We start from the raw sequence: 72,089 nt of genomic DNA, 5'->3' as shown, positions 1-72,089 counted from the left end.
ATGTTAAAGATCATATTTACCCTTTATCCTTATTCCGTATTTAAGTCTTTGGTGTTTTTTATTTATTTATTTTTTATTGTGACACTATAAGGGGAGTCTATCTCATCCAAGCTCCTTTCCCTAGGTACATACCCAAATCGTTTTACATTTGACATTGTTAAGCCATTCATTGTGACAAATTCCCCCTCAAAGCATCATGCATGTCCCAGCGCTGAATGCTACATGTACCTTTGGTATGGCTTCCTGGTCCTGTCACCACCCCTGTCTTGTCATTAGTCTGTTACCTTATGTGTGCACCTGTTCTTAGTTTAACCTTTGATTAGTTACTCCTTTTATACCCTCCTGTTATTTTATCTTGTCACAAAGTCTAGTCATATTTCCTTTCCTGCATGTACCTGTTCTTTGTTTTGTGACTGCCATTTTGTTGTATAGATTGTCCTATTGTGAACTTCATGTTTATTGACCCCTGCCGTTGATTATGACAGAATCATGCTTGTATGCACTTACATCCTGCCTCGTCAGCCAAAAAATGTAGTAATATTCTTAAACAAACAATTTTTTAAAATAGTAATGGTATTCTTATTTATTGTCAAACTATATTATCATAACTTCTAGCTTTCTCATTTAATTTTGCCTTAAATCTTAATACCAAATTAGCACTAAGTTAAAAACTGATTCCCGTTGTTTACCATCGCTGTCCCATTACATTCCAGTGTTCAGCTTCATAGTAAGGTTTTATTCATTTTTATAGATTGTTGTAGGAATGCTGTAGATTTACTACATGTAAACCACTTTGGTAAATCTGTTTGACATATATTGAAGAACTGGACTATTCTTATTTTCATTAATAGGCAGTTGTTGTTTCAGAATTATTCAATCTTCCTATGACTTAAACAACGAAACCCACTAACTCTGGCAGATTATCAGAAAGGTATGGGACGCCTTATATTGGGGACATCCTTGAAGTTACACAGTTACCGTTCTAAATCAATGTGCTTCATACTATGAAACCAATTACCTACTCTCTTATTGCTTTATCCTATCCATCTATCTTTATTTTGCAATGTAGATAGTCATTAAGACTGGAGTGCAATGACTTGTTGTGTCTCGCGTTACTCAAAACAGCCTTGGTTATTCTCGTTCAAATAACCCAGGGCTTGGCTTCGTACAAATTTTCAGCTTGGATTGATTTTTAGCACCCCTGGAAGCCAATTTGGACTGGTTGCATGTTTGTAGTCAACTGATTTGATCCACAAGGGAGAGCTGTTAGTGAGAAAGGGCCAGTAGGGAAGGGGATAAGGATTACATTTCATATTAAAACAACTGGTAATGGATGTGAAACTCCAGCAACCCAAGGCTGATTGGAACAGAGAGAAGCCTGCTGTTTTTGTGCCTTGTACATTATTTAATTAGCACTGTGATGGAACACCTGGGAAACCTCAAGAATCTCTCTCTCTCTCTCACACACACACACACACACACACTAAAACACAGATTCATACACCTTGAAAAAGGTTATAAATGTTACATTACCAAACAGAGGCATCCCCATCCTCGTTCTGCACTAATATTTAAGGAGAAAATGGTAAAAGTTTAACCAGAGTTCTTGCCTCTTTTGGACTGACAGATGGACACAGTGGAAATGTATTACAGGTCTGTACAATATTTCACCACACAAACATAATTAGAAATTGAGTAGAAGTATTTTGAACAGAACTGTAGATGTCTTGGTAAAATAAGCTACAACATATAGCATCCATGCCTTTTCACTAATTTACAGAAAAGAGTGCAGGCTATTAGCCAGCTTCTGAAGAGGCTAGTGTAATGCATATCTCTGAATACTGTCCCAAAACACATTGTTTTTGATTGTTATATATGATTCCAACCAGAGCAACCAAGGAAATACCTCCATTCCAGAATTCACTCCAACCTGAATTTTGAATTGGTCTAAGTGACCAACATTCTATTTCATTAGTTCCACTTATCATTTTCTTATCTTTCTGCAACTCCAAATGTTGTTTCTGTTTAGTCTTTTGCTCACATTTTCTTGTTCCTGACTTCATTTTTCCTGCATTGCCCTGTCTCCTTGATCTCTGTGATCTCTTCCTGTTTGTATACTACAATTGTGCCTGATGGTTTGAATCTGTTTATAAAGTGCTTGTAACTGCATTCAACCACTTACACTTGGATGCAGTGAGCACAGAGAGACTGATCACTCTTGCCAATCCAAGCTCCACAAAGCTGTCATTGAGCAACAAAGATTGCTGGGTGAGCACCAGCAAGAGCTGATCAGCCATCTCAGCTCAACCATGGAAGAAAACCTAAAACATATCCAAACACTCACCCTTCCTCTTCTGCCAAATCCTACTCTCTAAGCTCAACTTATGATTGAATCTCCTCCCACCACTTTGCTTATATTTGTGTGGATCTTCTGGAAAAATATGGTGGCTCCCTACCAAGCTGTCAGTGCTTAATATACTTTGTGCATCAACCTACTTCTCAGATAACATCAAAGATGTCATAGTTCAGCACAGTTACACTTTTGGGAAAGGGTGTGAATGGAAAACTGCCCTCTTCAACATTAACGTCAACATCCCTCAGTCATCCATCCATAGGCATTTGGCAAACACATTCTCGGTGACATCTGGACAAACAGATAGTAGTGTATATAGATGACATCTTAAAACTCTCTAATATCCTGTGTAAACACAGTCAGCATATTTGCAAGGTTCTACTTGTTCTTGTTTCTGTTTGTAATAGTAGAAAAAAATGTTTTATGTAATATTAGAAAAAAAAAATGTTTCACTAAACCACAATCTCATTTTTATGCTATGTGGTTAAGGCTTTAGGGATCCAGAAGTGCAATTAAAAGGTGGGAGAGTGGCCAGAAGTGTTTGCTAACTTTTATCACTGCTTTATCAGAAATGTCAGCATGATCATAGCTTCACTGATGTACTTTCTTAAAGGTGGTTTGTCTAAGGTCATGCGGACTTCAGCAGCATCACAAGCCTTTAAGAAACTGAAGGAAACATTCTGACAGACTCTTCCATTAAACCACCCAGAGCTATCATTCGCTTTCATAGTAGAGATTATATTCAAACTAGGAATTGGAGCCCTTGTCTCACAACAAGGTAACCCACCTTTTCCTTTTCAAATGTTTCCTTATGCATATTTCTGACACTAAATTTCTCCCAGATAAAGCAATTATGATGTGAGCAATCAAGAACATCTAGTCATCAAAGTCACATTGGAAGTGTGGTGACATTGGCTGGAGGCAGTGCTGCACCCCAGGTTCTGACAGTTCCTGGAACCTCAAGTACGTCAACTCTGACAAAGGCTGAATCCGCAGCAAGGCATGTTGAGAATATATTTCATTAGACTTCATTTTACTATCATCTATCATTCGGGTTCCAAGAAAGACAATGCAGATGTTCTATCCCATACCCTTGAGAACTCTTGGGGAACCGCCCAAATAAGTCACAGGAGGTGAATCCTACACCGAATACATGCATGGAGGGAAAGTTATATGTTTCAGACCTGAGGACCAGCTGCTGACACGGGCCTACTTGTAATGACAGGACACCCAAGTATGACGTGCATGACACAAATGTTACAGGAACCTTACTACTGGCCCACATTCAGCCAAGATGTAACCCGGTATGTGAGATCATGCAATGCTTGCCAAAACCAAATCACTAAATTCTTCACAAGTAGGGAAACAACTTCCCCACCACAAAGACTGTGGTCCCGCCCGGCCATAAACTTTGTGTTTGACCTGCCACCTTGTGTATAGGTTCTCTTGCAGATTATTGCCCCTGAAATCCGTACCCACTGCCTTTCAGGAAGCCAAGCTATTGGTTGACCATATATTTGACATTACAGTATGACATTCTAGATAACATCATCAATGACTTCACTTCATCTCTTCATCGCCTGGCATGGATTCATGCAGAAACTAGGGGTGCCAATAACACCACGTAACACTAGGTTATCATCCACAATCCAATGGCCAGGTGGAGAGAACCAATCGGAAGCTGGGTAGATTCCTTAGAAGCCATTCCCATGCCATGCCATGTTAGAATTTGATAAGGCACTCCTCTCTTGGCTTAACCCCATTTCCTTGTGTTTTTAGGTGATCACCATCATTGTTCTCTTGGAACCCAAACTAAGCAGAGGTGCTGACATTTAATGAGTGGATCCAAAAGGTGCAACAGTTATGGGGAGAGAGAGAGAGAGAAGATTTGCCTTCAATAGGCCATGCAACAGCACAAATAACGAGCAGACCACCACAGAAGAGAGAGACCTCAAATTTCCAGTCCAGTGACAGGATCTGGTCATCCACAAGGGATCTTCGGCTTCACCTACCCTGTTGCAAGTTGTGGCCTGGATATGTGGGACCTTTAAAAGTCACATGCAAAATAAATCAAGTGGCATTCCACTTAAAATTACACAGACAACAGAGATTCAAACTTACCAGGGCTTTCAAGAACATTTATTTATGGTCATGGAGCCATAAATTTTCATATTGCATTCTCTATCTATGTTGCATGTGATGTTGTTTATTCTCTGTAAGTTATCAGAAGGACATCCATGCATTAAACATGTAATTTTTACATGTAAATTAGGGTTCTTGGTAATACAGGCCCATAAATTTTGTGTCTTAAAGGAAAACCCCATGTACTGACTTAGTTTGTTATGTGTTAAAATTTCTACAGCTTTCATTCAATAAGCACATAATGTTTAGCAAAGAATGACAGGATATTTGGGGAGGTTAAACACAAGTGAAGCAGTGAGTGCAGTGACAAAAAAAATACCCTGCATGTTCAGGTTAGGCCTGAAAAGCTTGAGAACCTCTCACACGTCCCTGTTCAGAACAAGTGTCCCTACTTGCCCTAAACTTCTCTCATGCAAAGTCAGAAGGAAAAATGATATGCAAACAAAAGGAGAAAAGAGAAGATGGAGAAGTGAAAACACACATTGAGAGAAGGAGAAGCACAAAGAGCGTGTGGATGCTAGCATTGTCTCAGCGGGCAGAGAGATACACACAACACCACACCAGCTTTGCATTTTAATAAAACACTCTGCAACTTTGTGGGGGAAAAAGAGAGAGAGAGAAAGAGTTGCACACACTCTTTCACAAAAGAATATTTTAAAAATGCCAGAGCAAAACAACTTCCTATCTCTGTTTTTCATTCCATTGGGGGCTAGGTGCATGGTGGAGAGTGAAGATTGAAACATCTGAAGAACAGGTTTTTGACAGAATGCATGCAACCAGCCACACTTGTTTCTCCAAGAGAACTGGGGTTGGACTTTACAGGAGTTAGCAGCATGGCACTGAAATTATATTTACAAATTCTATAGTACTGGGTAATTAATTTGAATTAGAAGATCATCAGTACCAAGATATTTGTAATACAATTACACTGAAATACTGGACAAATTGTAGCTACTAAACAAGGTACAGAAACCAAAATTGGTTAATTATTTTATTGTAAACAAAATGTCAAAATGTTATGCCAAAATGAAATGCCAAAATGAAAAGTTGTCGCTTTTACTAAGAAAAGCATATTTTTTTAAAAAAAAGCATCATATTTCTGGAATTATTTTAAAGTAACAAGGTAGTAAGATTCACTATAATATGGTTTCCGGTGGTAACTGCAGAATTGTCATGCAATTTATAAGGGCAATACATGTGAAATACAATTAAATTGTCGTGGTCAGACCACAACAATGAACTCATTCCACCACGTTTGTAGAACACACATACACTATATTGCCAAAAGTATATGGACACCTGACCAATCATACCCATATGTGACACCTGTATATAGTATAAACTCTATAGAATTCCATTAAAAATAACATTCCTCTATTAAAACTAATTTATTTACACAATAGACAGTAGAATCATTGCTGGTGGTATATCAAAAGCATTCTGAGTCAGCCTTGCACTTTGTAGATGCTGCACTTTCTCTCTTGATGCTTTACATCCAGGCCTGCTCTCAAAGGATCATCGCAACATCACTGAAAGAGCCAATAATTCTACATACTCCTACATACATAAAACTGTAAACATTTTAAAGTGTGAAATTGTTTTTCGCTGTTGGAGCTGGTGTGAAGGTGATTATGTAGATAAAGCGAGCAGGCTTGGGGCTTTAATTCTCCTGCTATACATCATGATTTGCTTGAAAAATGTGGCAGAGATCACATTTGCACAGAAACTCTGCTCTCTATTGTTTAAACAAGTGTTTGCTTGTAATCTAGTCACAAATAATTACTAAAATTAATTGTGCAGTGATACAGTGATTCAGCACGTCTTATATTTTATAGTGTTTATACAAGCAAATGATGTCAAAGGGAAAAATATACTCTGTGTCAGTCTGTCTATATATCCTCATTGACCTCCTGCACGTTTTCTCTTCAAGTACCTTTCAATATCTGCATTATCCTGATTTGTGTATTAAAATCCTTACCTGGTTTTAAATGTCTCCACATTACAGCACTAAAATATCAACATAATATATAGTGGGAGACAGAAAATGTTAGCTTTGTTAGCCACCTGGTTATGATCTCAATAGACCAGGGATATGAATTGCTGCATCTCCATCTTTTTTTTTTTCATAGGTCCAGTTGCGCCAACTGCGTCAGCCTTTCAGTAACATTAACAAGAGGTCGAAACATAGTTTGTTTGAGTGTGGCTATCAACACAATGTTTACATAGTCTGGTGGATGGGTTGCAGTAGTGGTGGAAAATAATATAACTGTTGGCCAATCGTGCCCCAATGCATCCTGGCCCAAACTATTTGCTTCTGCCCTCTCTGGGAATCACTTTATACAGTGAGTTGTCTGTTTGTTTGTAAGCAACTCTTAAGACAAGAAGATGTGCAATTCCAGATCTTTCTTGCCCAATTTCATCATCTAGAGTAGTATGTCTGACCCCCTTAAGGGTTCCTGAAAACATAACCACACAGGTTTCATTTCAAGACTCATTTTTCTACCTTTCCTTTACTCTCAGGTTTTTCCAACCAGCCAACATGGACAAAATCAAAACAGTCTACAGCTCAACTTTCCAAGTTTATACTAATGGAGATGCAAATAATAGCATGCCAGCCAAACGTAGAAAGTCTGCATATGCTATGTGCATATGTGATGTGTGGCCATCCACAGTTTCATATCTGCATCCATAAGTTGACCCTCATGCCACTGAACAGTCTGTGACTCTTTTCATGATTGATTTTTAGTCGTAGTGATTACACATATCAGATCAGGACCTTTGTCTTGCTCATGACCTGTTGTTGAGACCCAGCAAAGTGTTTCCACTAATACTGCACTAACTCCAAAGGAATACCCTTTGGTGGTCTGGAACAATAAAGAACTATTTTTATTGCTTGTATTGTATTTTTGTTTTCCCATGGTTGTTCCTTTTGCAGTGCTTCTATGGTCTTCTCTGGTGATTGTCTGCAGCCTGTTGTACGGTATGTTATGTTGTTATCCTAATTTTCACCTCATTGGTCTTACTTAGTCTTACTCAGTTTTCCCAGGATCCTCAGCGAATTATGTCATAACATTCATCAATCAACAACTCAAACTCTGTTTAGCAAGATCCTTAGCCAAAGAACAACTGACCGTCTCATTTGATTCATCACATGATTCATATCCCTGTTCTCTGTCCCCTGTTCATGCTCATCCTTTCCCAGTCACACTAATCCCTTTAAATTACCCGGCTAGTCTTTTCAGTTCAGACTGAAGCCTTGCTCCTGTTTTATCCCTTTAACAATTCTGACCATTTTGGACTAATTGATGTTCTGGTTTTACTTCTATATAATTCTATATAGTTTACAAGTTTAAAAACTATGTAAAACAAATGTTTTGGTTCAAATTCTTGAAGCAGTACTCCCAAAAGCATGAGGAATTGTGACAAGGCCAAAGTCTTAATACATAATTATCAGATTATCTCAGATTAACTCAGATTATTCCAAATAATGTTGTGAGAGTATGGCCAGTATACTGCAATTCTTCTCTTTATATGTATAGATATGTATAGATAAAGATATCCTGAGTTGAGATTCTCATAATCTATTTCAGATTTTCTATTTTCATGCCTTTCAGAAGTACTGTCACATAATCAGATTTTTTCCATCTTTGGCAAAAAAAAAAATTCAGAGATCTTGTGCAGCTTCATTCCTCTGGAGGTGCTTCGGATGTGTTGATATTCAGCACTGTGATCGCGCTCAACTTATCATTTTCATTGCACCACATGGAGTGGGAGCGGTGAAACATAAAGCAGCTGAGATATGAGTGAAGTGCAAAAAAAAAAAAAGGAGAAAGAATTCCATCAAAACAGATTGTCAAAGCAGATGGGAAGCTCCTTAAAAAAAAAAAAAAAAAAAAAAAAAAAAAAGACACAGGGCCAAGTTGTGTGACAAAGACTTTGATTAAGCAAACACATAAGTCCTGAATAAATAAAAATGGAGCTACAAAGAACCAGCATTTGTAGTTTATAATTGTAGATTATTGTCTCCTTAATGTAGATCAAAAATATATCACTTCCATATGTGATTAAAGTTTTTAGAATTAAAGAAATTTTGACACAGACAACCAGAGTCTCAAAAGTGTATGTTATCTATTGATGTGATATCAGCATTAGCAACTCCTGGCTGTGTTATAAATGAGAAAATCAGTCAAATATGACACAACACAACCATTTCGTAATAAACCAGTTTTTCCACAGGAAAAATATGAGCTCAAAGTGATCTAAACATCAACTGTTCTCTAACAAATAGCATTGTTACTAAATGATAAGTGATGCTTATCTTCTATAATCTACAAAACATTATAGCAATATTTAGTTTCATTAGGTTGGATGGGTATCTGATCTAGATAAAATAGACGATGAGACAAAATGGAATATTGATGAAGGACATGTACCACACACACACACACACACACACACACACAGTATATGGATATTATTGCAAAATCTAGAAATGCCATAGAGCCACCCTCAACTATATGCCTTGGCTAGATTCTGCTGCACTTGCTTTTCCTGCTTGGACTGTCGGATATACTTATTTATAGATATACAAAACTCAGAGAAGTCGATCTCCAAACTAGATCTCTGCTTTGGGCCTAAGAAGCTCTGTACATACAGCTATGTGCCAGATAACATTTGCTAATAAGCGATTAAGGCACTTTTCTTACAAAAAAAAAAAAAAAGTGATTGATCTGAACTTCAGCTTTGAGACTATGAACACATCATATGTTTCACTGTTACTAATTAACCATGGCTCCAACTGACTCTTTCTTGAACCAGTGATAATGTCTAATTCTGCCCACCGAGGTTGACTGGCAGGTTAACTTCTAATGAAATCATCAATGAAAATGCTATAAAATAAATACTTGCAACCTGCAGGAAACAGTTTTGTCTCACTCCTCCATTTTCCAGCCACGCACAAACGCATTTGACACTTTTAAAAATCATAAATTATAACTCACTGCTAATGAACCTTATGTTTGGTGACACATTCTGCATGTGTGAATACCTTCACAATGTTTCAAAAGGATTCCAGCTGATATGTAATATATGCTTAATATTTCTGTGGTGGATAATTGGCAAAATTGATGAGTGAGTGATCTTTTTTTTCAGTCATGGATGGAGAAAAAAATAAATGAGTTTAAACAAACTAATTAATGTGTGTATTGACTTTTTTTATTTACCATTAATTATGGTTTATAGATGTTGATGTTAATTAATGTTTACTAATGCAGAAAGTAATAAAATAATTAGTTGTGAAAACCTGTAAAGAGTTGCTGAAACACGACTATAATATCTAATGCTGCTGGCACGCAGGCATGCATCAACTTCAGCACCAGTTTCATTATTATTGGTGGTATATTGTACTGTGTTCAATAATTTAATGCTATTCTGTTCAACCGTACATCTAATCATTTTAGTGAGAGGTAGAAAGATGCATTTTTGCTTCAATTATTTACTATTGTTACACCATTTGTGATGGATTTCTCCATAGTCTTTTATGCCCCGCTCTCAATTGCACTGGCTGCTTGACCGCCCACTTTCACCCGCAACCATCCAAATTAGTCCCACACCACAAGCTGTTGCGTCAGGTCCCGCGGGAGGCCTGTGGAAATGCAGGCCTTGAGTATAAACTCCTTTATTAGTGTTGTCAGTAAAAAGCATAGTCAGTATCCAAGAGGTCAAGGCTCAGGCAAACACTGTGTACAAAGGCAATCCAGTGATCAGAATCTGAAACCTGGCAGGCAAAGGTCAAATCCACACAAACCAGATTCAACATCATACAGAACAGAGAAACGGAACAGTGATGATAACATGGATAAGAACGGACATGGTCATGTATGCAAGCAACACTTTGCAAACCCAGGAATAAAACTTCGGTGTATATATATATATATATATACACATATATATATGTATATATATATATACATACAAACAAAGAAGTCCCAGGTGATACAATCTAGACACGACATCACTAATTACAAAAGATAAGTGTTGATAATGTACAAGAACTGGAGAAACCAAGTAAACTTGGAGCAAATCAAAAGCAATCAAACAGGAAGAGGGCATTAGGGAGTGGAAAAAGTACCGAAAAATATGCTCAAGTGAAAGTTTGATGTTGTCTTAAAGTCTTACGTAATTAAAAGTGTTTATTGCTAGACAAAACTGTGCCTGAGTAAAACATAAATTGTCCACACTTAAATGTATATATATATCCATCAATATGGTATTACATCTGAAAATTTGTAACAATTTGTACAAAATAATTCATTCATTTGAAAATTTACAAAAATTATACTTAGATGTGGAGTTAATGTTCATACAGCTTTATTTCTCAAGCCCACCAAGTTTAAAGTGGTACACATTTGACGAGATATTTTATTTAATTAACAAAGTAACCTTTCTGTATAAAAGGTTTCTGCACACAGTTAAAAATGAGGAGAATGCTATTCATTGAGGCTGGAATAAAGATATTGGAGAGTGGCGTGGAGGTGCAGCGAGTAGCATTGTCACCTCACAGCTCCAGGCTCATGTCTCTGAGGAGTTTCTGTGCATGTTCTTTCCATGTCCTCATGGGTTCCTCTGGGTTCTTTGGTTTCCTTCCACTTCCCAAAAACATAATGGCTACACTAAATTGCCCCTAGGTGTAAAGGTGTGTGTGCATGGTGCCCAGTGACAGACTGGTATCCCATCCTGGGTGTATTCCCACCTCACTCTGAGTGATACCAGGATAGACTCTGGATCCACCACAAAACTGACCAGGATAAAATACTTAATGAAGATGAATGAATGAATGAATGAATGATTGTACTGGATTAAAAAAAGTGCTTACTTTGCTCTTTTATTACTTTTCAGTTATTCTTACAAATAATAATTGGTAAACATTTCATAAAACCATAGTACAGCAGTAGAGAACAACGTAAACTACCGTATAATTTTGATGTCTCAGTCAGAGCTGTGATGACAGCATTACACACTCTTGGTGTCTCTCAGCAGGTATATAAGGGAGCCACCTGGGATGTGTTTCAGTCTGCGGAAAGTGCTCACATGCTGAGCACTTGTTGGTTGTTTTTTTCTCAGTTCTAAATTAAAACTTATTACTCACTTCTTAGTAACTTATATACAGTATAATATTATATTGCATTTGACAAGGTTGAAAAAAACGTTATTTTCAATTCCCTCACTAATGCTAATACACTTTGAAGAATGAAGTGCTACTAGTTAATAAAACTTAGCAAAACGCTTGATAGTTGTACATGATTCTGGATAATTGTACTACACAATCACTATGTTTGTATGGAACCTAATAATTTGTTAATAATCTGACTGATAGCTCAATAGGAACAAAAATATTCTTGAATATGCCTCAGTTGGAAGAGAGTAAACCGAGTCTGAATTAAATGAATATCCAAGCAATTAAGGTGGGTAATCTTTTTAATAATCCATTAAACAGAAGAAAAATATCCATGTAATCATTGAAAATCAGCACATGTATTCTGCACATATGTGTTTGGGTCACAGGGCACTCCTTGTGCAATAAAATATTCCTGAAAGAGAACACAGTTCATGTTATATATTTTAATCTATTTAATGTAATTGTGAGAATATTTGGTAAATAAAGGGGAAAAACTTTGATAAAACCTTTATTTCTTGTGTAGTTATTTCAGTGGCCTTTGAGGTTGATAACATTAGATGATGAGTAAAGGTGTTATACATATCAATGGTAAAATTGTACATTTTGTGTTCATTGCAACAGTCTAAGAATTCTTGCTCCTGAATAGGAAAGGCTGAGCAACTTTCCATTCTCTAATTCAGTTTCTTTTAATATATGAGCAAGAATTCAAAGGCTAACCTGCAATAATCTACACCCCAAATCCCAATACAATGACATGACAAAGGTAGTGACATGAATCAATATACTCTGACATGGCTAAAAAAAAAAATCAAACTTGATTAACTCAATTATGGATCACATCAAGAGAATAAGAGTGATGCCCCAGGTTGAGATATCTCCATGGTTTGTATTAATGCATGAAGCAATATTTCATTAGCACTCACAGATGTGCTGAGGTCTAGGCTGACCTGCACAACCTCACTGTTATTACATTGCCCCTGGCTACTCCTGATCTTTACTTATTAGGATTCAACAGCTGATTTATTAAGCATGTGCAATCCTGTACATGAAATGTATCCAAGAGTATGAGAATGTTAGGATGATAGACTAATATTACATTTTATATCGACCTGACCTGTGAAAGTTCACAAGTTTGCCCTTTGGCATGATGGATGCACCAGAGGAACTGGCATTAACAACCAAAACTTGAAGAAAATATCAATCTCTTGCAGCGTGAAGTGAGTGTAGGAGCACTATACCCCCAGAAGATTTTTGTTTTCCTCTTGTATTTTTGCCTTTAAACATGCCTAAAGCACTCCTTAAGGATTATTATAATGCTGCAGGCAAAAAATGACTTTAGTGGCCATGGGTCTCATTTGGGCATTCCTTCTGCCTTTTTATCCACATTCCTTCGATGTGATGTCTGACCTTTTTTGCAAGACTACTATGATTTAGATGAGCCAATACAGCCTTTGATGCACCAGTAATTAAGATGCACATAGGATTACCCAAGGACTGTAGACATTGCTACTTTATACATTTTTAAACTTCATATGAAATATTATCAATGGCTTAGTTTAGAAAAAGTGGTGGCATTGACCCTTTAGCTGCAATTCCATCCTGTGTGTAACTCACACAACTTCTAAATAGCACTTAATTGTGTAGATATATCTGAGACTTAAATACCAGTGTGCAATTTCGGGATTAAATCCTCACAATGTGCATGTAACACAACTTTAAATACAGCCTTAAGAACATATATCTAAAGTCTCCTACATCTTTCAACATTTTTGTATGTCAATACCCTGGGTGATGCCTTTCATCATTTGGGGGAAATTATTATATCATTTTCTTTTTTTTTGACACATCTCATACAGCAGATGCTTATATCTGGTCTGAATTTTAGTTACTAATGTGTACATATTATGAATAACGTCCCATTGAGAGCCAAATTGAACTCAATTATCTCATAAACTATTTCTCAGACATTATTTCTCAGAAGTTATATTCCCCTCACGTTAGCAAATTCCTAACAATTCCTGATCCAGCTTGTAAGTAAGGTTCTGCATAGTTAAGGTGAGGATGAGGGCATGGTGTTCTCACTTCTAGCATTAATTACAGCTTTATTTCTATCAAATATATCTGATTTGTCTTCACTTCAGAAAGTCTGCCCCCATGATAACCATGTTCTGCCAAATAAGGCTGTCCAGGGTTTTGTTTTTTAGAAATTAGAAAGCAAATACAGGCAATTCTTCCTCAACAGACTCTTCTTCAGTCCTTCAACATTGTTTCCCTCCAGCCATTTTCTCTCTCCATTCAAAATAAAGCACTGCCAAATATATGCATGGTGCACCATATTTACATCGATAAGATGTTCACATGAGATTTGAAGATGTGTATACACGCTCGCACTGCAATGTGGATATTCTGTTGGGAATACACTATTGAAATAAATGAAGGTTTTGTCAGGTTTTTAGCTGCTGTGCATCTGCGAAGAGAAGAAATACACTTGTCTATAGGGATTGGGCTGATATGAAGACTAATATACATTGACATTCAACTCAAGACAGGTATTCCAACTTGGTCATGCTATTTCAAATTGGTACGTATTCAGACAAGCCAACTGGATTGTCAAGTTGAGGTCAGGGTGATTTTTTTTTTATATATATTCATTAACTTCATTAATATCAAAGCCAACTAATTCAACACTACTAAGTACATGCATTATTTTTACACAGCTAAATAGTTTATGTCCTGCATGTAGAAGTGCAATATGGATATTCTGTATAAATTGTACAATAGGTTTAATCTTAGTATTTGTTATAGTCAAAATAATATCTGTTGTAATGTAATGTTTTTTCCCTAAAAAAACAAGTGGTATGAGCTCAGGTAAATGTGGCCTGCAGGACATACACAGCAAATACAAGTTCAAAACTTGTAATGTTCTCCAAGAGATGCAGTTGATAAAAAGATCTAATACAACATTAGGTGATAATATATGTATTATTGTGGATTTATAATGGAATGAAATGATCCCGGTCAAAAATGACCGGGAACACTATGAGTGTTAGCCGAAACGAACACAACAGGAGGGTTAAAACAGTGAAGGTAGTGCCATATTCATAACTGAGAAAAACAAAAACAGATGGATCTCCATACAGGATAATACAGTAGTCCAAGATTATCATATGACCAGAAGTCCTTCTGCTTCACTGGTGTGTAACATTGGGAATGGTTAAAGTTGGGTGTTTTGGTGACTGTGCTGTAAATGAGAGTTCAGGACACTTCCCCTCCCTGCCAGCAGAGATTGTGGTCACTTGAGTATTAGCGCAAACCCTAACTATCACTTCCTGGGCTTTTCTGGCTCTAGTATATTTAAGAAGCTAATATTTGTTTGAGCATTGCAAAGTCTTGCCATTTCTAGCATATGCTAACTCCTTTTGGTTATTGCTGATTTCCTTGTTGTGGATTACCCTTTAGCCTTGTCTATTGACACAGACTGTGTTTTTGAACACTGCCTGCCAAACGATATTCATTCTGGATTACGATCCTAATTAAAACTATTTGGACATGGATGCTCACTCTGCCTCTGTGTCCTACAGCAGCTATATGTTACAAATGCATTGTGTATAATAAACCTACTATTTTAAGTTTTTTTCCTGAGGAAGTTCTGGTTCACACGTTGCTCATCACATTTGTTATTAGCGTTAATGAGGCCTTTGGGTTAGAGGCTAAATTAGAATATACATTATGTCCTAAAGCTGTATATAAATAACAGTAATATTTTATGTTAATCCTTAGAATGTGATGAACACAGTTTGTGGGCATTTTGTATGCTCAGTAATAGAATGCACAATGTTAGAAGCAAAAAGATTAATCCTTTCCAAACATCATGGTGGCTTTGTTGTGTGTTAAAGTATCAGTGAGTAATCTGGTTTTGAAAATACGTAAATGGTCAACATTGTGTTCAAAACACACTCCTAAAACTTGATTCTATTCTTCAGATTTTACACACAAAAGAGAGACGATAAAGTTTTTGATTCCAGTTATATGCTTAAAAGATGTCAATTTAGAAGATTAATTCATGCACAATAATTTGACTAACAAGGATTTAACAAAGTATTAATTGCACATTATCATGCAATAAATAATGCATTTATCAGTGAAATTCACTTAACAGGTCCCTAATTAGGAAGCAAAATAGATCTTGATGAATGGGCTTTATTCAGCAAAGAACAAGACATTAGTTGACTCACAGTCTATGTTCCTTAAAATAAAGTGTTATCTAACTAACAAATATATACAAATAACATTTTGTCTTGAAAATCTTGACCCTGAAAGTAGTGTTTTGGGGTATATTATCATCTATATTGGTACAGTGCTGTGTTAAAGTATAACTACCAAAGTAGAAAATATCTTTTTCACAGTATATAGTCATACCTCTAAAATATATCAATTTGCATGTATACAGTATGTGTCTAAAATAACTTACTACTGAGATAGAGCACAATGCTAGCAGAGTACGGTAGCATCATACTACAAACCAAATTATGTACACGTATCTAATACCTAAAACACTCACTACATAGCGATTAAATAATGCTTTTTTTTCAATATTCCCACACTAGATACAGTAAGTGTAATGAATTGTTACGCTCTTCTCCTTCGCATTTTGTTGGTTCTGTTTTTGTCTGTTTTGCTCTGTCTTTCCTAGATGGTTCATGCTACCTGCTCAGGTACCATTCCCTGAGGTCCATGTTGCATCCATGTTCACTGTATTCACCCTCAGGCCCACATCTTCTGACAAGTCAACCCACAACTCTGCCATGTTATCTGATTGGAAGGCTTGTAGTGGCAGAAGCAGAGTCTGTCACAGCAGATGCAGTAGATTTATGCTCACTAGCTTGTTGCTCTTAATTGTGATGTATGTCATCTGACCTGTGCTTGACTCCTAACCTCAAATTTCTTGTATATTTTGTATATTTCTTGTAATTTGCCCCATTTTCCACTGACAATATCCCATTGATGGGGCTGCTTCAATGAACCAACAAACCTTTTTATAAATCAGCCCACTTTTCCACTGGTTTGAGGAAGTGACCATAACAAAAGCAAATGAAAATGTAAAAATATTAATGGTGGTGGGATTTACAGGGTTTTAATTCTGGATTTGAGAATATATTTTACTCTCCTCCACACAGACATTGCTATAAAGAATGATTATGTACTAAAGACCAGGTGACGATCTTTAACTGTCCAGGTTCGGTGAGTCTGTGCCCACGTAGCCTCAGATTCCTGATCTTGGTTGACAGGAGTGGGACTGGATGCCGCCTTCCACTGTTGCATCCCATCTGCCTCAGGGTTCATGTTATGCATTCCGAGATGCTTTTCTGCTCAGCACAGTTGTAAAGAATGGTTACTGTAGCCCTCCTATCAGTTCGAACCAGTCTGGCCACTCTTCTCTGATGTTGCTCTTCAGCAAGGCATTTCTATCCACTATTTTGTACTATTGTGTGTAAACACTATAGACAGCTGTATGTGAAAAACCCTGGAGATTTCTGAAATACTCAAACCAGTCTGTTTGGCACCAACAACCATGCAACAGTTAGACACACATCATTTCCTCATTCTGATGTTTGATGAGGATGTTAACTGAAGGTATCTTAACCTGTATCTGAATAATTGTATGCATTGCACTGCTGCCACATGATTGGCTGATTGGATAATAGCATGAATGGATAGGTATACAAGTGTTCCTAAAAAAGTGACCACCAAGTGTATTTATGAGTGTAAAAGTTTATATATGTCTTTCTGTCTGTATGTTTGACTACTAAAAAACAACAGCGTTGTCTGCAGTCTGCTTTGATTAAACTCTCCTGTTGCAGTGTCGAGCGTTATAAGAAGAAAATGGAGGAAGAGAACGAGACAGAAGGGAGTGAACTCTATTCTGAGTTCCTTCTGCCATTTTGATCATCCTGGCCGATCTGTGATGTAGTGTTTTCATTTGACTTGAGTCATTTCCTGTGCTAGATTGGCTTTCTAAATTCTTTTCAAACCTCTGAAGCAGGAATTGATGTTTAATTAAAAGTCCAGAGGTGCAAAGAAGACGCAAGAGACAGCAGCTTAAAAAGTTACTGCTTGTTAAAATTGTGATGTGACAGGATTTTGACAACTGACATTATTTTTGGATATTGTGAAAAGAAGGTCGTTGGATAACACTTAAGTGTTATTAACACTCCATCTACTTATCCACTCAGTATAGAAACATCGAAGCACTTAAAAATTTAATTACAGGCTCCACAATTTCCGTCGATAGCATCAGATGCTAAACTGTCATGATAAATTAAGGTTAACACCTATTAAAATTTGAAGCTGTGTGATGTAGGATGTCTAGGTGTATGCTAATGATGTCATAAAAAGACAAAGTAATCTGGTTATGCTAATCCGACAATAAATGTTTAATGTAAAGCTTTCTGCTTTTTCAGACACCATATGTGGGAAGATTTTGGCATTATTTTTTTCCATTATATAGTGATTGAAATTCTTGTTGCTCATCAGCTGGCAAGTGTTTCACATTGTATACTGGAATGTAATCATGACCACGAGTACAAATAGCAATTAGGGCTAGGATGACACAGTTGAGGCCAAAGTTTTACATACCCCTAGGCTAAAGACATTCAAACTCCATTTTTCACAATTCCATACATTTCTTGTGTTAAGCCAGTTAGGGTATCTACTTCCATAAGAAGTACTATTTCCATAAGAGGTCATTTCAATTAATAGCTAAAAGACATATTTGTTTAGGTTTTTATTACTACATCAGATTCTCAGTGGGTCAGAAATGTACATTCATGTACATATGTTAGCATTTGGTGGCATTGCCTATTAATTGCTTGTCAGTATTCAGGTCAGGGATTTGTGATGGCCTCTCCAATACTTTTATTTTGTTGTCTTTAAGTCATTTTGTTTCAACTTTAGAGGTATGCTTAGGATCATGGCCCTTCTGGAAGACCCAGATCTTGAGGTTTTCCTTCAGTATTTCTAGATAATCCTCCTTCCTCGTGATGCCTTCAGTTTTTTGAAGTGCACCAGTCCCTTTTCCAGCAAAACACCCCCACAACAAGATGCTGCCACCCTCATGCTTCACAGTTGGTATGATGTTTTTTCAGATTAAATACCTTTTTTCCTCCATACATAGAGCTAATCATTATGGCCAAACAATACAATTTTTGTTCCGTCTGACCACAGAACATTTCTCCAGAAGGCTGGTGATCACCTTCAAACCTCAATCTGATTTTTATGCTGGTCTACAGGTTATTTAAAAAAGAATACAGGCTCCTTCCTTGCAAAACAGCCTTTAAGTCCATGGCTTAGGACTTTCTAAATGGTGGATGTACATAAGGTGGTACCTGATACCTGATGGGGTTCAGTTGAACCTTTCGGACCAAGTTTGTTGATCCCTGGGAGTTAATTTGTGCCTTTTTATTGAAAGATGCAGTGGTCTGTGTGGTCCCAAGATTTGCATATAATTGTTCATGGTACCTTCAGTTGTTGAAATTGCTCCTAAGGAGGAACTGGACTTGTTCAGGTCCACAATTTTTTTCTAGCTGAGTTGCTTGGATTTTCCCATGGTATCAAGAGCAAAAAGGCACTGCCCTCCCAGTTTACTCCTAATTATGACAATTGGCTAAGCAGAAGCTTCTAAAAGTCATTATGTCAATTTCTGGAATCCCCCAGACTGTTTAAAGAAACTTGGTGTATGTAAACAATTGTTTTAAAATAACCTCTGATGTGAACAAAGTAGATGCATTATTTGACTTGCCAAAAGTAATGCATGGTATCATGAAATGAATTTTTGTTATTTTGGTCTTACCTGTAGGTAGTTTTGTTATCAGGTTTGTATATTTGTAGGTAGTGAGATATTGCTGCCAAAGCCCCCAGATTTTTTTTTACATATAGCCACAATGCAGCTACTACAACTACATGGCTGTGTCACCCCAGACCTCCACATCCTTCACCCTCCTCATAAATGGCCTTTCCTAAGTATTCACCCCCTTGGACTTTTCTAAATTTTAAATTCTTGACATAAAATCCCAATTAAGTCCATTTCAATTCCAGGTTGTTACACTACAAAATGTGGAAAATTTGAAGTGTGGCTATTTTTTACAATTTATTCTACAGTTTAGTCTGTCTTAAAGAAACCCAATAATTCAGTTTGAAAATTTTAAAAATAGTTTTAACAAAATTAGTTTGGAAAATCTTCAACTGCCCAGTTTTGGTGAGCCTGTGCCCACTGTAGCTTCAGATTCCTGTTTTTGGCTGACGAGTGGAACCCTGATCTGGTCTTCTGCTGTTGTAACCCATCCGTGTCACAGTTTGACATGTTGTACATTCTGAGATGCTTTTCTACTCACCACAGTTGTAAAAAGTGGTTATTTCAGTTATTGTAGACTTCCTGTCAGCTCAAACCAGTCTGGCCATTCTCTGACCTCTCTCATCAAGAAGGCTTTTCTGCTCACAATACTGCCATGCACTGGATGTTTTTGCTTTTTGCACCATTCTGTGTAAACTCTAGAGACTGTTGTGTCTGAAAATTTCTGGAAATCTGCAGTTTCTGAAATACTCAAATCAGCCCGTCTGGTACCAACAACCATGCCACAGTTACTGAGATCATATGTTTTCTCAATTTTGATATTTGATACAAAAATTAACTGAAGCTCTTGACTTGTATCTGCCTGATTTTATGCATTGTGCTGCTGCAACATGATTGGCCGATTGGATAATTGTCCAGAATGTCCAGGTGTACAAGTGGATGGTATTTATAAATTTAATATCACTGGGGCACAAATAGCACCCTAGGCATGGAATCACCCTTAAAGTGTGAAAGAGTCATAAAAGACAAAGTCATTTGTGCCCCAAATTACACATCGATTTTAATTACTGATGATAAATTAACGTTCTTTTTGACACAGGCCAACGAACCTAGCAACGTCTGAAAACATTAACCAAAGCTAACTAAGAGCTACATCTCTAGTCTCTCAAACTTTATCTAGCATGAAAATACCTCTGATTATAAAAATTAGCTAGCTGCTACAATACAAATAGCCTAGATAAATAGAAAACATTAACAGTTAGGTAAGTGGGCCTGTTAGGTATTATTCTGGTTGTTACATCTGTTACAGTTCAGATTTGTTAAGAATTTTGGTATAAAGTCTGAAGCTATATAGTCATCTTATGATACAACAAAAAAGTGATCATAGAGAAATATAGTGATGGAATGTTCGGATATGCATAAACTGAGCATTGTCTTCTGAAATAGTAGAAATCAAAACGTGAAAGACAAACACAAGTACGGATCCTTGAAAAAACATGGTTTGGTAAGAGAGTAATTATACTTGTTTACTTCACAGCTACCAGTCGGGGTAGAAAACTACCATAACTGCTGGTACAGGACAATTTCTGTACAAACACCATACTACAATTAAGGTTAAATGATCATATATAGTACCTGTATATATTACAACATGTGCTAGAGGGCTAAACATTGTCTTATATTCTAGAAAATATGCTATTCTTTTTGTATTTACTCTAGTAAACATGTAGAAAAGAAATGCATGTAGTGCTGCAAAAGATTTGTGGCGTAAAATCAATTATACTCAACAATTTCTCCAGCCTGCATTCATTATTAAAGGGTTTTTAATATCGTCATAAACATATTGCTATGATACTGCCTCGAGCAAAAGACGAAATCATGACTGAACTGTTTATTAGCCGACTATGTTAGACTGTGTAATTGCTAGCTCTGGTGAAAATTAATTTCTGATCACTTTAAACCCATTAGCTGTCTGCCCCAGTGCCGGTGCAACGTGTCTGTGTGTGCATGTATTTGTGTGTGTGTAAGGATCTTTGTTCAAGCCTGGATGAGTCAGAATTACAGCTGCAGCTCTCATCAGGGAGGCGTGCACAGATTAATGACTAACCGCAACTGACACCAGTGCTGGAACCCTGAAAAACCCGGCGTTAAAACCCCACACGTGCCATTAATATGCAATTTCAGTCTCGAATTCGTGAAGCATTACAGCACGTCTCGCTGTGAAGTCACAGGGAGGTGGATGATCCTGCTGAGAGAAAAACCCGCCCGCTCAAATTAGCCCGCGATGGGAGTTTAACAAGAGTATTGTCTTTCAGGAGAGTGAGAAAAACCACATTAATGCGGGAAGTGTTTCTTGGATGTTGCTACTTTTTCATAATTAAAAACACACAGTATTCAGCCATCTGTGCACTCATAAAAGTGTCGTTGAGAACATAGATTTATGGCACCTATGTGGGTTTTATGGTTCTGACTTTTTAATGGAGAGTGTATAACTTCTTTTCTAACACAGTGCTGTTTTATAGCACAAACACTGCCAGTGAAAATGCAGATCATTTTTTACTTAACCTCTTAATCACATTTAATACTTGGCAACTGCCAAGCAGTGACTTCTTTGTTATTTGTTCTTTTTTTGATCTGTGTCTGAGTTAATATATTCCCACTACATATTCAAAATAAATTGTTCATATTTGCCTCATTTAAACTTTATTTGAATATATGTTACAGGTATTCCAAACCAAATGTAAGTACATGCAGCCAAATGCATTGCAAGCTAATGTTACCATAACAACAAAGACATGGATCGCGTCAGAGTGTAACATTTCCTTGGCATGAAAGCCGAGTTTTCAATCATCTGTTAAATTCTTAAGTCTTAAAGTATATCAGCCTCTGTAGCAGAAAGTCCTCCAAATGTCCTTTTTGAAAAGAAGAAAAATTTCTGCTCTGAATCTGAAGCTTGTGCGCAGAATTTTCTGATATTGATAGCCATCAGGTTCAAATACAGAAATTATTTTATATTATACGGGTTGCGCGGCATCTTCACATCTCCAGGGTCCCTGGTTCCGTCCTGAGCTCGGCTTCCTGTTCTCTGGTTTCCTCCCACCTCCTAAAAACATGCAGCTGGGTGGATTTTGTACTCTAATTTACCCCTTAGGTGTGAATGAGTGTGTAAGTAGGTTCTGTATCCACCACCCTGCCCATGCCCAGGATAAACTGCTTACTAAAGATGCATGATGAATGATGAACAAATGGCTATTCAGTATATTTAATTCACGGGAAGACTCCTTTATATAATATTGTATTGTTTTTGTATTAATCCTTTGGACGTTTTTCATCATTGGGGCTATGTGTATGAAAGTGCACATGTATCATCACTTTAAGCTAATAATTAAAAAACATCAGCCATTTTAACATGCTAAATTTAACATGAACTCTTCTAAATTTGATAAATCGATAAATCAATAATTCAATAATTTGATACTGCTAATCTGTGCATGCTATTCCTTTGCCAGGATCAAATGGTTTAAGAGAATAATACTATTCTTGTCTTAGCTAGTGTACAGTGAGTTAAATAATCTTAAATTTGATTGATTGATGAATAAATTTGTTTTTTAAGACGTGAAAGATGTGGCCAGAGTCAATTTGTAGAATTGTACCATAATCAAAATATTCAAGAAATTCCAAATGCATTAGAAAAATCTCTACACCAGAGGTCATCAATTAGGTTTAACAAAGAAGCAAATATTGTGAAATAGTAATAAGGTATTTAAAATGGATACCAACACTGAGGGGGAGATTACATTACACCGAAATATAGTTTCTATAGTTGCCATAACTAGAGTAGAACATAATTGCCCTGTACACCCTATGTAGTGCACCCTATTTGATATTCAGGCACAGAAAAAAAAATGTGGTGGAAAAATGGAGCTGAATGTTTCATGGTAAAAGTAGGCTACATCTTTGTCACTTTCCAAACTTACTTAAGAAAGAAAGATACTTGAGAAAATCAGAAAACATTACCCTTACAAGAACAATAGTTTTACATTTTGAAGCTTTTCTAAATGGCTTTTTAAAGCCGTTGCTGCTAAATATGTTTTAAATGAAGTGCTGATGCGGATTTGCCCCAGTTTCAGTGCTTACTCACTTACACTCTCGCGCCTTGCTTTTTTTTTTTTTTCTTCCCAAAAAACTCGGCGTAACAGCACACATCCTTTTCAGTCTAATATCTAATGATAGCATTTTGGCTGTTCACACGAGTATGTTTTCTGTGCCGCAGACCTCCTGTGAATACGTCAAGTGCATTCACACACACACACACACACACACAAACACACACACCCTGGCGGCAATGTCACATAGCCAATCCATCTTACTACCCTACAGAGCAGCATTCACTGACAAAATTATTAATGTAGCAAATTAAAGCTAAGTCTACACCTAACCCTAACTCTAATATTAACCTCAGTAACCAAAAGAAAACATTTGGCTCAAATTTGGCTAAAAAAAACCCATTTTTTTTAACTAATAAAAGGTTCAAGTCTGTAAAGTAATAATAATAATAATAATAATAATAATAATAATAATAATAATAATAAAAACAGTTTTCCTCATGGAGACTCGCCAGTTCACACAAGGTCAAAAGTGTCAGATATTCCTATCCCTGTGGAGACATTTGGTCCCCATAAAGATATAAAAATATTTTTTTAATGTGACTATATTAAATACGCTCATAATTTAACTTATTCAATTTCCTGCAGCTAGGCATACTGCTAGCTGTAAGTAACATTAACTAGCTAGCTAGAAATATACCATAATGTAGGTAGTGTTAGGGATAAATAGCCAGCTAGTTAATTATTTTAAAACTAGCTCACTTGGATTTGACTTTGATTTGCATATTCCCAGTACATGACATTAATCAAAGCTGTCAAAATATAGCAGAACAATCAAGGTTTGGCTAAAGTTATGTATGGCTACAGTGTGTTAGCTGTCTCAAAGCCCAAAAAAAAAAGAAGAAGGCTTTAGCTAGCTTCAGCAGGCAGTAAGCCTAGCCACAGAGATCAATTTTTGTCTTAGGGATCTCAGACCTGGTAATCATTCTAACACTAGATGGCTAACTGAGGTGTCCCATCACACTAAAAGCTTAACAGTTAACACACAATGATCTAATAATTAACAAATTTTAGCACCTCAGTGCCAAGGTTCTGAGGTGAAATCACAAAATGAGCCCATATGTGTTTGGCCTAAGAAGCCAATTAAAAACAATTCTGAACTCAAACATTATTCAGTATGGCTTTAACTCTTAGCATATATACACAAGTGGTGGTGGTAGCATAAACATCTGTAATGACTGAAGTAGATAAATCCACTTAGCTTTATATTAGAGCTGCATCACATCTCTAGATGGTCACAGTTAAGTACATTTAATGTGTTTTCCTGCTTACATATCCCTGTAGGAGATAAAACGCATCGTTATGCAGGAAAACGTGCTACAATATGACATCTAATATCTAATCACTAACTTCTAATCAATGTGTCATCATCCTGATGATATGTCTTACCATGATGGATGGGCATTCATTTTTTTGGCTCAGCATGTCATTAATAATTTAAAAAGACTGAATAAATACACATACAATACAATATTTTATTAGGCGGGACATCATATAGGGATTTTTTTTTCCACAATGCACATTTGTGAGCAGGATCACGGAACAGCAAATCAGTTAAAGTTAACGCAGATCTGGAATGTAGAACACACCATGTGAATAATATGTACTTTATAAATTCAGATAGACCTTCAGTTTTTAAGTTGTCTCCACTGGCTGGTTATATTATATATATATTTTTTTCTCTTTTAATTATCACTGTATATTAGGCAGCCTATGTGTGGCATAATGTTGAATATGTTCAGCGTCCAAAGGAAACACCATGAACACCACAGACAAACAAGATCTTCCATTCGTGCAAAAACAAATTTGTTTCAGTAACGCATTGCTCGAATTGGGAAGGTCCGCAGCTCCACAATCAACCTCACATCAATCTTTAAGGCTCTACAAACACAACAAAAAGCATTGGTCAATATAAATATACGCAGTCTGGGATCCCAGTTCTTCATCTTCTTTTTTTTATATGGTTGTCCGCTTTCATTCTCAGGCGAAAGATATATTTTTTTCCCCAACAATAAAATCCAAACGGGTTCCTCTTGCTCTGGTTATATAAGATTAATACACAAACTCCAGGGTCCATATTCAGCATATTATGAATACTTCCAAGCTCTTTTAGAAAAGAGTCAGTAGACGTTTAGAGCGATTAGAGAGGAAAAACTAAAAATCCAGAGAAGGTGGAGTATTTCCATCCGCCCATGAGATTCCCTCGCTCCAGTTTGAGATAAACACGGTCCTCCCTCTCCACCATCAGTAACACTCCGTTACTCGCCGCCTCCCTTGTGACGTCCTGGTCTCCGGCGAATGCAGATATGATGGGGTATTCATTGTGCATCAGGTTCACCTGAACACAAAAAAAAAAAGATTATGTAGATTCACTGAGCTCAAATATTAATGCACAAATGTGAAATTCAGCTGAATATTTAGCTAAAAAACATTAATTTGTTTTAGATCTGCAGGAAAGATTGTCTAAAGCTAATATATAGAGTGCCTCAAGAGGGCTATATTTTAAAGAAATCTAGGTGGTCAGAATTAAACCTATATATAAATCACATAAATATTTGATGTTCCACGCCTCCAGTACAGTTCCAGACACTTATAAAGCTTTTCTGGTGGCTCACGGTGGTCCAACACCTTACTAAGACATTTTCTGTTGTTTTTTTTCCTTTAATTTGTCTGTATATAAATCCCATTAAAGGCAAGTTAATCCCTAAATAACAGAGAGACCTGCACATATTGGGTACCATGGTGGTAAAGGGCCCCTTGTGTGAATCTTAGAAAAAAAAAAAACTACTGTTGATCTTTTACAGAAACCTCATATCTCCACAAATAGACATCAAGGTTGTAAACAATCTCTACTGCCCTTAATAACTTCACTTGCACATTTTCCTTAAGGGGGCATTTAGTGCCAGGGTAGCCTACAAAGCAGAAATGAACACTATTCTATAAATTCAGATGGACAGGAATGAACACTATGAGAGAGAATTACACACTAAGATTTAATTCAACAACAGGGTTTTCTTGTATAAGACATAGATGCATACTCGTCTGCTCTTCTGTTCTGAATTAAACATTAAAGGTAATAATCCACCAAAAAAAAAAAAAAAATCTAAATCTGCTTTCTCACATGGATTAAATACATCAAATCCTTTCCAAGCTCGTTTATTATTCACACCAGGCGTACGAATCATACCAGGTTAATTAGTGCTTCTTTTAAAAGCAAGATTTCAGTCGTGTAGGTTGCATTTTTCCACACACACTTTCCTTTATAGGTTCATTTAATCATCATTTCCATGCATGTTACTCTCTAACACACAGCTCACAGATCTGAGGTGAAGTGAAGATTACAGTTATTTATTGGCAAATGATTTCTACCACCTTACACCATTAATACACTCGTTAATATTCTCACCTGGATGGTTTGTCTGTTGTAGACTTTCACCACATGGAAGCTGAAACTGTAAATTCCCCTCCGCGGTGCCGTGAACACGCTGGCCTTCAAGTCAAAATGGTTGCCGATGTTCACTAAAACCTGACAAAAGCAGCAGCACAGACATTTTAAACTCTTTGACAAATTGAACCTTCACTTATTATAGCCTGGTTATATCTGACTGACTTCTATATCATGCTTATAGTTATACAATAATAGGCTATATAATAATACTGCTCATTATTTAAAAAAAAAAAAAAAAAAATCTCTTTCTATACTTTTAGAGAATAGTCACACAAACTTCACACTTCATGTTTTACACATTCTTCATATTAAAAAAAATAATAATAAAAAACTCTGCAGTTTGATTTTTTACATGTGAATTTTTTTTCTTTCACATGTAGTATATGTTGGTTTACTCTTCACACGTGATTTGATTAATTCCTTTTCACGTTTTAATTTTTCATACATAGGACACGATTATTTTATTTCCACTTGTCCATTTTTCACATGTAAGCCACGTGGTTTTATTTTTCATCTATGACCACATTTTATTATTTCACACTATGTCACTTGCTTATATAAATTCACATGTGCAATTTGTGAATAAAAATGGCATAACATGGTGAAATGGAGCTTCACCTGTTTTTCATATGTGATCCCATATTACTCACATAATCACATTGAAATGTACATGATTTTTCTGATACTATTGTATTGGCTTGATGATCTTGAACACGAGCAGACCAGCATTGTATGCAATAATTTTTTTGTCTGATATGTAAGTGTTAATTTGCCCTCAACTGTGTGCCACAAAAGAATTTGAAAAGTTTGACAGTAAAAAATATCTGTATGTACACCAGTATGAGCAAAGAAAGTGTTAAATTAACACCTAATGTGTTAACTCTTACAACATTCGATTAACTGTAAATTAATTTAATACTAACGATTAATAATAATTACTAATAATTAGCAGTTTTTTTGTTTTTTTTTTAAGGAGGGTTGGTCAAGTCAGTAACTACAACATGATTTCAACGTGTAGCAAAATATGCTATACAATATGCTATTTTTGGCCATAGTGTGCTCACCTCGTGTGTATACTGTACATTTAAAAGTCATCAGAGATAACAAGCATTAATTCTGGCAGTTAAATTAAACACTGTATGTATTTATTTAATACAAGAGTTTATACAGTAATGTACGAGTTAAACTGATTAGGATAGGACATTCAACACTGTAAGAGAAGGATTATGCTGTGTATTATCTGTAAGTAAGTGTACCGTGGGTGGATTTATTTATAGTATTAACATTTTTCAACCTTCATCAATAATAAAAGCAGATAAATGGCAACAAGAACAGAACTGTGTGCCAAAATCCAAACTCACAGTAACACACAGTCCAACTCTCACTCCCTTTCTGTTAGTCTGCTTGGATGAAACTGAAGCCTATCCATGCTCATTTATTAGTAGTGCTAATTTAATCATGATCATATTTATTCATTGATGCAAATGGGGTTAATCTAGCAACAATCTAGGTGTTATTTCAACATAAATAGCGAATCTACAATTCACCAGTGATGACTACCACTTGAAAGCTGAGTCTTCGTGACATTGGATTAATTTAATTCAACACTATAAGGTGCTAAATTTAACGTTATAGCACTACAGAGTCTCAGCAGTGTAGGGGTTAAATCACCACTGAATCTTATCTTATTAAGCATTCCAAAACCTCATTACTTAAAAATAAAAGCACGTACGCACAGCCGATATGATTTGTTAACACCTACATTGTATATCTGTGCAGTCAGGACCCTGTAAGTTATTTAGCATTGCAGGTGTAGTGTATAGTAACTCCCACAATCCATAAGCAATGAATACGGTATAGACCTGGTCAAAGTAGATGGTGGTGGAGGTGTTGCTCATGTCAGATGGCTCATGATTGGTGCCCCTGATGGCTGAGAACGCTACCCTGGCACTCCCCGAGCGCACCGAGATGCCAAGCGCTGACGTCACACCGCCGTCCGACGACGGGTTCGAGTCGCACACCACCAGGCATTTCCCCTCCAGGACCACGGGTTCGGTGTCATTCTGACCCAGCGACACGCCGACACCAAGCACCAGGAGGACAGCGAGGACAAGCAGCAACATCTGTGCGACGTAGCGTCCCATCATAATCACAGAGGCAAGGTTACAAATCTGTTAAATCCGACTCCTTTGAGGAATTCTTATGGCGCTAATCGCCTCCTCCGATCTCTCTCTTTTGTTTGTCTTTCTTTCTTGCTTGCTTTCTTTCTTTAACTCTAACTCTAACTGATGCTCGCCTTTTCCCTCCTTCTTCTCGGCTGATAGTGAGATCTTCAGAGGACTTGTTTGATATATTCTGGGGGAAAAAAGAAAAGTGCAGTACAGATTAAGTTTATAAAGCACTATCTCTGTTTATGTAAATCAAAATATACTTAAATAAACTTTGCCATGCATCTCTAATTTACAAATTAAACTGTCATTCAAGCAACTTTTAAAAAATTGTACTCATTTTGACATTTTGCCTCCAAGGTTCACATGACTATTATTTGCCTCCATCATAGACCAACAACTTTAAACTTTATCCCTTTGACTACACCATTCTAACTATAGACTTAAATCCGACATGATATGAAGTCATTATAATATCATTACATGCAAATTCTCCTGCTCATTTACATCCAAAATAAGCTTTCTTTAGCTGTATATTCTCTCCTCTTAAGTCCTTAAGTTCATCCTTTTTGTATTTACCTGGTAAATCCATTGCTGTGTGGGACATCTGCGTCCTTCTGAGGCAGAGAGCAGAATGGAGAGAAGTCGTCCTCCCCTTCATTCCTTTATAAGGACAATTCCCGCCCAGTTTCAGGATTATTCACACACACACACACACACACACACGCACGCACGCACACGCACAGTGCCTGAACGCTGGATTTCTGTGGACTTCCTCGGCATGAAATCACCCAGTCGCCTGAATTAATGAATAAATAAATATTTTTCTTCTTCTTCTTCTTCTTTTTTTTTTTTGCATGACTCTACCAGTGAACAAAATATATCCCGATCGAGAACTCTGCTGGCAAAAGTGCTGAAAGAAAAACTGTTCTGAGAAAGAAGAGCCAGAACAAAGGTGGTCAGACTGATATAGTGCAAATTAATTAGAGCACAAAACAAAGAGGAAATCATGTTGGGTAAATGACAACAATGTTCCCATACTTCTTTATTTTCAGGACCAGACAATTAAAGGTGCTTTAGCTCCATCCAGTGGAAGTTAACATGGTGCTCAGCTTTTATTGATGGAGCCACTCATCAGCTTTTAGAGCTGATTTCTCTTAGAGATAGAGAAACAGATATATTCTTAAATATATATAAATAAATATAGGTTCCATCTAGTATTAGAACCATAAAAGAATTTGTCCCTCTGTGGAAACCCTTAAGAGTTCTTTTCCTTTCGGAAAAGACTCCAAGTGGATCGTCTTTGGAATGCTAGAACTGTTAACCATTCAGAGAACCAATGAGGAATCCTTTTTCCAAGAGTGAAGACAGACAACACACACACACAGAAAGAGAGAGAGAGGTATATATAGACAGACAGACTCACAAAAAAACAAAAACAAGCTAGGTTTGTCCCACTGGAGGAACTCTTAAAGTGTCTGTATAGAATCCCCCAAAAGAGTGTATCAAAGAGAGTTCTAAATAAAACCCTCTAGATTTTAGACCCCTTAAGGGTTTTACAGTCATCCTCTGGGGGAACTCTTCTGTGTACAACCCTACACCAACTTGTTTCTCTATCAGAAACCCTTATAAGAAGCTCATAATTCTTAATTATAGAAAGAAAAAAACTTTTCTAAGACTGAGATCTAGAAGCATAAAGGTTCTTCTCACTGGACTGGTGGAATCCTTAAAGGTTCTATATAGTTTCCTTATCAGAGAAATTTCCAAGCAGAACAATCTTACACTTTAGAACCAAGGTTTCTTCAGGTGTCCCTATGGGGAAAATCATAAAGGTTCTATGTAGAACCCCACGCCAGGTTGTTTCTCAATCAGAAAAGGTTCAGAGTAGAACACTTGATGGAATGAATACTTGAAACACCCTTGAAGAACCGAACCCCTTTCTTCTAAGAGTGCATGAAGCTAAAGATCCTTAACTATAGATAGATAGATAGATAGATAGATAGATAGATAGATAGATAGCAAAATGCTTCCATCTGACACTCTAAAGTTTTCCACTGGGGGAAGCCTTAATTGTTGTATGTAGAACTACTAGAAAAACTATTACTAGAACCCCTTCAGACAGCTAGACAGGTTCTGTTAACCATCTAAAGAACCTTTGAGGAACATTTTTTTACTGTATATAGACAAATGTACAGATAGATAGATAGATAGATAGATAGACAAATGGGTTAAATTTCTTCAGTTCTCTGTAGAACCCTGTGTAGTTTCCCAATCAGAGACTGTTCCATGTAGAACCATTTTAAGAAGAGAAGGTAAGATCTCTGAAGAACCCTTTTAGATAAACAGCTGCATGTATCAGTGCTACCATATAAAAACACAATAACTGTGGAAGGCAGAAACATATTAGACATTTGGAAAACACGATTTATTTATCAGAATGTTTATATGCGTACTAGTGAGTGCAGAAAAAGTAGGAACGGCAGCATGGGTAAGGTGAGTAAGACTTAATACAAGTGACAGTCACGTGTGCTGTGAATGTGGTAAGTGATGGTAACCAGTGCGATAGTATAACACAAGGAACTGTAATCCTGGGATTACTGGGATTATCCAGGGAAGAGTGTTAATTAAAATGACCCATGTGCATATACTTGACCATTTAAGCTCACTAATTAATGAGAGTTGACAAGCTAGTTGTAAGCTTCTTGACCTCCCTATGCTATATAATAACATTTTAAAAAGGCTGGGCCAGAAGTTTCGAAGAATGTGATTTTCAGTTTGACAGAGTGTGTTAAGACTGCTGAACCGTCACTTAACCTCTTTAATTAACTGTCATTCTAAAGTTACTAATTGGCAATATTACATAACTCGTGTCATACCAGTATGACTCGTTCTAGAAGCTATGGGGGAGTCAAGGATCTTTATATGCTGAGATAAAGTATTCGTTTAATTACTGACCTGCTCCTGCTATACAATATCTTCATCTGCCACTGACTTGTGTATCAGTGAAAGCGTTTGGCTAATTATGTTTCTCAAACAAGGCTCCAGAATTCGTCACTAATAAGAACACCCACTGACTAAAAGCAGTAATAAGGCCTATATCAGAACACTGCTGAATTCTCAACTCTAGAGGTGTTGATACGTTTTTTATGGCAGCATTCCTCTGACAGTTGTTCTGGCTATAGTTTAAATGACAGGTTTACATAAATTCACTCACTGATGAACATTATGATGGCTGTTCCACATAATCGTAAGGCTTTTAAGATTAAGAAAATAAGATTAAGATTATTCTTAATCTTAACATTAAGTGCTATCTTAATCTAAGAATAATAACACGTTGACAAGCGTCAGCACTTTCAGGACAAAGGACGTTGCACTTTCTGGTTTCTCGGTAATAAAACAAGCTACTTTTAACTTGTCTCTTGGATGATAACTTTTAAATATAACTATAAAAGGGTTAAAAAGAGTGATATGCCATCATTCATTTAATAATTTAATTTAAAAAAAACATAGTCGTTGAGAAATTACAGAGGTATAAGACGAATAAAACATTTTGGGATGTACTGTTATTGGAAGATAATCCTCTTTGTGTCTGGGCACGTCACAACATCTTTTTACTCCTTACATAACGTGTAGAGGAACAAGCAAACGTCATGTTCCATAAAGAGCTAATTTAACGAACACATTGATGAAAATATTCAGCCTGCCTAAAGATGTCTAAAACCTTGCTAGCTAAGTTACACATAGCAAAATGGACATAAACCTAATCAATTCAGTTTGTAATCAGGTGACATGATTTAAAATGTTTAAATGACCGAATAAAAAGTAATTAATAAGAAGTAATTTAGCCAAAGGAACTGAATTAATCAGCGATTATTTCCCCACTAATGATAATGTGAACAGAGATCAGTCAAGTGAATTTAAGTTCAGGAAAAGCTATAGTTTTCAAATGTGAAAGGTTTTCCGAGACTGCTACACAAATACTATTCTCTCACCAGTATGTGGGAAAACCAGTTCACATATTTATAATTTATAATTTGTAAATGATTTAGATGTTACATCCCTCATATACAGATATATTCTCACATTCGGAACTGAAGCTGAAGCCACGAAGGGGCTCCAACGACTTCTTTGACAGCTGTCACATCTTTGTTTCAATATGAAATATTAATTTAACTACTGACATCAAAATTGAAATCAATGTCTCATATTTGGATAGGTATGTATATAATAAAATGTAATTGTAAACTTGCCTTCAACAAATCACCCCTGACAACCCCTGCTCTCAGCTTATGTACTGTCTACTACCGGGATGCTTGAAGTAAGATCATGAATTGAACACTGACATTTTTCACTAAATGGAAATGACAGATCTCAGGGTCCTTTAGCTACATCAGGACTGCCTCCAGAACCGTCATTTTACAACCCAAATACTTTCCCCTCCCTGCTGTGGGGGGCATGTCAGCCATTTAAAAAAAAAAATCCAAAACACATAGGATGTGAAAATTAAGGCTGTAAAATTCAAAGGGTCATAAACTGGAATACTGTGGTCTGGACCCAGCAAAGTATTTCAGCGAATCAAAATAATCACTGAAAAATACTGTGATAGAACTGATCAAAGTACGGAAAAAGTGGCAGTAGTTCAGTAACTCCAATTTTTTTTTTAAACCATGAACCACTGCAGCTTCCATATATGATAAAGCAGATACTCTGTTGTGGCTTGTTGCAGCCAATCACAGGCATTTATGTAAATCATTTAGCAGAAGGCAGCTCATCAAGAAACAAAAGCGTTTCCACAGAATTTCATTTTTTTTTTTTTTTTTTTATTTCCTTGACTCTCTCTAGTTTGATTAGGGAAGTGATGATTATGGCTTGTTAAATAAAGGCTGATGACAATTGGTCAGAGAAGTTTGTGCTTCTCTACTTCAAGTCCAAAACAGATGTGTCTCATCTGAATCTGTGGCACTGGTTAAAAATGGTAAAGTAAAGCGCCACTACAAAACAAAACCACTTCAGATTGATGTGTCTTATTTATAGCCATAAACTAATCACTAATGGTTAAGCATTAAAATGTATCTGTTGTTGCAATTCAGTCATGTTAGTTGCTCAGGATAATTGTAAACATGGAATTTTAAATCTCTTCACATATTATAGTTGAATATACTTGTTCTAGTGCATTTACTACATCTTGTTGAATTTCATGCTCTTTGAACAAAAATTATGTTTATAGTGTTACATTATCCCACTGCTATTATTAATATTACGGATGCTTTTAAAAATAGGTTTGATGTACTAATATCAGATGAAGCATACTGTATACTCAAATTATCTCTACTGATTTTGGAATTTTGACTAAATTATAATAGATCATAACCTTTTCGAAACAAAATTTTAGCTATTTTGACATTTTAATTTCCAGTACTGTAGAACCAGTTCCTCTGGTATATTAGTTCTATTTTAAAAATTAATTCTTTTTATATAATCAAATCAAACTGAAGCAGACTATGCTGAAATTTGATAGTTATTCAGCCACGGAATCATTTTATAGTCAAATTTGTGATCAAAATCAAAAGAACAAGGCCAACCTGCCTTGCGTCAACAGGCCAGACTGGTGGTGGTAGTGTAATGGTGTGGGGAACATTTTCTTGGCACACTTTGGGCTCTTTAATACTAGTCGAGCATCATTTGAATTCCACAGCCAACAATCTGAGTATTGGTATGGGTATACTAATAAAGCGCTACTGAGTGTACATATATAATATTAGACTGATTTTTAAATGTCAGTATGGATATTGTGAGCTCTATTTTTTCACAGCCTAAAAGCCTAACCGTGTTTTACATTCATTTACATACTTCACAACCATAGTGTCATGCTCATGAAGTATTAATATTTATCCCATTCTTGTATAAATAATGTAAGCTGATATGTCAACCATCTTTTTAAAATGGCACATGTCATATCTGTGGTTAAACAACTACTTTGGTCTGGCCTGTAAACAGATAAATTCTCACTTGTGGAGCTGAAGCTGCAGTCTCTACGGGCCTTGGCTACCTTTCTGACAGGCATCACGCAGCGTGTAGTGACAAGCGATGCAGAAAGTGACATTAAAGCCCTGAGAGCACTCACTCACCCACGGCTTGGAGAAAGCCGAGAAAACATCAGAGAACATGAAAATGTCACGCTGAGAGGGCACAGGGACTCGTATTCACAAACCTCAGGGCATCTTACTGCATCGCAGATCCTCAGCCATGTGAAATAAAAGTCATGCGCTACTGTCTGTAACTATTCACTCCAACAAGCAGCATTATTGTTATCCTTCACTATGTCTTCAGCTGTTTGTTCCCCCACAGTCTGTATAATGGCACAATGAACATTAGGTAACTAGTTGATTTAATATTAATTAATAAATTAAACACTAGTTGCTATTAGAATTCATTCTGACAAGAAAGTTGTTTGCTTCACAGTTCTAGGGTTTCTGGATGGATCCAAAGCTTGGGTTTCGTCCCACCTTCCAAAAACATGCCAGTATGTGGATTGGCTATGCTAAATGTCAATCGACTTACTGGCAATTGCCCCTGAATGTGCAAATGTGTGTGCGTGGTACCCTGTGATGGACTGCCATCCAATCCAAGGTATATTCCCACCTCACACCCAGTGTTCTGGGGATAGGCTCCGGATCCACCACAACCCTGACCAGGATAAAGCAGTTAATGAAGAGGAATGAATGAAAGAAAGTTGTTGAGAAAACTTAAAGAAATAGATTTATATTAATGCACTCTTCCTAATATATTATCGTTTCTATAGTAACAACTCATATATTCATCTACCTATAATCAACAACTTAAAAAACTTGTCATTTAACAAAGAAAACATATAGAACCATTTATATGGTAAAGCTTTCTGTAAGAAGAGGTTTATTTAACATTTAGGGAAGGAGTCTCGGGGGTCAGTATTTTGTAACCGTCAGTATGTTGTCCGCTACAGGAGAGTCTTCAGGACAGAAGACTTTGTGCTTTCTGGTTTCTTTTTGCGTGATTGACTTCATGAGAGAGAAAAGGAGAGCGTGCTGAGGGAATGACTGTTTCTAGCTGCTGAAACTTGAGTGATAACAGGAACAAAAATCATTTTTCGTATAAGAGGAATAAAACACTTCGGGATATGCTGTTATTGGAAAATAATCAACTTTGTTTTCGGAACAGTAACTTCACATTGTGCCATATTACATCACCTTGTCATTATTTTCCTACAAATAATCATGTTTTATTTCATGTATTATTTCATGTTTTATCATGTTTTATTTCATGTATTATGTTTTATATTGGTATTACCTAAAAATATTCAGAAATTATGGCAGCTAAGGTTAGACTGAAAGCTTTAGCTTTAGCTAATATTATGCTACATGGTAAATTTATGATGGCTATGCTGTAAACGACTTTTTTGCATAATACATTATTATTATTATTATTATTATTATTATTATTATTGCATGTAACAGATTTAAACGTATCATTAGAAGTAAAGCAATTGCTCAAGGTTATCCTGGTTTATAACTATTATTTTTGCTAACATTAAAATGCTACACCTTAGCTGACAGTTGACAGTAATTAGGCTGAATTCAAATATCGTCAATGTATATCTTCTTACGACTTTCTGAGTATAATGTATAATGTATGCAACAAAACAATTTTATGAAAATGAACATAAATTGAACATAAAGATAGTTACTGCAGGTAGACTCGCACCTGTCGATAGATTTGCGTTGGCTCACGGTTGAGTGTGGACCTCTCCAATATGGCGGAGGCGTTGACGTCTCGCTCTAATGAGGTGCTGCCGGTGGAGCCGCGTCTGTCGACTGAACTGCGTTGTCTTACAATTGAGTGTAAACCTCTCTAATATGGCGGAAGCACTGACGTTTCGCAGTAGCTAACCCCAACGACTTCATGCTCGTAGTGTTGCCGTAGTTACCGGACGCGGCCACGCGCCTATTAGGTTTCACTGTAAAACAAATATCCGTGTAATGGACTGAGGGAAGTTTCTGAACTGCTAAAGCGAAACAAGGCCGGTCTAACTGTACAACAGAAACGCCGAGATGAACTCCCAGAGGTACGCTGGAGCGGTATTAAGCTGTTTGGTATTGGTACTGGTCCTTTTTATAGCATTTATTTTAACTAACAGTAAACCAGTAAACGACTTCCGCCAAACTCCAGTGCTAAATTAACCTGTGCAGTGTTAAATTAACCCATACATTATCCCACACAGTGTTAAATTAACCTTTAAAGTGTTAAATTAACCCATACATTATCCCCCACAGTGTTAAATTATCCCTTAAAGTGTTAAATTAACCCGTGCAGTGTTAAATTAACCCATATTTTACCCCCACAGTGTTAAATTAACCCTTAAAGTGATAAATTAACCCATCTTTTTTTATCCTCCACAGTATTAAATTAACCCATCTTTTATCCCCCACAGTGTTAAATTAACCCTTAAAGTGTTAAATTAACCTGTGCAGTGTTAAATTAACCCATACATTATTCCGTACAGTGTTAAATTAACCCATAAAGTGTTAAATTAACCTGTGCAGTATTAAATTAACCCATACATTATTCCCCAGTGTTAAATGAACCCCTAAAGTGTTAAATTAACCTGTGCAGTGTTAAATTAACCCATATTTTATTCCCCACAGGGTTAAATTACCCCATAAAGTGATAAATAAGCCCATATTTTATTCCGTAAAGTGTTAAATTACCCCGTGCAGTGTTAAATTAATCCAAAAAAGTGATAAATTAGCCCATATTTTATTCCGTTCAGTGTTAAATTACCCTGTGCAGTGTTAAATTAACCCATACATTATTCCGTACAGTCTTAAATTAACCCATAAATTGATAAATTAACCATATTTTATTCCATATAGTGTTAAAGTAACCCATACATTATTCCATACAGTGTTAAATTAAGCCATAAAGTGTTGAATTGACCCTTACAGTGTTACATAATCCCTTATGGTGTTAAATGAACCCTTACAGTGCTACATTATCCCATACAGTGTTAAATTTACTCATACAGTGTTACATTATCCCATATGTTGTTAAATTAGCCCATATAGTGTTAAATTAACCCGTACAGTGTAACATTATTCCATACAGTGTTAAATTAACCCATGCAATGTTATATTATCCCATATTGTGTTAAATTAACCCATATAGTGTTACATTATCCCAGTGCAGTGTTAAATTGGCCTGTACAATGTCAAATTAATTCTAACAGTTTAATTAACACTCACAATGTCAAATTAATTCTAACTACAGTATGGAAATAACACAGTGTTTTTTTCTGGATGTGCTACTGCAGATGTTACAGTTCCAGTCAAGGTTGAAATTAAATTTCTAATGTCTTATTGTTCAGCATGACGCATATTGACCATCCAGTCAACACACTGTAGAAAGAGTTAACGCTAATTCAACACATTTACTCTTCAAATACGTGCGGTAGCTATTTACAGTATGTCTTCTTTTCACAGACTGAAACGCATTATGGTCCACCGATCATCCACCTGTCCCAAACCTCCACCCAGATCAGTCAGGAGCTCTGAAAACTACATAGAGAGGCAAGTCACAGGTGCAAACTAACACTGGCTGAGGTATTGTGTGTGTCACTTCTGTAAGTCGCTCTGGATAACTGCTTCAGTCATCGAGGTCATTTCAAAATGTATAATAGCAGTAAAGCAACAGGACTTTTGTTATGAACCTATTTGTTTTACCTTAAAACCGATGATGTCCTGGATGTCAAGATTATACCACCTAGCTGCATAAATTTAGACCAACTAGACAGAGATTAGTTATTCCACAGCAGTTTGTGAATATGAAATGATTAGTTTCAGAGAGAGAGAGAGAAAAAAAAACTTACACATTGTCCCTCTTACTACAAATGTACAGGACCAGCCAGGACATTACTGATCCCTGATGTTGACTTCTTTAGTTTTGCACTGGATCTATGAGGTAACAAGCAATGGATGTTTATCTCACCCAAAACATTTTCTATAAATATCTGCTTCAAATTACTCCCAGTCCTTTGGTAATGTCACTTACTGTGTGAATTGCTATAATCTGTACATAAACATGAACAAAACTCTGTGTAGCTCAGCACCATGACATTATGGAGGCAGCCATCTTGGATACCCCAGAAGTACGGATGGTCTACTCCTCCTATTTTACAAAATTGTTTATGTAAAAATAGATCATGTAGCTTAATAATGTCATTTGAAGCAAGTATTTACTGAAGATTTGGGCATGCATTTACAGAAAAAAAAAAAATCTTGGTTGAGATAAACTTCCTATGCAATAGCGTTCTCAAATGTGATTGGTCAGAAAGTGTTAATATGGTTACTTCTCTATAACAGCAGCTTTGATTATAGGACAGTTGGTGATTATTTTCCTGTAAGCACTCCTTGTTGTGTTTTAGTCTTTACCTATTACTTATTAGCTCCATTAACCATGTAAATCTAAAGAAGCAAACTTCAGATGCCAAACATGTTTTGTTAGATGAGATACATGAAGTAAGTGGAGTAAAAGTGGAGTAAAATTGATTTTCACCAGAATGTTTCTTTAAGTCAAATGTATGTTGATTTGAATAGTTATAGTGAACTTGAGTGGAATTCAAGGACACTTTTAAATTATAGCATTAATTTAATCAAATATATGACATTGTTTTTAACTTCAATGGGATTAGGATGCCACCAGAGGTCACTGAGAAGATTATTTCATATTTGGATGCAGGATCTCTTTTCTGCCTTGGCTTCGTCAACAAGCGGTTCCATGAGCTGGTTGACAACAAGTAAGTTTGAGTCGCTGCGTCAGAGTTCATACCCTGCGCTCACACTAGAAAGCGAAAAAAAAAGAAAAACGTTTTCTATCTAGGTATGTGATCTAGGTACAGAGTAATAATACCAAGAAGCCCCATTAAATTTTCTCAATTCTATGCAAATTAGGTATGTCAGGATGAAGTGACAAATCCAAACATCTGGCTCCAGTGAATTCCTCAGATCAAACCTACAGCACAGATTGTCTGTTATCCCCAAGACAGCTACTGTCACAACTGCAGTTCAGTTTCTACCTGCTTTTAGTCTACATTAAATCATTTTTTGTGTGCAAACATGGAAAGTCATTGTCTCATATTTTCCAGGATTTAACTACAATATAAAATGCACTTTAAGGTAACATGTATATTTCTGTCACCAAAGTGCTGTGTAAATTGGTGGTTGAAAAAAAAGGATTTGTTCTGCACCCTGATGTGTTTCTTACTCATTTTGGTAACCTTTGTTGGTGAACATATACAGTAAACATCAGCTCTGTTAGGCTCTATAATTTAATTACTAAATAAATGGTTTTGTAAAATAGCAGCAATAGTCCATATTAACACATTGAAACTATATACAGTAGAAAATTAATTAAAAAAACTACAGTTTTTCCTGAACTTAAACTACAGACTTTCTTGAACTTAAATATATTTCTCCTTTATCTGTAAACCAGAAGTAAAGTTCTAGCAGTTACTAGTTACTTAAAAAAGAGAAAGAAAGAAAATGAATAAATTCCAGATTTCATTTTGACTGCAGCAAGGGAACATAACAGACATTTTGACAGTCAGTATCTGATTACAAACTGAGTTGATTAAGCTTACGTCTGTTTCACTATGACACATAGCTATACAACATGATCAAAGTGTGACATTTACTAGATAACGAGGTTTTAGGCACCTTTTTGGCAGAATGAGTTTTTATTACTGTGTTTTATAAAACTGGCTCCTTACCCAACATGATCTTTACCAAAAGACAACCTAGGCAAGGGTAAAAAGGAAATAAAACATTTCCACATCATTTTTATAAAACATATATGATTTTGTAAAGGTGCTTATTGGCTGAAAAAACTAATGTTGAGCAACATGTTTCATTTTTTGGATTTTTGCCAGAATTCAGCAATACCGACATCCAACTGGTTTTCTGAGGCTGCAACAAATATTATCATACACACCACATTAAACTTGGGGAGGAGGGGCCTAGGAGATGGAATGATACCAAACCCTGCTGATTCCAGTTGTCCAAGATGGCTGCCTTCATAATGTTACAGCTAGTTATACTGTATCCTAAACCACATCAGCAAGTCTGTGTGTGACCTTACTAAAGAACCAGATGTAGTTTGAGGCAGATGCAGAAAAGATTTTGGGTGAGACAGACTTCCATTACTTCTTAGCACTGTTAGTCTTGGAGCTCCAAAACTAAAGAAGCAAATATCTAAATATCTGATACTAAACCTGTCTTGGCTCACTGAATACATTTGGACTGAAGGGAACATTATGTAAATGTGATTTGTCCCCTAACCATTCATTTAATATGGGTTTGAAAGGGTTAGGTAAATGCATGCCAATTTTAGACACACAAAGGAGCTTTTAAACCAAATTATCTGCCACTTCTAATAATGAACTGTCTATCCCCAGTGCCATGTGGTATCGCTTTTACACCTGGCAACGAGCAAAAACGAAGACATCCAGGCTAATAAAGGATGTGACAGATGGAGTGGACATGGCCAGCATTCAGGAAAAGCCTATGGGATACTGGAGGAGAGTTTTCTTTAAAGAACTGGCTGGTCATAATGGAAGCTGGAAGAAAAAACTAAAATCCATTCATTCTTACACCGGACTGCCAATTCGAACAGCTGAAGTTCTCAGGTGAGCAATAAAAATAGACTTGTTTTTTTTTTTTTTCCCTTTTCCATTCAGTTTCACTAAAATTCTATTTGTCCCCTGTTTAACCCTTATGTTCAGGTCAGGTCCAAGCTGCTCATTTAGTGTAATAGCTTTAGCATCATCATTTTAAAATATTCCGGAGATCAGTTTAAGTTGAGAGTAAGATGGTGAAATAAAAGTATGAAAAAATAGTTGGTGTGAATGTAAAAATGAAAGGTGATTGTCTCTCTCTCTCGTTCTCTATAATTTCCACTCCCACCTGTGGAGATCACCAAACACTGACAGAGACTCTAGAGCTCTGTCTCAATCAGGACTATTATGCTGATTAGCACTGAGTTGGACAGAATTATACATGAGATATTTAAACTAAATCTTTCAGTTGTATTATTACAAAATCTAAAAAGATGGCCCGAGGTGATCCCACAAGGCATTGCTAAGTAGAGAACACTGAAGGGTTGAGATGTTAGCCAAACATGCCAGAGCCATCCAGCACATTTGCTAATTGGCTCAGTCTAATTAGGATAAATCTCAGGAGCGATCATGTGGCTCACACATGGCCGACTCTGTTTTGTTTTCTGACAGCAAAAATGCCACCGTTCCAAAAGCCAGAGCCATGTTAAAAGTCTCTGAGGTTCAGTGTGTGGTTTCATCTCTCTGCTAATTAGTCTGAGATTTGTGTGTTTATGAAGTATCGGATCCTCATTCTGACAGAGCAGATCCAGCTGGGTTTTCTGACCTGTCTCAGTTTTATAACACAGAATAGTATATGTAAAGCATAGATAGACAGATAGATAGAAAGATAGAAAAGGCAGACATACATAGACAAATATAGACAAATACATTGTATATAGGTGGTTATATTCGGTATGTAACAAATAAAACACTGTTCACAGAGTCACTGTTACCAGCCAAGTTGATTATTTTTCAATAAAAGTGTTTTACTCATTTTATACCCCATTAATTTGCCAACAATCATTTTTAATGAACAACACATCATACTTTTTTATCCATTTGTCCAGAAATTTCAAGGAATAGCTTTACCTCTGTTACAAAGCAATGACACTGGAGACTCCTTCCAAAAATACTAAATAAACATCTTCTCACAGAAAACTTTACCAAATCAACAATTACACATTTTTTAATCCATTTATGTGGAGTGTCTGCCATAAAAAATCCCTGTGAATTACAACAGAGACAATAATATATAGTATAGAACTAGTGCATTAATACAGACCTTGCAGCTGGTACTATTGTCAGAAAAGCTGCTTTAGAAAATGAATCAACACCATCTGACCAATCAGAATCAAGCATTCAAGTATGTGTCTCACTGCAGAAATTAAAATCTAAATATATTACAGTTACCAGAGATGTACTGCAGTATAACTGTAACATTTAACGTTTAACGTATTATGCAATAAATGTCCATCTGTTATTCTTTATTCCATAAAAAGTCAATGACTTTCATCCCCTTGATGTCTTCAGACTCATTAAAGCTTTCTTTGAAGGCCACATCTCAGATCCTCTCAGCACTCATTTGGGGAAACGAGGAACCAAACCGCACCTGACGATCCTTGTTGCCGTTTTAACCTCTGATTAGAGCTGCCGAGTCACTCGATTTCTCAACCCTGAGGTCTTATGCAGTGCAGAGGGAGTGAAAGTAATTGTTCTACCGCTCCGAAGGTTTTGTCAAATCGTGGAAATAAATTGCTTGGCTCTGTCCTCATGCCCAGACAAATCCCTGTCGGCTCGCTGGGTTTACAGAGGCACAGAAGGATGAGATTTACCTCCGTAATAATAGTCTCCACATTCGCCGAGACACAAACAACAGCTATTAAACCTCCACGGGATTCAGCACTTCTGCCTTTGTTTCTTTCACTCTGATTGATGTCATAGGGTGCCACTGCATCATATTAGCTATTTCCTTAACTTTATGCCTCAATTTAGATCTCAACAAGTGGCTTTCTTTGTAAGTGGGCTTAATCTGCTAAATATACTATAGAAAAAAAAAACATGGTCAGATTATTACAAGAATATTTCAGCCAACAATTAAATGTACACAGTTCTACATTTATACAATTTTTAGTCAAGTAGCCAAGACACATTTTGCTTTTATGTATTTTTTAAAGTACAGTAAAAACATAATTCCTTGCATCACATTCCTGTGTGCGTTTCCAATATTACATCTGTCCTGGGTTGCATTTATTGTCTTTGTTGTCATCAGGAGTTTTGGTGTCATGTGGGAGATCACAGTGAAGGAAGCAAGAGGACGTGAGAACAGAATTAAACACACTCACGTGTACTTCGGCCAAGCCTCTCTGACTGTTGGCTGGAGTTCAGGAAACTGGCCAATTCTGGATAAACCCACTACACTAGAGCTGCATGGAGTGATGCTTGTGCCCATTAACTGTCCAATCACATGCAGGTAAGGTATTTTAAAGAAATAATATGGCCAAGTTTACAAAACAAGTTTACTCTTGCTCAGAAAAGAAATGCTTGGTGACTGAAGTTTGCATCCCGCCCTGGAACTACAAGGCTAATGTTGCTAATGACTAAGGAAAGCTTATAGTTACCATTTAAGCATGGAGCAGGTTGCATGCCTAAATCATGAGACTCACATCAAACAATCACTTTGTTCTTCAGCACATGCTTTGGTATTGCAGCATTAAAGGTAGAATTTAATTGGATGATGTTATAGTTCCAATTTGATTGTTATATATCATATCCCTGACAGATGGGTTGGAGATTAGGTCATGTGATGCTGGGGATGGAGAGAGCAGAGCTGTCTGAAATTTTTTCATTTTTCTTCTATATTTCATTGGTTTTCACTGTTTGCTAAATAAAATTAGGCCAAAACAAAATTAAACACACAACTACTTCAGTTGCTTGGGGCAGGTGGACTCCTCAGGACTGTCTGGACTCAGGTCTCACTGGCATCTGGCCACCTATTAAAAAAGAGAGAGCTCATAAATACGTTGCTATAAACCACACAGAGGTGTAGACAATCACTTGTTACCCACTCATTCTCTGCAACTCTCCTTCCAGCACTTGACCCTGCCCCACTGCCACAATATTTTTCTAACACAAACTTTTTATATTTTATGAAACTTTTTCTGTACAAATGGTGTTACTGAGCCAAACTTTGTTCTGTTTGATTACTATTATTATTATTATTATTATTATTATTATTGTTATTATAGACCAGGCTGGAGATCCCTCTTAAGTAAAGTGGTGGTGAAGAAGGACGGTAGCAAATTGTGTGGTTCAGACAGGCTCATCTCTTTGCTGTACATTGAGAAAGATGTAACTGTGGGGGTTTGGCAGGTATGTGTACATGTGACCTCTGACCTCTCACTTCAGCTTATTGAGCTTATTGTTTTTCTGCATTTCTGCACTACTTTCAACACACTAATATAAACTTTGGTTGTACAAATCAGTATTCTAGGTGCCTAAGACAAGCAGATTATATTAAAGCCGCATTAGGTACGATTAGTCTCTTTTTTCAAGATTAAGTCTTTTAAAGTGAGGGGGGTTTGACATTTGAATGATTTCCACTCATGTTCACAAAGCTCTGTCCCCAGGATCTATCGTGGCCTGTAGAGCATAGTGTCTAAAAAAAGAATGACAGGAGGCACATCCAAACACGAACAAGCGTTCCGGACTGGAAGTCAGTTTTCCAAATGGGTTTTCTCTTTAAGGAGAAACCTTTAAGCCTGTTAGTTGTTTATTTTGTATTTGCCACATATATTTTCTTGTCAGTTCCAACCAGATAAACACTCTACACCTTAATGACTTAAATGACAGCAAAACAAAATATGTATAAGTTACCATGCTCTCGTTCAAAGACAGAATGCAACGTGAACACACACCACTAACCAAATCCAGTCAAGCTGAAGATTTAATCCGATAGCAATTATTTTAACTAGATAGATTTGTTTGTATGGAACTGAATCAGGAAACACACTTAGGGGTGAAAACACTGATAATATACAGGACAGTGCAAAGCTGTGATAATGACGTCATAGTACAAATTGCCACATCATCTTTAAACAAATGTCAAGGAAAAATGAAGACTATGATGGAAAGAGAACAATGCAGCACAACACAACTACAACACAAAACAATATACTACATCAGAGATATTGTATAGAACTATGTCAAGTCATGTGCTCTGTGAGATTTTGAGTACTCGTTCATTTTTTTTTTCTGTCATCACTACATCACTACCCACATCCCTAGTCTGTACAATGACAAATGACTATCTAACTAGCATGTTGCGCTTTTGCGTTCTATATTAGCTTGTGTTTTTGTTTCTGTCTTTCCATTTCCATTGAACTACACTACAGGTCAAAGGTTGGGACATGCCTGCTCATAACACAGTTTTCTTCATTTTTACTCTTTTCTACTAATTTAGAATAATAATGTATATTTAACACTATGAAACAACTCGTATGCCATCATGCAGTAACCAAGAAATGGGTTAAACAAATGTAAACTATTTTATACTTTAAGGAGGAGCTTCACGCAGGAGGCTTTCCGTAAAATTCTCAAATTGGCCGAGCTCCTCGCTGTTTCTTCAAAATTCTATATGAAAACCACTTGTTTAAGATGGAAAAAAGAGACTTGTTTTAAGCAAAAAGGACTTTTTGATTCAGAAATAAATGTATCCATGGACATTAACTTCACCCTTTACTTTTTCAACCACAAGCCAATCAAATATACAGTATGTATGTGTATATATATATATATATATATATATATATATACACATACATACTGTATATTTGATATATATATATATATATATATGTGTGTGTGTGTGTGTGTGTGTGTGTGTGTGTGTGTGTATATTCAGTTTACTGTATCCAAATTTTTGACTTTTAGTGTACAGAGTTATGTACAGAGTCATGTTGACTTGCTCACCACTGCTCCAATTGCTATCAGAAAAGAGTTATTTTTAATACAGCAAATTAAATATTTTGAACCATTTTATTGCATTGGTTTACAATCTTTCACTTTTTGCCTACATTTATCTACTTGATTGCTCATCTAATGCTCATTTAATGAACTGGCGAAGTTACAGAAAGTACAGGCTTGTTGCTAATATATGCATTGTAAACTTATCTTTAACACATTTTTTTTATTATTCTCAGAAGCAACAGGAAATTGCATTTGTCTTAGTGAACTTACATTATCACAGACTTGTGGAAAGAAATCTTCTGGGGTCATCCACCACGTATGTATGTTTTTTTTATAACTTATTGTCACTTAATTACTAAGACTGTGCGTTTCAGTCTTGTCATGTGTTAGTCACAGGGTTGAGCATGAAAAACTGAGTAAGGGGGGACTGAGTGGATTAGTTGCACTACAACGCCATCTTCTGGTGATCATAATATTGTCACTGAACACACACACACACACAAGTTTAGATTAATCATCTCTCTTAGATTATCTCTCAGATTTTACCCATATGTAGTTTTGAATTGTCCCTCTAATTTAATCCAGATGTAGGTTTTGCATTATCTCTCTAATTTAGTCCAAATGTAGGTTTAGGATTATTTCTCTAATTTAATCCAGATTTTGGTTTTTTGGATTATCCCTCTAATTTACTCCAGATGTAGTTTTGGATTGTCCCTCTACTTTAACCGAGATGTCCACATGTGGACTTTGGATTATCCCTCTAATTTACTCCAGATGTAGTTTTGGATTATCCCTCTAATTTACTCCAGATATAGTTTTGGATTATCCCTCTAATTTAATCCAGATGTAGTTTTGGATTATCCCTCTAACTTAATCCATATATCATTTTGGATCATTCCTCTAATTTAATCCAGATATAGTTTTTGGATTAACCTTCCAATTTACTCCACATGTAGTTTTGGATTATCCCTCTAATTTAAATCCAGATGTAGGTTTTGGATTATCCCTCTAATTTAACGCAGATGTAGGTTTTGGGTTAAATCTATAATTTATTCCAGAAGTAGGTTTTTGATGATCTCACTAATATATACCAGATGTAGATTTTGGATAATGGAAAACCTATATCTGGCTTAAACCAGAGATTTAACCCAAAGTCTAGAGTAAAATAGAAGCATAATCCAAAACTGCCATTTGGATTAAATTTAGGTTTTGCATTATCTCTCTAATTTAGTCCAGATGTGGGTTTTGGATTAACTTCAAATTAATACAGATTTAAGTTTGAATTATCATCCTAATTTAATACAGACCTGGTTTAAGAATATTTAATTAATATATGTATTATATATATATATATATTTATATATACACGCACACACACACACACACACACACACACACACACACACATACACACATATATATATATATATATATATATATATATATACATATATAATTTAAAATTTTCCAGCCTTCACCAGTGATCTTCTCTCTTTCACACTCTTTCTGTTTCCCAGGCTGTATGAGCCAACAGACATGCAAGCCCCTTTTGATGACATTGATCCTGATTACGGCTTGCATAGATACTGTGTGCACCTTGAGCTGCACAACACAGTAGAAAGCATTGCGTCAGTGAGCTTTTCCCAGCTGTTCTGCAAGAAAGGTGCAGTTTGAACTTTGTTAAAATTGTAAGGCTAAAGTTTGCATTGTTTTACATTTTCCTATTGTACATTTCTAGCCATAAGATTTGGGATGCATACCTTCATGGAAAACTAATGAGCTTCCTCTTGCTTTGCTTTTTTTTTTTTTAAGCTACGCAGTAATATATTATTACTGCTGACTCTTACTTTGATGCATGGACAGTAGAGTGTGCTAGAGAGCTACATTTTACCGAACACAAAGAACAACCCAAAGAACATAGCATTTGGTCAATAACACAAAATGCATAGAGGAGCATCCTCATTTATTCAGCATCGCGTGTAAATTTTTTTTATTTTTTTTTTAAGAGATGACAACAGTTCACATTGAAAAAATCGAATGATATATACAGTGTCACAACAATCTGACAGAAACTAAACACATTTTCATGTGAAAACGGCTAAGAATCACTTGTTTCAGTTTTAAAATAATGGATTCTTGTATAATAAGGATCACCTGGGTATTTTTTAATTTGAGGAAACTGATTAAATAAAATCAGTTCTTGGTGCTGAGCTGAGACTTTTGGACTCTATTACACTGTGAATTCTGAAGCCATACATGAGTGTGAGACCAACCCAAGATCCCTTTCAAGTTTTAATTCCCAAACATGACTAAGAGGAAAGAACTCAGCTCTGATCTGTGTAGGTGGCAGGCTGCTGTAATATTAATCTGCTATTTTTGTACTGTGTGGTCTACAGATCAGATTGCTGATGGTTATCTACCTTTGCAAGTTATCAGTAAAGAAAACAGATCGCGACAAACTCCTCTGTGTGGAAAAATCAGCCTGCCTTGGAGGACCGAAGCACTACAGGGACACATCGAGGTATCACGGAATTTTAGGTTATCACATTAATTTCATTATTTATTTATTTTTTGGAAACAAATTTTGGATTGTCTTAAATGTATCCAGATGTAAACCAGCCACATTTAATTAATCCAGATGCAAATTTGAACTGTACACTCCAATCCAATTTATTCTAAATTTAGGTTATGACTGTACTCCTAATGTGATGCAGATTACATTTAGATACTTCCTTAATTTAATCCAGATTTAGATTTCAATTATTCTCCTAATTTAATCCATAATTAAAGTTAGAGTCATTTACACAATTGATGTAATCCTCAGATTCATTTATGAATATTTTTCAGATTTCTCTGTTAAACCAGAGTTTGGATTTTCCTACTAAGGTAAATTTGGATTGCTGTTTCTTACTGTTTTTTTTTTTCTTCTTCTTCTCCTCAGCATTGTTGCATGTTGACTCTCACTGTTCTTGCTGAAGCCCAAACACCATTCTGGTGTGTTAGTGCTCCTGTAGCCATTACTAAATCAAACCACGAGGAAGTGTCATATGACTGTAATGGTGAGAGCTTCTTTATGGAATATCAGGACTCAGATGGAAAGCTGGAGATTGAGCTGGAGTGGATGGAGGAACAGAAACAGTTTGTCATGGTTAATTTAATCCTTTTTCTTTCCGTTAGCAAAGTAAACAGACACTTTAGGAGGCATTATTGATACTCCATGGACACTTTACCTTGTTCAATAATACATACATGACATGTCTGCATATATGTACCATATACAACACTCTCTGTTTGGAACCTTGATCATATTAAACGTCTTCTGTATGAACTTTATATCTGAAGAAAAAGCATAAGTGATTAACATGCATCCCGATTTTGAAGATAGGAAGCCATTTTCTATCAAGACTTACATCCCTGTTCCTAAATTCCCACAAGAAAAACAGTTCACATTAAGGCATTACTGTCGTTTAGCATTATCAGCATTCCTCTTAGATGCTGATGTCTTAAGACAGTTGTTTAATGTAATAGCTCTCGGCTGGAGGAGGATTTTATCGCTGACGCCACGACATGCTCACACCGTTAAAACAACATTTGGCTGCGATTAGTGATGGAAGGCAGTTTTGAGGCATAAACAACCCCTCTGGATTGGGGCATAATTGGATTGCGTTTAGTCTTCAGAGGTCACTTCGACCTTGAAAACCTGCTTTTTATCAACACATGCTGGCATTTCCATTTTCTTCATCACATTGTTAGGAGGTGTGAAGCTGTAAAATGGCTTCTGTCACAAATGTTATGACCAAAAAAGTAATTAGATTGCTGGTTGTGAGAAAGCCATGCCTGAAGGTTAACCATTCTTTATCTTTGAAATGTGTTTCATTGAACCATATTAAAGAGTTGGGCAGTTTATCAAACTTTTTCTGCTAAAACATGATGATCCAAGGCCTCTTTCTAAAAATGAAAAATAAATAAGTAAATAAATAAAAATAAACCAAAAAAAACCACTCTCTGGTATTTGTACAAGTCACCTGGAGACCTTGAGTAATTTTTCATAGCTGCTTATGAATTATTAGGTCCTACTGGCCTCTATATTGCTGAAATACAGAGAAAAAGTAAGTATTAAATACATGTGCTTTGGGATAGGTTACACAAAGTCACTTGATAAGCAAACATCATTATTATCGCATTAACATGTTGCATTATCCTAGCTTATGCAATAGCTAGTTAACAGCCTGCTGGATAATAGACTGATTAGTGGATGAGATAGTGCTAGATCATTTAACTAAACTGAGGACACCAGGAGGCTAAATACATATGACTACTGGCTCTATGTACTGTAAGTAATGAATAAAACATGATGGGGCAATTTGCCAATGATTACAAATTTATTTAATAACAAAGTTATTAATGAACCACACATCATACTTTTTATCCGATTTAACATTGGGGAATGTCAACAAGGCAAGTTAGTTGCTGTTAGCACTTATGTTGTCATGGCTATAAACAGTTCTTCCTTCTCCAGCCTCCCTTACTCTCTTTGGAAGATTCTAAGATTAAAAAAAGAAAAAGAAAGCCTGGTGTTACTAAGAAACCAGAAAGTGCAGTCCTCTGTCCTGAGGACTTTCCCATGGTGGAAAACTTGCTGACAATGGAGACTCCTTCGATAAATAAACATCTCCTTACAGAAAACTTCACCATATCAAAAATGACATATTAGTTTTTTTTTTTTATTTGTTAAGTAACAACAGTTTTTTAGATTTGTTTATTATTAGACTTACACTGTAGTGCTAAATGTATGTGGACACCTGACCAATCACACCTAGTATAAGAATGTTGAACATACCATTCTAGATTTAGTCCCCGTTTGCTGTTATAATAACCTTCATTCTTCTGGGAAGGCTTTCCACTAGATTTTGGAGCGTGGCTGTGAGGATTTGCTGAAGAGGTAATTCTTAATACTACAGCATACAAAGACATCCTAGACAACTGTGTGCTTCAAACTTTGTATCAGCAATTGAGGAAGAACTGCATATGGGTGTGATGAAAAGGTCCACATACTTTTGGCCATATAGTGCAGATTATGTGGCGCACCTCTATATAAGTTCCTGTGAATTAGCGGTTACTATAGAAACGATAACATATTAGAATGATAACATATTAGAACCAAATTAATATTTGTGTGTATGTGTAATATTAATATTATAAATTAGAGCTGGCACTACTGTCAGAGCTGCTGTTCTTGAAAATTAATTAACACAAAGACAAATCAGATTTGAAACGTCATTAGTGATATAAAATTGGCTTTAGGGGCCATGCTTTCTGTAGTTACATCTGAAGTTTAAATATTGAATATTAAAACATAAATATTAAATATTCAATATTAGCGCGTCATTACCTTTTAAATACGGCCCTATGTCGGCACATATAGTTTTGAATATTACATTTGTACAGTGACTCTCAGTGTTAAATGTGACATGCTTGCAGTACCATATATATGTATAATATATATACACCATCAATAATGTCTCATGAAGACACTGAAATAAAAATAACAGCTATCAAGAAGTCTTGTTAGACCAGGTTCTAGAAGTTCTAGCATTTCTTAATATGTAAGAAGTCTAATGATTGGACAAGTGCCTATGTTTAGATCTGATTTACAGTTTTTCCCTTTTTCTGTTCCTGTTCAGTTCCTGTTTAAAGGCAACACAGCTTAATGACTTATTCCACAATCACAATAAGAAAAAAGAACAGGAATTTGGGCCAGTCTCTCTATCAATAAGAAATAAACATTACTTCCTTTTACCCATCAGGGAGCGTTGTACTGTGAAATACATGTTCCTATACAAGGATCTTAAAAAAATGTAATGTCATGTTATATCAGAGTTCTGTTAGACCCAGGAAATCAGCAGCCATACAGCAATCCAGGTCCAATTTAGCTTTTCTTTTTTGTTTCTCTGGCTCAATTAAAAAATGTTGCTGCAAAATCATTTGTGAAAGCAAGAATGTGGTTCATAATTAGTTCCCTTCCTTTCCTCTGGTTTCCTAGCTGACTCATTTAGGACAGAAATGGCAGCCATTATGTCATTTTTAGCATCTAATGCCATTTGTAATGACTGACCAGCTGAGGTCTGGCCTCGAAAAACCATTGCTCATATTGTATTTCATGCTAATTGGTGTCAGAAAAGCAGATATGGGTGAGTTAATGAATACCCGATTCAACTAGAGTATGATTTTAATTATGCCATTTTCTGAATATTTCTCTGAAAACGCCCACACTGGCATTTTGGCCACTATTTGTCTACATTTTCATGTTAAATTAATGGCTAACTCCTATCTGGCAGGGCAGTAGTGGAGTAATTAATTCTCTGTTATTATAAATGGGAATTTAACAACTTCGTAGCTGGTCTTGGTGGTGGTGGCGGCGTGGGTAGGGGGGTGTTGTTTGGGGGGAAATCAGCACATGAGATTTTTAGCCTACTGTAAGAGTGTATAACATTATTACTACATATGCTATTATCACACATGGGATATAAGCTACAGGCATTTATTAAGACCTATAAATAATACAATAAATATTATCATATACTGTATTTTAGCAGTTTGTTGTACAAAATAAAGTGAAGTGGAGGGTAGAGGAGAGGGCATTTAGGGCATTTGTACTACACATGCCTTAGACATGAGTCATACGTGTTTAAAATGCTAAAAAAAAAAAAAAAAAGGTTTTTAAAGTTACTTTGCCTATGAATGTGGACTTGTCTTACAATATTATTCACCAAAATTTCCATTTTGTAAGTTATTAAAATAAAAAAGCATCCCAGCATTTAGCCAATCAAGACTAAGCTCTGTCATCGACATGTGGACTCCTGTACACTTTATATATCATGGTCTGCTATATATCATGAAATATCAATCAAGTATACTGTCTCTATGGTTTTATAAGGTATAGCATAAGTATAAAATATGAAGTATAAAGTGTAAGACCCCTCCTAACCACCAGGGGTGTTGCGTAACACCTGGATAACTCCTTGCGCACGTGACTTTTCAGCAAATTCACATAATGATGTTTACCTTCATTATACAGCAGTAATTCCCTTTCACCTTCTCATCTGTGTGCATATATGAATATGATATTAGCAGCTTTTGACCAAGGCTGAAAGTACCTGTTTGCCAAAGCTGGGGGATTCAGTATGGATTCCAACTCATGATGGTGCCTGTTCTGACTAACATGAGGAATCATAAGCAGGTCGGGTATGAGCATGTCCCTGCTTTTGAGGCTTGTGTTGGTTCACTTGCAACCGTATGCAGTATGCCCAGATTTGTGCTGCCAGAGTGCTAAGTACAGATGCACTTATGTCTCCCTGGAAAGGTCCTATGATATTAGATCACATGTGGAATGCTAGCTGTTTGGCTATTTAGCTTTGAATGCAGTTCCTCCAATCTGCAGATGATGACCCCTCTGTAAGGTAACTGATTGATAACTCATGGAACTGGGACACTTGGGTAGCATATGAGGCGAATCTCTACTATCTTGGTTTATATGCTTTGTCAGGTGTGATTGGCTCAATCCGCTGTAGTGATGTGTGTAAATGAGTCTTGTGAAATCTGCCTTGCATGCAACTATTTGGATACCTTACTATTAAACAACTTTTACCAACAATACCCAACTACTTGGATTTGCTCATGAAGCCAGCATGGCCAGGCGGACCATTTGCAGACTGGTTGGTCTTCGGCTGTCCTAGCATAATAGCATCTTGTGCCAAAGCACAGTAGTCTTCCTAGCTGTGAGCTGTGAGTTCTCAATCTCATTTTAATAACGCAACAAAGAAGTGAAACAGTAGTGCATCAAGTGACATTTACTCCCACTTTGTTTCTGGGTTGAGGTGCCACAATACTCATTGATTTCCCCCGATCTGGTACTATTTTAGCACTAACATTATATCGCTGGTGCTCGAACACAGCACCTAATAACATTCACAGTGAAATGCAATTACTCTTAGACTCTCAATGCATGACTTATTTAATTAAAACCTCATTCTACTATTTTTAAAGGATTAGTTGAGCCAAATGTATTTGTTTTTTTTTTTGGTGGGTACAGGGAACATTGTGTACATTGTGAACATTTCATTTTTGGGTGAATCGTTCTTTCACATTTTGGCATCTGTGTTAGGGTGAGCACCTGCAAAGTCTAATTCATCCTAAACCAGGAAGTGGTCATTCTGATTCATGTTTCTCAGTTACAGCACATTACCATTTATTCTGGTATTTAATCATAGTTATTCTTTAATGGTTATTATAACACTGTTTTGTAATTACATAACTTGTACCCTATTTATCTATATATTTGTACTACATTTGTACTACATTTATATGTACTTATGCACTATATATGCATTTAATATATACTGTAGTCTATACATTGATTAAAAAATTCTGATGATAAAAATAATTATTTTAAAAGGTCCAGTGAACCATAATGTTTACTTCTATAATATCTTCGAAAAATCTCCTTTGTTGGTTTCAGCTCCACTTTGTGATCTTGTTATTAGATTTTTTTAAGGTGTGTTTCTCAGATTGACTTCACCTCCCACTGTGACTCCTCAGAGTTCTGACACCAGCACCGACATGGTTCTCTCCATGAGGCTGATGGATATTCCTGTTGCTTTTTTGCCCAGTCCATTTGTGTGTGTGTGTTTTAACCACAGACATTTCCACTGTTCAGGTGTAGAATCTGTGATCATGAAGAACTCTTTTTCCTCCAAAGTCGCCAAGAACCTTAATAATATACATGGCATTATGGACTCCATGAAGTAAGAGAGATTTTAAATGAAAAACAGACTGCCTCTGACAAGAAGCTACAAGTGTGTCATGGTTTGATGCTTCACCACAATGGTTCAGTGGTTCAAAAATGGTTCGGTGAGCACAGAACTTCTGGCATGGCCATAAGAGAAGACCTAGGACCCTGGAAGATTCTGAGAGATTCTGTATTGAGGAGTGCTCTCAGATTCCTTTTTGTGTATTCTGAAAGCTTTTATGGTGGCAAAGTGGTACCAATTTATTTCAGAATATTTTTTAAAAATGCTCCTTTCCTGGGATTTCCACACCCAACAGTCTCTTGAGTACATACATAATGTGCGAAAAACAAAAAACACCTAGTGAGCAGCAGTTCTGCAGGCAGAAACACCTTGTTAATGAGAGAGATCAGAGAAGAATGGCCAAACTGGTTCAAGCTGACAGGAAGGCTTCTATTTTGGTGACTCTGTACCCACTATAGCCTCAGATTCCTGTTGCTGGCTAACAGGATAGAATCCGATGTGTTCTTCTGCTGTTGTAGTCCAACCGCCTCAAGATTCAGTGTGTTGTGCATTCTGGGATGCTTTTTTGTACACCACAGTTGTAAAGAGTGCTTATTTGAGTTACAAGGCTCACTGTAATTTTTGCATCATGCTGAGTCTCAGATCAGCAATTTCTGAAATACTCAAACCAGCCCATCAACAACCATGTCACGGTCAAAGTCCCCATTCTAGTGTTTGATGTGATCCGGTTCTTGATCTGTATCTGCTTCATTTTATGAATTGTGCTGCTGCCACATTGGCTGACTGGATAATTGTATGAATGCGCAGGTGTACAGGTGCTTCTATTAAAGTAACTTGGTAAAACCTATTTTTACCAAGGGTTCCAATAATTCTGAAGCTGACTTTATAGGATATTTTAACCCTTTATATAAAATATTGGTCTCTCCATCATCACTCCATCCCAAACAACACAACCTACTCAATAAATAGGGTACATAAACACCACAAAAACTGATAATCAACATTTGAGTGTCAAACCACACACGTTTTTCATGTTACAGGTATAGGCTTCATACTGTTCTCAGGGGTTAGGGTACATCACCAAAATGCAGCACGTGTTGTGTTGCATTGTGGAACTTCATGATTGTAAGTGAGTCTCCACTGTGCTTTGGGAAATTTCAAAAATACACTATATATTGAATAATGAGTGATTTAAAACATAAAGTATAAGGTAGTTCTTTTTGATCACCAAAAAGCAACTGATTCTGTTTTTTTCAAGACTCACAAATGAAAATATTGTTTTGTGCCTTTGGCAAAGCTTCACTGATCTGAGGGAGTGCTAGGACAAAGCGAAGAGCATGAAACACACATACACATACACACACTCATTATCCCTGTTTTTCTGTGCAAAAGGGAACATCCTGAGCTTGTGGCAGATTCAGATCTCTTTTCCAATAGTGGTGGGAAGCTTAATGGCTTGTTTGTGGTAGAAGTCGGAGTTTATTGATGCTGAAAGGCTTCAGAATGCTCCTCTTGTGGTGTTATTCTCTTTACTGTGCCCTCTAAGGTTGTGTTTTATTCATGTCTGTTTATTTTCACTGAGCTTATTCTATTTATTCTTATTCTGGTCAAGCACTACAATGTGTCCTGTACTCAAAGTTGATTTATAAGCATAAGCTTGTCCTATGAGAGGTGACGTTATTATTATTAGTAGTAGTATTTTTATTATTAACATATATCTATATGTGGAAGGAAATAGAAGGAAAGCAAAAAGATTTTATATCAAGTATTCAAGGTAATGTTCCACCCCAGATCAGAGAACCTAACACTATGAGAAACCAATAATAAGCGGTCTAAATACTAGGACCAAACCAAGTCAGAATCAGAGCCCTGAACACTAGGACTAACCAAGATGTAGTGCAGTAAACACTATGACTAACCAAGATTCAGAGACCTAAACACTAGGACTAAACAAGAGTCAGAACCCCAATACTTAGACTAACCAAGACTCAGAGCCATAAATAGTGGGGCTAACCAAGAGATAGAGCACTCAATGGTAGAATTAACCAAGAGTTAGAGCAGTAAGTACTAGGAATACCCAAGTTTCAGAGCCTTAAACAGTAGGAGTAACCATGATTCAGAGCCCTAACGATTGACAATAAACAAAACTCAGAACCCTAAAGAGTAGGACTTACCAAGAGTCAAAGCCCATCACAGCAAGACTCCCCAAGAGTCAAAGCCTTAAACACTAGGACTAAACAAGAGTCGGAGCCATAAACAGTTGGAGTAACGATTAGTCAGAGCCTTAACAACTGGGACTAACCAAAGGTCAGAGCCCAAAAGAGTAGGACTAACCAAGAGCCTTAAACACCAGTATTAACCACGAATTAGAGCCATAAACACCAGGACTAACCAAGAGGCGGAGCCATAAACAGTAGAAGTAACCATGATTCAGAGCCTAAACAACTGGGAACAACCAAAAGTCAGAGCCCTAAACAATAGGACTAACCAAGAGTCAAAGACCAAAACGCTAGGACTAACCAAGAGACAGAGCCCTAAACACTTGGATTAACCAAGAGGCTGAGTCCCTTACAGTAGGACTAACCAAAAGTCAAAGCCTTAATCACTAGGACTAGCAAAAGTTAGAGCAATAAACAGTAGGAGAAACCATTATCCAGAGCCCTAACAGCTGGGACTAACCAAAGTCAGAGCCATAAACAGTAGGAGAAACCATTATTCAGAGCCCTAACAGCTGGGACTAACCAAAGTCAGAGCCATAAACAGTAGGACTAACCAAGATTCAGAGCCATAAATAGTACGACTAACCAAAAATCAGAGCCCTAAACAGTTGGACTAACCAAGAGTCAGAGTTGTAACCACTAGGACTAACCAGGATTCAGAGCCATAAGTTTTAGGAGTAACCATGATTCAGAGCACTAAACAGTAGGATTAAACAATAATCTGAGCTCTACTACTGAGACAAACCAAGAATCAGAGTCTTAAATACTAGGCCAAGGTGAATCTCAGTGGTAATAAGCTGGTTATTGCAGCTCACCAAGAGTTGGAACTTTAAAGACACTAACCTATTGTTAGAGTGTCATTTAACCCTCCACATATTTTATGGTGCCCATAAAAATGGCTTAAGGCTTGTGAATTAATTCTGTGTCTTGACATATTTCCCTTTTAAACAGGAAACTAGGGTAGGTTGTATCAAGAGGCCTCATTTCCACAGCAGCCAGCAGCATCCAGGATATGCCCCAGCCCCACTAAACCCATACAAAATTGGATGACAAGGGTAAAAATCATTGATGACGTTTTGGGGTGAAGCACACATCTCATTTTTTTCACTGCTGAGCTGTGATTTTTAGAGCACCTTATGCATAATGAGGACTCATGCAAGATATGACAGTGATTTATATGAGGTCCGATGATAAGTGGGCGTTTAGATTAGCATGATAAACGACTTACACTCATTCTGCTCCAGTGCGACTCACACTCATTCCTCTTCTCTCCAGTCTTTTTAACCTTTTAACAGTTGCCATGCGCCACAATTTAACGACTGTCACTGTGTATGGATCAAATTTTAAAGCAGGGGGAAAAGGTCATGATAAACCACTATGAAAAGTGTACTACATAGTAATGAGATAATGGAACACTCTTAATGAGGAAGTGTGTGTTGTTGTCACAATGCGAACTGCATGCATTCTATCTGTGCAATGAGGACTTATCTCATTTAATTCAATTGCCCCCTTTCAACTGGACAGTTGTGAACAGTTTATAAAAATGGCCACAGGACGGCACTGAAGGTTCAGATGTGTTGTGCTGTTTCAGATTGAGTAATGGCAGATCGAGTGGATTTGAGGGATGATTTTCATTTATATACTGAATATATCCCTGCTGTGCCAGGGATATGAATCTTAGTAATATTTTTAGCAGTGCTCCTGCTAAAAGGTGTCTTTCCATTGATAGACAGGGTATAGAGGTGCTGGCAATTATGCAACAGATGAGCTACAGTCAGTAACTGTATGCTTACGAAGCGCAACTATATATAGTAACAGCATCATATTGAATCATTGAACTGAATTACGGTTGAGACTCGGCTCGTCTAGTTAGTACTCTATGAGATGACAGGCACAATGGAATTGACGATGGTATTAACATTAAAGTTGAAGCTTTAGAATCTCATCTTTCTGAGGCAGATTGTACAGATGAGGAAGTAAGAGACCTGGATAGACTAAAATACTAAAGCACTGCTGCATCAATCTTTTTATGTAGAAATGAAGCAAGGGCTAATTTCTACTGTGCCAGTATCAGCAGGTACTAGAACAGCATTGTGGGTAATGTAGGAAGCCAGAAATTCAGAATTTCATCACAAAACAAATTTTGGATGCCACTGAAGATCACTTGTTGGTGAAATAATAATTTAAAAAAAAAACATTGTTTAGAGAAATTTGATTTAGAGCAATTGTTCTTGAGTCATGCAAATAATAGAACATCAAAATGGTGTCCATGCTGTTTTTTTTGTGAACATCTGTTCCCTGAGTTTTGATGACCAGAGGGAAGCTTCATCGGTTCTTTGGCAAGCTCTTATTAGAGAAAATGATCTCAGGTAGTTTGTCAACCATTTACCGTTATCATAGATATTTCTGTTTCCTGTGGATTTCAAAACAATACAGTTTTAAAATATTGCAGTTTGAATGTATAAAATGTATGTCGTGTGTATATGGTAGTAGTAAAGTTGTATATATTCTACTATACTGAACACATTACTTTTGTATTTTAATTGTTGAAATTAAACCAGGAAAGCAGTTACTTTCTCAAGAAGTTGTCAGTGTAGAAATTCTGTAAAACATCAGGGAACTATATTTAAAAATCTCACTTAAAAGTCACGTGTCATTGATTCTGGAATTGTGGCAAAACTGTGTCCCTCAAAACCTGTCGCTTTATCACCTGTTATTGTGGACAAAGGGTCATAAATAGTCAGAAGTCAAAATGAACCGGAAAATAAACCCGAGCTAAGACTGGAAACCAGAAAAGAAAGAATCTAAACGACAACCATAAACTATTGATGAGTTGTTTAGAATTAGTTGATTGACAGGATAAAGCCAGTCTATAGATGCTTTATTGATTGTCTAATGTGCATCTACAATGTAATATCCAAATAAAGTGTTACCAACATTTCTGATATACTGTATATTTTTACATATTTTTAGTACATGTGTTATATAATCTAATCCCAAAGAATTTGACAGCAACAACAAATGACAACCTATGAATAAAACTCCCAGAAAGAGCAGCACTGCTGTGTCCCTGTCAGCAAAGCAAAGCTAAAATATCCACCAACACAAGATAAACAAATCCTATCTTACATAAAAGCTTCTTCTTGAGACATTTCACAGGAGGATTGTAGTGCACAATGAACAGTATTATTTTTAGTAGTTAAAGTTGATTAGATGATATGTTACACTGTTCAGTTTCCTTGACTGATGCATTTACCAAGGAGCAATATACTCATAACAAAGATCAGGAGAAAAGACATAAATGGATAATTCACGATAGATGAAAATGACTACTATACGTATGACTAAAATATTCTAAAGCCTTCAAGCCAAGTCCCTAAGTGTTTCATGGCCAGGATTTTAGAGACACATCAAAGAATCTGGAGGGAGAAAAACAGAAAATTGCATGAAAGTCACAGCAATTGTGGTTCAAACACACTTTAAATGGACTGAACATGAGGTGTTCAAGCTGAATCATAGCTGTTTATTTTATTGTTGGGAATACAGCTTTGCCTTATATGGTGCTATGGGGAAAACTGATTAAAAAAACTCCATCCATCCACTGTTGTGTTGTTTCTGAAACCCAATTTTGCAGGAATAGTATGAGGTTAAATATGTTTTGTCTTTAGAGTGAGTCACTAAGGTGGACAAATCTAATTTGGACACTGCCATGTCCATTCAATATTGTTTGGTCTCTATACGTGCAGTAGTACTGTTGGGCTGCGTGATTAGGCTGTGCATTTGGGCATTATATCATTAGCAACTGTCTCGCATGTTAAGGCTACAACCCACGTTCATCATATCATCAGACGCTTTACGAATCGTCATGTCGGTTCCGTTATATTCAACTGCATGCATTACACACAAGGTTTCAACAGACCATTAATGGAGGCATTAATCACAACCTTAGTGCTTATGCATCTGCAACTGTGGTAAGTATGTGTGTCTTTTTCTCAGATTGCAGCTTCAGTGTGCTTTTGACAGTGCACTGTGCAGTTAATACATTGAGGAATAGTCGAGTCATTTGCTTAAATGACTGTACCACATTGGTAAAAGAGTTGGGTTAGGCATTTGTTCAGTTGTGTTGAGTAGACAGTCCAGCTTTACTTTCACAACCTTACTATCAGTCTGCAACACATTCATTGCTGTTGCTGGACCACACTCCTGCATTACACTCTGATAATCATATACTCCGGTCTCAGGCTATCAGCAGTCTATGCCAAATTGGGCCTCAACCTTAGATAATGAGACACAGTTACTGAAAGGTGAACTGGGTCTTTCTCTGTATGCGAGGCAGCTGTAGGCTTTTAAACTTCCCCAAGATTTGCACTTAAATGCATTATTGTATAGCCACTAACAGTGTTTGCATTTGGCCCATGTCTACTGCCAGCTTCTCTAATCTGCATTCCGAGGCAGGAAAGGTGCTCACTCTTCCTCTTCAGTGAAAAACGTAGCAGAAAAAAAGCTTATTTTTCTTTCCAGCATGCTCTGAAGCTATATCTGCTGCTTGCATCATGCCTCATTGCATCAGCACAGGTGATAAAAAGCATTACGCTGCAGTTAGTGCAAGTATCTGTAAGTGCTTGTCACAAATGCTCAGGTCCCAATTTGTCCATCATCCAACTCTATCAGAGCTTGGTAGACCAAACAACTCACCATCCTACCTTGAAATACACAAGAGGTTGGGAAAGTTGACAAAGTTTCAACTTTTCACAGAAGTCCTGAGTTTATGGATTTGTTAGTTATAAGATTAGTCTTTCTACATCCATGCTGTAGCACCCATGCTGTTACACACCAGCTCAAACAACAGGCAACATGTCCTATTCAGGAACACAGCAAATCATGGTGAAAGTAGCAATAAGTCGAACATTAGAACTGTCATCACCATTGTGCGCATCTGATGGTGTAGATTTAACAATAACATGATTAGCAAAAATCAGTGGATGAGCACACTGTACTCAGCATCCTGAATCCATTTAATCACCCACTTGACAAAAGAAAAATGACAGCAAGGAAAACATGCACTGGATACCTTTTATAGGCTTTTCATATGGCATCAGGTGACGACTTTGCTATTGGTACTTGGTAAGGATATGAGCAAACTGGAATACTCTAATAATTTCATCTGTAGTGGCAGGCCCACACACTGGCCTTAGGAGAAATAATCAGAGCTGTGCTAGTACAACAAGTTGCTGAAACACAGTTGGAAATCCCAGTTGGACCTCACTCATAGGGCCATCTAATCACACACTGCTGGCTCACACTGATGAGGATGCTCCGAAGAGGAATTAAAAGGCCTCGCATTCACACACAAGGAATGGCGACTATATGTTGCTCTCTTTTTCCAATTCACAGAGGGTGCCAGCGAGGGCAAGACACCACCAGCCCAACTAAATGAATCCCTGCTATGGACCTAGTGGACGCCAAATGCCCCTGTCACTGCTGAGAACCCTCCAGCACAAATTTCATTTCATTTCTCTCTCTTCCTCTCTCTCACCTATTGTTTTGTCTTCTTCCTCTATTTTTCTTTTTTCTTCTCCTTTCTTTTTTCTCGACTATTTTTTCCTCTTTACACTTCTACTTATCACAAAATCTTCTTTGAAAGAAAGAAAACAGAAAGAATTTCATTTCATTCTTAGCTTGTGGTCTTCTGAGTGGTGGTGTTCAGCCCTCTCAGGACTTCCCACACTTCCACTTTGTGGGATTTACTTTGAGATTTTATCTCTGCTTTCTGACAATCGGGGTATTAAAGATATTAGAACATAATTTTACGTCTCACTCATTCTGGACTCGTCTACAAACTGACTTTCGCATTTCACAGTTTTATTGTATATATGAATCTGAAAGAAAAAACATTGTCTATATTATTGAGAACATCAAAAAAAAAAATTGTGTACATGGAGTGTACAGTGAAAAATAATTGTAAATTATTTTTTTATTAACCTCAATATTGAGGTTATAATTACATTACAGTTTCTTCTTTTTCCTTTGTTCAAGAAGGATGACATTAAATGCTTTACGGCAGTTACTCAATGACTAAAACTGCTAGAACATTGTTTAGTTCAAAAGACCAATGGTGAACTCTTTACGATATTCAGGGCATTATAAAACCTTTACCAGATTTCAAGTGCTGTTTTTGTTATGTCCTTGAATATTGATGAGATGACTGTTATATACTGTCACAGCCCTAAGTGAAAGTATTTTTAAATCCTGAAGAGCAAAGGGGCGACTAGAACATCATTACTGTACAGCTGTACATCGCTCCTGTTACGCTTATACTGTATATCCACAACCTGCCCTTTAATGACACTGAATATATTAAATATAGGTGTCAGCAGTGTTCCCAGCATCCCACACTGTAAAACTAGAGCTATCGAAGGTGTACAAGCCTTAAGGAAAAGCTGTATGGTAGTTATTTCTTTTATTTCTGAAACGGTGAATGTGACTGCACTTTATATGGTGCTATAAAAAATACCAATTCAGTTGTATTTTATTGTCCTGTTTCCAATTTCTAGAGAAAGCTGTCAAGTTGATAATAGCTCCATAATTTAAATTAAACTGCTGTATGAAAACATGGATCAAACACACTTAACAACCTGAAAATGGATGATATAACAGAAGTGCTTTTCTAATAGGACTCATTTATTTGCATTTAATGTTTTGTGGTTAACTGAGGAAATGCAGCCACACACACATACAGTGTAATGAGATATCCCGAATGTGCGTGTGTTTTTTTTTTTTTTTTTTTTTTTTAATTTTTGTTATTTAGGCCACATATTTACTTTGGTACCATCTTTTCAGTGTGTGTCTTTCAGTCCTATTAGTCCTCGCCAGTTCTTAGATGCAGCAGTGAGACAGATACTGTGACAGATCCAGTGTAGTGAAACAGCTGACTGTCAAAAATCACATGAAACTTGCTGCTTATGTGTTTTTTTTTTTTTCAACTAGATGGAGTTCAAATGTAAAGGCTTTGTTATTTACTCCTTTACACACACTCATCAGTTCCTTCTATGTTAACTTCAGCGTAAATAGGCTTTAGGAAGTGAAAAGCTTTAGAGTATCCGTGTTGGACCATCAACAGCAGCAGAAATTAAGTCACAAGTTCAGAAATGTCCAAGCAGAAGCAGAGCAGGCGGACCAGGGCTACTTTCAGCTTGCATATTCATAGACCCTTGAACGAGTTGTGTAGGCAAATGTGTAGAAAGGCCTTTTTTGAGAAAAAAAAAAAACTTGTGTGCCTAATTGAAGTGACACATGACAATGGCAATATTGGTAATAGTATTTATATCTATATATCTTGACATTAATGAACTATTTCAGAGTGCTTTACCATAAAGTGCCATCATCATATATCAACAATACCCTTTATTTGTATTTTCTTTCATTGACATGTGTATATATATATATATATATGTGAAAATCCCAGGAGATCAGCAGTTTCTGAAATCCTTAAACCAGCCCATCTGGCACCAACACCCATGTCATGGTTAAAGTCACAGAGATCACAATTCTTCCCCTTTCTGATGTTTGATGTGAACATTAACTATTAAAAGTGCTCCTATGTGCCTATGGTTGTCATATGAGATTAAGGTAGAATCAGACCGTGACATTAAAGCCACATCAGTTTGTGGAGTTTTGTTCATCTCTTTTTTTTTTTTTTTTTTTTTTTTAAATCAAAACAACAAATACACAATGTTTTGATTTGGAATTTGCATTCATCTCAATCAATTTTATTTAATCCCACACAGTAGTAACATATTTCTATATTAGGTCACTTTAATACTGTGGTCACTTTAATACTGTTTGTGTTTTTGTGTTTTTGTGCATTCTTGTGTCTCTTATATTTTTATACTTATATATTTTTTATATTTTTATATTTTTATATCTGCTGCTGTAACAATGCAAATTTCCCCACTGGGGAACGAATAAAGGATTATCTTATCTTATCAATCTAATACACAATTCTACACAATGTAAATGCACAAAATACATAAATACACAAAAGTAGAGCTTTGTGGGACCACAGTTTTTGTGTTTATACATAGGTTTTGTCACAAATTCAAAATGACCCTCATGGTGCATGTTGCAGTTCCAAGCATTACGAGTGTTGCTTTAATGCCATGTGTTTTTTTTTTATTTTATTTTTATTTTTTGGATGTTTTGTTTACTGCCTTTTTTCTGTTCTAGCGCTGTCTCTGCCCTGTCCCTTACCGTTACCAGTTGTACTCACCTATCCTGTAATTTGCTTTTTTATATTCTCTGGGTGTCACTGTTCTTCACAGTCTCATTGAATTGTTATCATGATGTAGAGAGAGAGTTGTCATGTTGTCATATATATCTCACATGACAACCATGCCAGATTAAAAAAAAAAAAAAAACGATAGACATGCTGAGGATTTTACACAGCAGAGGAAAAACGTCAAACGATGGCACCATGGCAGTGAGAGTTGATTCAAACAAGAGGTAGTGTTGATATATGATCATGGTATTCCATGATAAAGCACTCTGATAGAGTTATATCATTAATGTCTTGCTATATTGGTATAAATAATATTTAAAAAAAATAAATAATCCTGCTGCCTTGTGTCGCTTGAATCGGATAAATCATTATCTAATCATTATCTAAGCCTGTTGTTTCCATGGTAGTGTCTCTTAGTTATGACCTGTGCTTGTACATTTATTGTTATGCCTATAATTGCCCTGTCTGCCTGTCTTCTTACTGCCACTCTGACTACGATTTCTGGACTGTACAGTATAAAACTCATCCCGATCACCAGCAATCTCTCTCGGCCGCATGTTAAAATCAGACAAACCAGATGATAGACATGATGTTAATAAAGGAGGGGAAGGTGTAAAGGACATCAAACACTGGATGCTGAGTAACTTCCTCCTAGCCAATTTTAACAATACCACAGTGCTTTTATCTGGGCTACAAGAGAGCTTTCTTTTTATATCATAATGTCTGAAGCCTCGCTCATCTGATGCTCACTCAGAAAATATTATTAGGAAAGCCATATATATATATATATAAACATTGCTTTGGTAAGAAATATAAAGTAATGTTGAAATATAGTCTTATATGTATGTGTTACATGATGGCAAAAAAATAGTTGATACCCTAGACTATTTCTCTGTCCTGTTTTCTATTTTCTGGATGTTTCATTAGTTGCCTAAACAACAGAACCAGAAAGCTTGACTATATTGTACCCTTATTTTACTGACATTCTATTGGCCACCAGTTAAATTTTACATTTGTTATAAAATAGTACTACTGACTAATAATGAGCTGGCCCTTCAAAGGTGGTGTGTTCTTAAGTAATACTTAGAACGATGAAAATTACAGCAGAGACCAGAAGTTTTCCCACACTATCTACCAACTATGGAATAGTGCTACTGTCAACATTTGGAACTTAGACACAGTTTTAAATTTAAGTCTAGGTAGAAAACGTACTTGCTTAGTCAGGTATTTCCTTACAAAGGTGAAGGTATGGGGGTTCAGGAGCATAGAGATTCAGGAGCATAGAGATTTGGAAGGCCCTAGATCTTTTAATGCCTTCACTCAGGTTTGTTGATTCTCTTGTCCCAAGCTGTGCTCATGCCTGGGTTACATTCTGGCCCTCCCTTTTAGTTATACTGTCATTGCTAGAACTGCTACAAGCTGTACAGGTACTTTTGTAGTCTGAAGTGATGCTGGTGCAAGGTCCTGATGGACTTCTCCTGCATTGGTTTGTCTTGCCCTCCAGACCTGCCTGAAACCATACTGGTGTTTCACAACTCCAGCTTCTTCATCTTGGAGCTATTTGCAGTTGGAATTCACTTGCAATGAATAATAGCCCAGAGGATAGAGGATGGATCCCCCTTTTGAGTCTGGTTTCTTATGGCATCTCAGGAAGTTTTGCCACTGTCACATCTGGCTTGCTTATTAGGGATCTACCAGGATTTGTGTAAAGCTGCTTTGTGAAAATATCTGTTGTAAAATGTGCTATAGGGAAAAAAGTGGAATTGAGTTGAATTTGCATGTCAAATCTTCTAACTCATAATGAGAGAATCATAAAGAATATCCCACATTTCTCCCACATTCCTCCCATCCAGTGCTCATTGAAAAGCACGGTACAGCTTGACATAGCCATGCTGTAAAATGATCTTTTTACACCTGGGTCAGAATGACCAGAACATGACATATTTACTATGATTTTTAAAAATATTGTTCCAGTTTATTTGATTAAATAAGAACGGAGCACATAATGTTTCACACTGAATAAATCATTCACTTTTAGTGAAAATTTAAAATGACCCATTTTTACCTGAACATTATAGTTAAAATGAAGTCATCATGACTAAATGGAGGCAGTTCAGCCAAGTACTACAGCTCTGGGGAGCCATAATCATGCAGCATCCAGCTACAGAAAGCATTTAAAGAGCCCATTCAGCTTATTCATGCATAATGACCTCCTTGTGATCAATGAAATGCATCTCTGACCGGCTATAACTGCACTGCGATATACTCTATTGTCCAAAAGACCATGAGCCCACAAATAAAATGTGTTTTTATTTAATTTTATCCAAAAGACTTATCCATCATTCTTATCGTATATAGGTTCAAAACAGTGTTAGGAGTGTATCAAAGGATTAATTGTGTATTAACTGAGTCAGTATTGCAAGTGGACCACTGTATATGGCAAGCAGGACATGTAGATAAATGTTAACATCATATGAGTATCTATCTATCTGTTTATCTATCTATCTATCTATCTATCTCTTACACCTTTTCCTTCTGGTTGCAATGAAATGCACTGAGGTCAGTTACACTGAGAGAGCGTGCACCAGGTGTGCAGTCAAACGGCACTAAATGAAATCCATACCGGATGAAAACGGATCAAGTTGTCATTTGAAGGGCACTCAATCTCTAAGCTACTTCTGTGATGAAGTACACTTAACTCTGAAGGTGAAGCCAATGACACTTACTGGCTTCTCCTTCTCCAAAAGCCTGTGGATGTTCATTTAACTGCTGAATAGATAGATAGATAGATAGATAGATAGATAGATAGATAGATAGATAGATAGATAGACTTTTTGAGCCAACTTGGCAACCACATCAGGACTGACAGCACCACCTAATGAAGATGGAGTGCATTATTCATAGTTTCAATTTCCCATTCAGCAAAGTCCACTGATCAAGACAGACCTGCATGTGAGTGTGAGCAACAGCTCATGGTAGAGTCATTTAAAGGGAGTAAGGTCAAACCTTCTGCTGTGTAATTAATATCACCAGCTGTCCTGCCCTTGTAATACCGTTTTGCTTGTGCCATGTAACAGCATGGCTGCATGAGTCAGCAGCAGGGCTTCCATTTACCTGCTTATATTGTATTTTCCTGCTTACAAGAGGTGTAAAAATTGGTGTATGGCATAGGTTCGCGATCCTATGGGGTCAAATAAGATGCAGCTGGGGTCAGAAATTTTTAACCAACCATTAGTACTAATATATATATATATATATATATATATATATATGTATACACGGTATATATATATACAGTATATATATACAGTATATATATATATATATATATATATATATATATATATATATATATATATATATATATATATATATATATATATATAGTACTAATGGTTGGTTAAAAAGTTTCTGTGTGAATATATATATATATAAATTTCATTTATGGAATATTAAGTTATAATTAAAAATGTCAGATAATTAGTATTATTAAATTATTATTAAAAATTCAGACCGCAGTGGCATGCTGTCAGTTCACACTGGACAATCGCAACATGCTGGGCAGCAATTTAAAATAAAAATAAAAATAAAATGTTTTTTTTTTATTATTATTATTTTTTATAGCACAGTTGTGGTTTCTAGCTAGAAACTGTACAACAAACAATATTCATGCTATTTTGCAGTGTATGTCCATAATCTAAACAGCACATGGGCAATATTTCAGTCTAGTCAGATCTAACCTTAACAGAGTTTAGGAGTAAACTTTATGTGATCATATACAGTGGTAATGCATTTTTAGAATATTTACAGATATATTCACATTATATTTACTTAAACAGTGCAGAAACGCACAGAAATGAATGCTCTACATCCCGAAGTATGTGGGCCACAATGCTTTTGTAGTAAAATGGGCTTTATACTCATGAAATGCAGTGCATGAACCTGTCAAATTCAACCATTTGCAAGCACTTGTTTATGTTTAGCAGGCTTCAGTGCCCATGTGTCCATCAAATCAAAGTAGTGATCTAGATCACTGTAGAGCTTTAATCTTTAAATACAGAAGATACCTTTCTGGATTTTATGCAGGATGCTGTCTCTACTCATGCTGTGTCTGGTGGAAGTTAATGCATTACAATGATTCATCATGTTTTTTCTCACATATTTAAAAGCACATCAACTTTTTTTTCCCTTCCCTTTCACAATCTTGATTGCTCTACAATCATTTGGAACTGCAATCAAGCCCCATTTATCAAAGCCTTGATCTTTTTCATCTCATCTCTCTTAAATAACTCTTGAGTGGTCATTTTTACCTGCTTGTTCTAATCTCTAGCTATTTGAGCTGACATCATGATTTATGCATTTGCCTTTGCTGTGCCAATGGATTACATTTTGTTCACTTATACTGCCCTGCCAGCTTTAAAAGACTTTACTCTGATCCAGTCACTCATCACGAATGCTTTTTATTTTCTTTGCTTGAAATAAAGGAAATGGTCGCAAATTATCACTCACTGGTCAGCCTTATTAACACACATATATCAATGATTTTACTACATGATTATTGCTCGCATTATGGAGTAAACGTTACTAATTAAAATTGCAGTAAGGCAATATATGTTGCACATTTCAGATTGAAGCAGCAAGGCTTAATTAGCAAAAAATGTCCTAATTAAGTACATTAAATTATTAGATTGTCACATGCATGTGAATTTAGGTAGCATTTTATTTTACAGTTTGTTTACTATCTAAACTTAAATAGGAAGATAGTAATGTTTCACATGTTCTTCCTCTATCCCTCCAGGTTCTCTAGTTTCCTACCACCTGTGTGAATTAGTGTATGTATGCTATTCTGCGATGCATTCCTACCAAGCATGTATTCCCACCTCATACCCAGAAATCCCATGATAGTCACCAGATATTAAAGTACATGGTATCATGAAGGTGGAGTGATGGATGCAGTTGGAGGTTTATGGTTCTATTTAAAAATCAGGCAGACAAACAAAAGGGCTAGACAATATGGAGAGACAGGCTAATGTTCAGGCTGAAAATGGGCACAAACTAGACAAGGATAAAGTAGTAAATAATAAGCAGGCTATGGTCAAAACAACAAGAAAAAAAGGCAGAAAACCACAGCTTGAAATTGTCACACGTACTGGAGCTGCACTTAGTGGGTCAAGAATGAATTTTACTGAGTATGCTGGTGGTGGTAGAGAAAGAGTTGGTGGGGGATCTGGGGGATATGTGATATTGATGTAGCAATTGTAGTTTATAGTAGTGTTAGATTATTTTGTATGAGATAAGGCAAGAGGTTTCTACAAGTTCTGAATGGTCTAAAGCAGGGGTGTCCAATCTTATACACAAAGGGCTGGTGTAGGTTTTCATTCCAGTCAAGCAGGATCCACACCTGATTCCACCTGTTTAATCAGTTGATCTTGGCTTTCAATAGACTATCATGTGTGGTTTCTACTTGGTTGGAATGAGAACCTGCTCGTACTCTTACCCTTCTGGATGAGATTTGACATCCATGTTCTAAAGTCTTTAGCCATACCAGGTCATCTTGTGTGATGGGAGCCAAAGAGTGGTATCATTCAGCAAATTCCTTTTGTTGTACTGATTTACTTAACTGCCTATGTGCCTTCTCCAGTGCTCTGTTGCTTTTTGCATACAACACATTAATAGCTGGTGCTTATGTGGGTGTGGTGTTCAAGAGTAATGAAGTGGCTGGTAACCAAGTATGAACCAGAATGGCCTGCACCTTGTTGTTGAGTGACAGAAGCAGTTTTGGGTATAATTGTCATTGAGAAGAAATGTGACCACTCTTCTGGGTGATCA

General features: G+C 36.5%; 2 protein-coding genes across 4 annotated transcripts; one reads left to right on the top strand and one right to left on the bottom strand.

Moving 5' to 3' along the window:
• Positions 1–25,142: 25,142 nt before the first annotated feature.
• cbln2b (cerebellin 2b precursor) lies at positions 25,143–37,158 on the bottom strand. Of its 2 annotated transcripts, XM_053228198.1 has the most exons (6): positions 37,044–37,158; positions 35,906–35,990; positions 29,883–30,102; positions 28,998–29,490; positions 27,094–27,213; positions 25,143–26,025 (listed from the first exon to the last, which is right to left on the bottom strand). In XM_053228198.1, exons 4-6 carry the CDS (start codon positions 29,280–29,282, stop codon positions 25,828–25,830), a joined length of 603 nt encoding a protein of 200 aa, XP_053084173.1. In that variant the 5' UTR covers positions 29,283–29,490; positions 29,883–30,102; positions 35,906–35,990; positions 37,044–37,158; the 3' UTR covers positions 25,143–25,827. The 2 variants fall into 2 exon arrangements, with proteins under 2 accessions (XP_053084173.1, XP_053084174.1); XM_053228199.1 differs by lacking the exon at positions 35,906–35,990.
• Positions 37,159–37,177: 19 nt separating this feature from the next.
• Positions 37,178–51,456, top strand: fbxo15 (F-box protein 15). 2 transcript variants are annotated; one of them, XM_026938268.3, is made up of 10 exons: positions 37,178–37,404; positions 38,819–38,905; positions 40,027–40,131; positions 41,788–42,018; positions 44,258–44,458; positions 45,234–45,357; positions 47,187–47,269; positions 48,471–48,616; positions 49,350–49,474; positions 49,895–51,455. In XM_026938268.3, exons 1-10 carry the CDS (start codon positions 37,391–37,393, stop codon positions 50,162–50,164), a joined length of 1,386 nt encoding a protein of 461 aa, XP_026794069.3. In that variant the 5' UTR covers positions 37,178–37,390; the 3' UTR covers positions 50,165–51,455. The 2 variants fall into 2 exon arrangements, with proteins under 2 accessions (XP_026794069.3, XP_026794071.3); XM_026938270.3 differs by lacking the exons at positions 37,178–37,404; positions 38,819–38,905; positions 40,027–40,131 and adding an exon at positions 41,396–41,516 and having other exon boundaries at positions 49,895–51,456.
• Positions 51,457–72,089: the final 20,633 nt, after the last annotated feature.

Source organism: Pangasianodon hypophthalmus, chromosome 22, assembly GCF_027358585.1.
Source record: "Pangasianodon hypophthalmus isolate fPanHyp1 chromosome 22, fPanHyp1.pri, whole genome shotgun sequence".
NCBI classification, from domain to species: Eukaryota; Metazoa; Chordata; class Actinopteri; order Siluriformes; family Pangasiidae; genus Pangasianodon; species Pangasianodon hypophthalmus.
This window is presented reverse-complemented; position numbering and strand designations above follow the sequence as displayed.

Coding starts and splice junctions, on each gene's coding strand:
- fbxo15 (XM_026938268.3), top strand. Junction 44,459..45,233: donor AACTGTCCAATCACATGCAG/GTAAGGTATTTT, acceptor TTGTTATTATAG/ACCAGGCTGGAGATCCCTCT. Junction 48,617..49,349: donor CCAGCTGTTCTGCAAGAAAG/GTGCAGTTTGAA, acceptor TGTGGTCTACAG/ATCAGATTGCTGATGGTTAT.
- cbln2b (XM_053228198.1), bottom strand. CDS start 29,282: ATGATGGGACGCTACGTCGCACAGATGTTGCTGCTTGTCCTCGCTGTC. Junction 27,214..28,997: donor CCACCATCTACTTTGACCAG/GTCTATACCGTA, acceptor TGCTTTTGTCAG/GTTTTAGTGAACATCGGCAA. Junction 26,026..27,093: donor ACAACAGACAAACCATCCAG/GTGAGAATATTA, acceptor TTTTGTGTTCAG/GTGAACCTGATGCACAATGA.